Consider the following 72089-nt stretch of genomic DNA (forward strand, 5'->3'; position numbering starts at 1 on the left):
TTTAATTAGAAACATTCAGATAGACATTTAGATTATTTATATGTCTTCCTAGTGTAAATAAAGGTAAAAATATGTGAGTATAAAAATGCTTATTGAAGCCGGGCGGTGGTGGCGCACACCTTTAATCCCAGCACTCGGGAAGCAGAGGCAGGCGGATCTCTGAGTTCGAGGCCAGCCTGGTCTACAAGAGCTAGTTCCAGGACAGGCTCTAGAAACTACAGGGAAACCCTGTCTCGAAAAAACAAAAAAAAATGCTTATTGAAGATCATTGTTTATGATCATTTACAAATATATCCAAGGTAGGATTTCTGGATCATATGGTCGTTCTGTTTTTAATGTTTCCAGAACAGTGTTCTCTGTAATGACAGAATCATTTTATCCTCCTGTTAACCATGCATTTTCTGTTGTCGTTATTACTGTCACTGAGACGAAGTCAAGCTGTATCTTCAGACTGGCTTGGAACTTGGAACTTAGCATCAGTTTCCTCAAAACTGAGATGTCAGGAATGAGCATTGTACCCCCACCCCATGCTTTTGCTTCGCATCTTCCCAATGACAAGAGACTTTGAGAAATTGTCACCAAGCAAGATGACTCTGAGTGTATTCAGGTCCACTGTCTGCTTTATCAACTGAAATATTTTATCCTTTTAAATTGATAGGGTTTCTTGAATAGTTTACAAATTAACTGTCTACCTACCATGTTTATGAGTATTTTCTTCTGTCCCATGAGTTGACTTTGTCTCTATTGTTTCCTTTGCTACCCAGAATCTTTTCAGTATGCTATTTTCCCATTTGTCTATTTTTGCTCAGCATATATATGACAAACAAAACAATATTATACAATTCTTTCACTTGCTTAGTCATAGTTACGCCGAGATATTTTGGAGGCTATTGTGAATGGCAATATTTTCCTGACTTCTTTCTCAGTATATTTGCCATTTGTTTATAGAAAAGCTACGGATTGTGTGTGTTAATTTTGTATTCTTCTACATTGTTGAAAGTGTTTATCAGCTCTAGAAGTTTCCTGATAGAACTTTTAGGTAATTTTTATTATTAAAATATGATAATCTCTGAATAAAGATACTTTAAATTCTTCTTTTCCTATTTGTATCCCCTTGATATCCTTCAGTTATCTTATTGTTCTAGCTAAGACTTCAGGTGTTGTCTTGAGTAGGTAAGGAAAAAAAACATCCTTTTCTTGTTCATGATTTAGTGAAATTGATGTAAGTTTCACTCTGTTTGAGTTGATGTTTTCCATGTGCTTACTGTAAATTCCCTTTATTATATTGAGATATGTGTCTTGCATCCCTAGGCTCTCTAGAACTTTTATTATAAAAGGACATTAGGTTTTTGTCAAGGGGGTTTTTCAAAACTAATGAGATGATAATGTGGTTTCATCTTTCAGTCTGTTTATGAGGTAGATTTCATTGAGTGTTTTACATATATTGAACCATCCCTGCATCTCTCGTATGAAGTTATCGTGGTAGATAATCTTTTTATACATTTTTCAATTCAGTTTGCAAGTAATTAAGAATTCATGAATCTATATTCATAAAGTTTTCTTAGTCTTTGTGTGTTTGGGGTATCAGTGAAACAGTAGTTTCATAAAATGATTTGAAAATGCTGCTTCAGTTTCTAGTTTGGGAAATAAACTGAGGAGTCTTAGCATTAGTTTTTTGATGGTATGTTAGAATTATGTGCTGAATCCATCTGTCCCTGAACTTTTTGTGGGGAGGGGGGATTTTCACTAGTGACTATGAGCCTGTTTAAATTGCTTATATGATCTTGATTTCACTTTAGAAAGTCATATATACCAAAAAATGCATCCATTTCTTTTATGTTTTCCAGTTTGGTGAAGTATAGACTTTTTAAGTATGTCCTTATGATTCTTTAGATTTCTTTGGTGTCTGTTATATTGTCCCCTTTTATCTCTAATTTTATTAATTTGGATATTTTTTTCTCTATTTTTTTGACTAATTCAGCTTAGGTTTTTGTCAATATTGCTGTTTTTGCACAAAGAACTAACTAGTCATTTCATTGTTTTGTTTGTTTGATTGATCGATTATTTCTTCCCATCTACTCTTTTGAGTGTTATTTCTTCTTGTTGTTTTGGAGATTTCAAATCTGTTATTAAGACACTAACATGAGATCTCTCCAATGTTTTAGAGGCACTTAGTTCTATGAACTTGCCTCTTAGACCTCCTTTACTGTGTCCCATAGGGTTGGGTATATCATGGTTTTATTTATTTATTTTCATTCAATTACAAAATATTTTAGCGTCCTCTTGATTTCAGTCTTGACCAAATTTTCATGCAGTATTGAGTTGGTTCAGTTTCTGTGAGTTTGTACACCTTTGCTGTTTCTGTTGTTATTGGACCAACAGTAACAATAGCTTTAATCCATGGTGGTCAGATAGGTCGTAGGGTCTTATTTCAATTTTCTTGTATTGTTGAGACTTTCTTTGTGTCCATGTATGTGGTCATTTTGGAAAAAGTTCCATGAACTGTTGATAAGAGAGTGCATTCTTTATCATTTGTTTTGGTGGAATTTTTGTAGATGTCTAATAGGTCATTTTGATTTGTGGCATCTTTTAACTTCAAATTTTCTCCATTTAGTTTTTGTCTAGACAGCCTATCTATTGGCAAGACTATAGTACTGAAGTCATCCACTATCACCATGTGAAGATCAGTATGTGATTTTAGCTGTAATGGTGTTTATGAACTTAGGTGCCCTTGTGTTTGGTGCATAGATGATTAGAGTTGTAATATCTTCTTGGTAAATTATTTCCTTGATGAGTATTTAGCATCTTTACCTAGCTTTCTTGATTAGATTTTGTCTGAAGTCTATTTTGTCAGATATATTATAGCTACACCTACTTGATTTTGGATATATTTACTCAGAATACCTTTCTTCGTCCTTTATTCTGAGATGATTTCTATCTGCAATGATGAGGTGTGTTTCTTGGAGTAAACAAAAATACAGATTCTGTTTTCTAATCCAATCTATACAAAAATACAGATTCTGTTTTCTAATCCAATCTATACAAAAATACAGATTCTGTTTTCTAATCCAATCTATTACTTTGTGGTTTTTATTGGGAAATTTATATTATTAAAATTGAGAATTATGAATAGGCAGTGTTTATTGATTGCTGTTATTTGTTGTAGGGATATAGGAATTTACCCCCTCTTTTGGTTTACTGTTCTTGGATTACCTTTTCCTTGTGTCCTTTTGGATATAGTTGACCTACTCAGACTTAAAGTTTCCTTTTAGTACCTTCTATAGAACTGATTGGATAGACATAAAATGCATAAATTTGGTTTTATTGAGGAATGTTTTGACTGGTAATTGTGACTGATTGTTCTTCTGAGTATTGTAGCCTCGGCTGGCGTCTGTGGTCTCTTAGATTCTTTAGAATATCAGTCCAGGTCCCTATGGGTTTCAGGATCTTCATTGAGATGTTAGGTATTATTGTACCTCTATTTGTTACTTGGTCTTTTCCCTTTTTCATCTTTTAATGTCCTTTCTTCGTTCTGAACATTTAGGGTTTTGATTATTTTGTGTGCTATGGAATTTCTTTTTGTCCTGCATATCACAGCTTCTTGTGCTGTGATAGGCATCTCTTTCTTCAGAGTGGCGAAGTTATCTTTTATAATTTTGTTGAAAATATTTTCTGGGCCTTTAATTCTGGGTTTTTTCTCTTTCTTCTATACATATTAGTCAAAGGTTTGATCTTTCCATAGTGTCCCAGATTCCTGAATGTTTTGTGACTTGACTTTTTTTTTAGATTTAACGTTTTCTTTGACCAGGTTATCCATTTCTTCTACTACTTCTGATTGACAAGTTAATATAGAGTTACTCAAATGAAAATTAAGAAAATGTTTCCAAAATCAGACCCCCCCCAAAGCATACTTTGATCAACAGAGGATTTGGCATGTTGTTTATAAACAGATATTGTATCAACACAATGTCTTACATTTTCAAATGTTTTCTTTTACTATATTAAAACTGTCACTTTTAAAAATGTTCCAACTGGGAAAAGAGTGATGACTCAGCAGTTGAGAGCACTTACCGCTCTTGTAGAAGGCCTGGGTTCAATCCCCAGAAACTACAGGGAAGCTCAGAACCTCTAACTCTGAAGTCCTCTTTTGGCCTCTGTAGGCACTGCACAACCATGATACATAGACATGCAGGCAGGCAAAACACTCACATATAGAAAATAAAATGAATAATTTTTAAAGAAGAAAATCATGTTTAAAATAAATAGAAATTCAACTAATGCAAGATTCAGAAATGATACAACCTATAAGCATTAAGCTACTGTCAATAGTTTAATTGATACAAAATTAATTTTGGTAGAAAGCACATTGGTTGAAATGATCCGCACTTTATTTTCTGGTTTTTTTTTTTTTCTCTCTCATGGTTTATTTTTTTTATATTTAAAAATTTCCATCTCCTTCCCTCCTCCTCCCCCCTCCCTCCCCTACTTCTCCCCCTTCTCTCCCCTCCTTCTCCCCCTTCCCTCCCCTCCCCTCCACCCATACCTCCCTTCCCTCCCTCTCAAGGCCAAGGAGCCATTCTGTTTTATTTTGTAGGTTTGAATAACAAGGTCTCACCATATACTCCAAGCTAGCCTCAAAATTGTGATCCTCCTGCCTTAGCCTCCCAAACACTAACTATTCACCACTATTCCTAATTAAAATTTTGATAATTTTTATATTCTTCCTCCAGTGTTACAAATTTTTTATTTCTTAAACATTAAGTGAAAATTCCTTTTTACTCAGCTTAGAAAAGCATTGGGAATTGTGGCTATTTTAAAGGCTAGTTTGCTAGTTTCTAGCTTTCTGTGGAAAAATCTGGTTTTCATGATTTATTTCTCTATAAGTATTTAAAAGTTAGTTTTGCACTAAATTTTGCTATGTAGTCCAGACTGGTCTTACCCCTTATCCTTCCTGAGTGCTGGGTTTATGCCCATGCACCTCTATGCCTAGTCCTTATCATGTTCTTTTTTATGTGTGTGAGTATTCTACTTGCATGTATGTCTGTGCACCATGTACATTCCGTTCCCGCAGATGCCAGAAAAAGATATAAGATCCTTAGGAGTGGAGTTTCAAACAGTTGTGATCTATAATGTATAACCAAATGCAGGTCCTCGGCAAAAAGAGCCAGTGCTATTAACCACTAAGCCATCTCTTTAGCCTGCACACTCCCACTATACTCTTAATTTACTGCAGCCCCTTTCCTTTAAGCAAAACTTGGGGATTGTTGTTTTGCAGGGGATAGATGGTGTGTTTCCAGCATTAGATATCTCCTCAATGAGAGCTTGCCTCTAGAGTACTATGTAAAATGTCCCTCACAATAATGTTCTTTTTCTCACACTACAATGTTTTTAGGTGACACCATTACCCAATGATGCTGTATTAATCACCAATTTGTCTTTACTTTCTAACTTCCTAAAATTATATATAAGCCCTAGCCATGACTCTTGTCTACTTTTTGACTGCTATGAGACTACTACCCTGAATAGTTCCAGAAGTGTAGAATGAGTTCTTAGTAAATGTTTGCTGAATAAACGAGGGCTTGGGTCTTAGAGAATGGGAGAAAGTGATGGTAGCTAGATGGGTTATACAAAAGAAGGCAGAACTTCATCCATTAGAATATAGCGTGTACATATTTATCTGGGATTGTGCCCATATAGCTAAGCATCCCTGCTCCTGCTTGGTTCACCCTCACCCTCTCAGCAGTCCAATGATGATTGTTGTGAAGGAGGTTTGTTCACTCCTGAGTATCAGAGATCTCTCCTTGTTATTGACAGACCTTCCCAAGACCTAACCAAGATGTCATTTACAATAAGGAAGCGGAACCGTGTGTTCTTAACTCTACCGTCATCTATCTTTATGCATTTTCAAATAAGTCTTTCTAGTACAAAGGAAAATCCTGTCTTTTCTCGAGGCGACACATTAAGATTCTCCCCAAGGTAATCAGACCCACTCCAGTTTTTCCCCACATTGAGGCCTCACAGATTTTTTAATCATATCTGATAAAAAAAACTACAACAAAAATATGAAATGTTTCTACCTGAATCTAAGAATACCTGTATAAATGGTGTGGTATACCATCACATGTGCCAAACAAAACCTTGAGATGATGTTTTATTGCAAATAAGAAATACTAACAAATATCTAAACTGACAGTGGACATTACAATTGTGATAATAAAATATAAATTTCAACACAAAATGATACACAACAAAATTTTCAGGTTTCCTTACCTGATTGTTGAGTTTACCTCTGTTTTATTTTGAATTTTTATTTTCCTTTTATTAAATAACTTTCATAATGTCCATGAGTTACTTTGTAAAGATAAAGTACTCTTATGCCAGTTTTATTACCATGGACAATACAGGAAAAACTTTAAGTAGTATTGTTTGAATCCTGCTGTCCAGCACCAACAGTGTGTCTAACGTAGTTACATTTTCTCATCCCCTGGGCTTCTCCCAGTTATTGCCTGTGAGGGGGTGATTACCAAAAAAAATGATTATCTTGATTCCTAAGTGACTTTTAAATATGAGGCTCCAAGGATTCTTTTGTTTCTTGCCTCCACTGTCTTCTATTATAGTTGGAATATATAAGATAATAGTAACAGTCTTTAGTGCTAAATGTATCCAGAAACTCAACTATCCTTAATTAATCAATTGCCCATCACAAAACCAGCAATTTATGCTGTGCATTACTGTATTGTAGCTAACAAGGAAGCAAGAACACATCTGTGTTTTAAGTGACAAATGCTCTCTCATGGAGGAAAATCTGTGCCAGGGGCTTAGGTACTGCAGGGCCATTTCAGGATGAGTGTGTAGACCTGAGAAAACTTAGTGTTTACATCTCTGATGTGGTATCACTGTTCAACCTGGGCCTTGGTGTTAACACCTACAGATAAACTGACAGCAGATGTCAGGCAATGACCTCAAGCTGAAGGGTAAGGACGAACATGACTTTTATTCTCTAATGTTTATGTGTATTACTGTATGTCTTGTATACACAGTTTCAGGAAAAGATGAGTGAGAAATATATTTTCCCTTTAATAAAAGTTTTAGACTTAGACAATCAATTTTGAATACTTGAATTAGTATTTCATGGAACCAACCTAGAATCATTTGTGAAATTTTTACTGGAAGGATAACCCTAGAAATTATTGCCATGCCTGATTTAGGAAGAAGCAAAAATTCCTCATAGACATAGATCTATATTAGAAAAGATTTAAAAATTAAACATATGCACACAAGTCAAATGTTATTTTACTGAGGTTTTATTATTCATTCTTCGTCTCTGGAAAATAAGTACTCAAAATATCACTTAGATGAATACTATAGGATTATTAAATTTTAAACATTTGTTCAAGTCTGAATTCAGGAAAAGCCATAAATATACGATTAAAGCTTAAAGGTGGTCTCTAGATCTAAGCAAAACAGAACAACAAAAGAGCGGGGTGGCGAGTTGAGATTGTGAAAAGAGGAAGATGTGTCCTGATGTAGGGACTTAATTCCCGTCACTTAGGCTGCAGTGACAAGAGGATTACCAGCATGGGCTAGACAATGAGTGGCTAGAATATATAAACATTATATATTTATAAGATATATTATATAATTATATTAATAGTATATAATTATATATTATGAAGTTTATATATATTATTATATATATATATATATATATATATATATCCCAGTGAGAGGTTCTCAGAGTGTGAGCTTCAGTCACCTTCTAATGACAATGGACTCACCAATTTGATATAAGCTCTATCGCATTTTATTTCCCATTTTGTTTTTTATATTTATTTTATTTGGCCAGAGACACATCCAAATGGTGATGCTCAGTATACGTGGAGCCAGTAGTATCTGAATGCAGTGCTCACTCAGGCCAAAAAAAGGTAACAAGAAAGACATTGTGCGAAGGTCTACAAGGACTTGAATCAAGACGTTAAGTTAATAGATTAAGCAGTACAAATAAAGGAAATGGCCTCCTACGTTCTACAGACTGCAGTGTGCATTTAGAGTCCACGAAAACTCATATAAACTTTTAAAGGTTCCTAAGAGAAAGAAATGATCCTTGACATGATAGACATGTCACATATTACATACTGGGCTGAAATATTTTACTGAAGTCCGTAAACATGCTAGTTACTATGATTCAGTTGAATATGTCACTATATTTTTAGAATAGCTCTCTGATGGAAATGTTTCAAAACAATAGTAAAACAGCTTAATCTCAAAATACTTTATTTCTAATCATGTAAAAAATACTTTGAGCTCTAAAACATAATTTTTATGTTAGAAAATGTAATTTATAGAAAAATCATCTCTAACAATATGATTGGGGAAAATTTACCTTAGTCTAACTTACGGTATTTAAAAAAACAAAACAAAGTCTCTAGCTTCTGGTCCTAACTTTTCATGGAATAAAACATTGCTCAAACATAAAATAATCAAATTACTAAACAGTCTAAGGAATAAAACAGAAAAATAGCTATATTTGACATTTTTTATCTCTCTCAGCCCTGATATTAAACATGAAATGAACAAATAATTGTATAAAAGTATGCATTTAGGTTTTGTCCATAACTATTCTATTACACTAGTTATACAAATATTGTTTCTAACTGTGCCTTCCTTTATTTCTCAATTATTTTGGTTTAGACAAAAAAAAATGTGACTAATTTTTCCTTTGTATGACCAATACAAAATACTTAATTTTTAAAAATTAAGCATTCAGTCAAGTATGTTCCAAAATAAAGAGAGTACAGTAACTAAAACATACTAAGACTCTGAAAACTAGCTTGCCACTGATCCAGGAAAGAGTGGGCACATACTTTGCCTATTGGTGCCTCAGATTTCCCACTTTCAAGTGAATTTACGGTCAATAAGATGTCTGTATAGGTTTTTTGTACTCTTTCATTGTCTCTTTTTCCTGATTGTTTTCTTGTTTGTTTTGTTCTATTATGTTTGTTTTTATTTTCTTATTGTATTATTATTATTGTTATTTACTATTATTATTAATTGTCTTAGTTGTTTGTATTCTAACAAGGGAGAGAGAAAGAAAGGGTGTAGATTTAAGTATGTGAGAAAGTTGGAAGGATCTGGGAGGAGCTGAGGATGAGAAACTGTAATCAGAATATATTGTATGAAAAAACTATGTTCAATTTAAAAAAAAAATAAACATGGCTCGGTGGGTTAAAGGTTCTTGTATCCAAGCCTGAAATGCTGAGTTTAATACCTGAGGCTCACATGGTAGAAGTAGATAATCAAGTACCACAAGTTGTCCTCTCACTTCAATGTACATACAGTATAGCATGTACATACATACATACACACACACACACACACACAAATAAGTACATACACATATACATTTAAAAAAATAACCTGGAGATAATAGGCATCCATACTTTGCAGGTTATTGTAAGATAATGCATATGTGGTACAGTTAAAATATTGCTTGATGTATATCAAAACATTTATATTTGTTTAATTGTTTTTAATGAGCTAAATCACAGGAAGATATGCAATGCACATTTTAAGTAAATAAGATTAGAAGCTAGATAACAACAGTTTGAGAATTAACTGATGCAGAATGTAGCTCTGAAGAAAAGGGGAAAGGAGGAGTGCAGTTTGCGGTGAGAATATTTTGCAGTTTTGTTTTAATTTTCTCCCTAATATGTTTTATAAACTGCACTCACCTGCACACCTAACTAAAACTATGAATATATGTGGACAAGCATGTATCTCTTCACTAAAATTCTTCACATTAATAAAAACAACACATAGACATTGGGTGAATTGAATGAATAGCTATGAAGATGCTCATCATTGATGATTTTTGTCTTTGAATTCTACAGGTCAAGTCTCCCTGACATTAACATTTAGGTTTGGAAAATTCCTGAAGTTGATCATGAGAAACCACACATCAATTACAACATTCATCCTCCTGGGACTCACAGATGATCCTCAATTGCAGGTCTTGCTTTTTATTTTTCTATTTGTCACCTACCTATTGAGTGTAACTGGTAATTTAACCATCATTACCCTCACCACAGTGGATCCCAACCTTAAAACTCCCATGTATTTCTTCCTCAAAAATTTCTCTTTCCTAGAAATCTCATTTACAAGTGCCTGTGTCCCACGATTCTTATACAGTATTTCAGCAGGAGACAGAACAATTACATACAATGCATGTGCAACTCAAATATTTTTTACAGATCTCTTTGGAGTGGCTGAATTTTTTCTTCTGGCCACCATGTCGTATGATCGCTATGTGGCCATATGTAAACCTTTGCACTATATGACCATCATGAACAACAAGGTGTGCAGAACAATGGTTATTTCTTCTTGGATAGCAGCATTCATGATCATCCTACCACCACTTAGTTTAGGTTTGCGTCTGGAATTCTGTGACTCTAATATCATTGATCACTTTGGATGTGATGCAAATCCTATTCTGAGAATATCATGCTCAGACACATGGTTAATTGAGCAGATGGTAATAGTCTCCGCAGTATTGACCTTCATCATTACTCTTATATGCGTAGTCTTTTCCTACATATACATCATAAGGACAATTCTAAAATTCCCTTCTCTTCAACAAAAGAGAAAAGCCTTTTCGACCTGTTCTTCACACATGGTTGTGGTTTCCATCACCTATGGCAGCTGCATCTTCATCTACATCAAACCATCTGCAAAAGAAGAGGTAACCATTAATAAAGGTGTGTCGGTGCTCATTTCCTCCATATCACCCATGCTGAATCCTTTCATATATACTCTGAGGAACAAGCAAGTTAAACAAGCTTCTCATGACTTACTCAAGAAAATTGCATTTCTTTTAAAGAAGTGAAGTGTGCCCACGTTGACAAATCAAGGTGTCATCTCTCCTTGTTTTTTTTTTCATGATAAATAACAAGCTTTGTACTTTCTTAGATAACAGGCAATCATGTGACCTCTTATGGTTTTTGTTGGTTGTGGTACTTGTGTTGGTAGTGATGGTAGAACTACCCATAGAAATCATGAAACTGATAAGGGGCCATGGGAGCCATCAGCTTTTAAGAAAGGACAGAGAGATACAATTCACAAGGTATGAAGGGGGGAATTGGATATAAAACAGTAAAGGTCAAATGTGGTGGGAGATGGAGCAAAAGAGAGAAGTGGGATTTGAGAAGGCATGATTAACACTGAAAGTCTTCTGGAAAGAAAAAAATAGAAACTTTAGAAGCTTCTTAACATATATACATATATATATATATATATATATATATATATATATATATATATATATATATATATATTAAATAGGATCATTCTATAATGGGGCAAAACTGCTCCTACCACACATCACAGGCAAATAAATAAAAAGCCTAACAGCAAGTATGAAATACCTCTTTTGACCTTGTTGATTAGTGAGGTCACATAGAGCCCCCCAAACATTACATACTACTGCTAATGCTTTTGGTTGCCCTCCAGAAGTAACACCCTGTTGCTGAACACACCAGATGCTTGAGTAACAGAACATAGAGAAATCAAACTTCCAGGAGCTCACCTGGAAGCTTCATGCTTTTGACTAGTTGTCATAGTTCCTGAAGGCATAGTGATGACATTTGGGGAGCAAAGTAATCATCAGTCATATCCAGCTATGAACCTTGAAAGCTACAACAGTTTGGAAAGTTATAATCACTACTGTACTAGTGGCATGAATGTTATGTGAGTAGCCAACCATTTTCTAGCTGGACTTAAGACACTCCACAAATTAAAATTCATTCCCAGTACTGTTAATGAGTCTGGGTAGGTAATAGGCCCTAAGAGAGGACCTATTACTATTCTGCTAAATAGACCTAGTATTAAACCAACTACTAAAGAGAAAGTATTAAACTGATTCCTAAAGACTTATAGTTATACCCATAGATAAGTTTGTCTCTCAATCCTCATCTCAGAGTCTTCTTTTGTGGTAGATGATGAATAACATGAAAACCCACAATTGGCCAAGAGGTAAGAATACACAGTGTTCAGTCCTTAATTGGACATCTAAATCATGCTTCCTCATCCCAAAGTTCAAAGATAGGATCATTATTGAAGAGTATATAAAAAGATTATGAGTTGATTCTCCTCTCTATGCTGTGAATATGTTTTAATACCATTGGTTAATAAAAAGGGGCTGCTATGGCCTATAGCAGGACAGAATATAGCTAGGCAGAAAAATTAAATCGAATGCAGGGGAAAAGAAGGCAACGTCAGACAGATGCCATGCAGCTGTCCAAGAAACAAGATGTGAGGCAACATCTTGTGGTAAAATATAAAATAATAGAAAAGGGTTAATTTAAGATGAAAGAGCAAGCTAGGAATACACCTAACCTATTGGCCAGTGTGGTAATTAAAATAGTTTTGTGTGATTATTTGGGTCTGGGTAGCTGGGAAATGAAAGCACAGTATTCATTTATATGATTGCACCCAATATGGGGCAACACACATACACATATAGCCTAAGAAAGCTTTTTTTAAAGGAGGGAAGCTTCTAGGCCCACAAAAACAGGAATCAATTGGAGCTTCTTGGTAGCTGCATTTTTTTCAGTTAGCCTCTCTTTGTTGGCTGTAAACAGAAGCATAGCTTCTTTAAGAGACAGTTTCCTGGTTTGTGCTGGTGGCATGAATGGCTCTGGTTCTTTTGGAAAGTCCTGCTACAAAGCACTTAAGTGGGTTTTGTGAGCAGAGTGCTATAAGTTGCTGAATGGTGACATAGACGTGCTGTGTCTCTAGAGCTAGGGCAGTTAACATGGCTCACAGAGGCTGTGAACATACCTCTGCCATAGTGACAGGGCAGAGCCAACAGGCAAAGCTGCAGCATTAGCTCTAGCCATACATACTTAACATTAAAAAAATCTCCTGGTCAGAAAGGATTACAGATACACAATAAGACTGAATCAGACAAAAAAGGATCTCTGAATAGGTCACAGTGTTGGATAAATGTACATGGGCTTAGGAGAGAGAGAAGAAAGAATACAGGCAGTCATAGACAAAAGGAGTAAAAGTAAAATAAATATTAAAAAGTAGTAGAGTAAAAATAGTCATGTAAAGATGGAATATACATAGATAATGGATTATGTGTATCATTGTGTTTTCTTTGGACTTTTTGACTGTTAATGAGTTAACTGCTGGGGAAAAAATTGGACTTGCCAGTTCTTGGACTGCCCAACTAAACCAACATATATATTTTAAAGGTATCTTGACTTCAAAATTTGAGTCTAAGGATTATGTTACTTTGGAAAAGAGGTTCTGCTTTTGTTTCCACAGAGGAAGAGAACATGTGGATCCCTTCCAGGCTAATGTAGTTTGATGGAACAAGGCCCACTTAAAGGTCTCCATTAACCCTAAAAGTGATTCGCCCAACAAACAGCATAAAGGAGTTTGGAGAAAACAATGACCAATCATTCTATAAATGATTGTTTATAAATGTTTGTTTTCATTTAGGGGGTTGGTTATGAGTAGCTAATGGTCACAATCAATCTCTTTATAAAATAAAATAAAATAATAAAATAGTGGGACTTTGATATATACATTGGTATGGACTTTGGTTTATTGATTCAAATTTAAGGTCAAGTTTATTATATCTGTGTTTCTACTCTTGCTTAAGGTATTATGTTTATATAGCTCATTTTAAAATGTAATGTATAATTTAAAATTACAGATTAATAGACAGTCATTTATAATAGTCAAACATAGTTACACTAGTTGGGTCTTCTAGATAGACAGAGATATATTTCAGTTAGATAATCTTCAACAATTTAAAGACTTACAGAATATGGCATTTAAAAGGTTTTAAGAACTCAGATTTTTCCTAACAGTGAGACATGACTATTTCTAGCAGCACCAATTACTTCAGAGAGGTTGGTGGGCATTGAAGAAACTTATTATGGAATTTGCCTTCAATGTGACAAGGCTAGCCATTTAAGCAAGAAATTGCTCTTGAGGGACTGCTTGATGGTATGCTATATAAACTGGGCATGCAGGCCCAACATAAAAATGACTACTGAACTTGCCAAAAGAAGGTGAGACAGCCCTTCAAAGTTCCTCCTTCATGAAAAGTTTTCCAGACATTCTGCAGCACACACAAGAAAGTGAACGACAAACTGCCAATGTAGACAAAACAGTCTTCCAAATTTCCTGCTTCATGGAAGAGTCTGCCATATAGCATGGGCCTGTAGGCTGACGGTGGATATACCAATGGTACAGAAGAACTTTGGGTGACTGTCCAGGCAGCAAGATGTCTCTGTCAATTCTAGAGTTTTGGAAGTTGCTCACAATGCACTTCCTGTTTACTTAGGTAATATTGTATCCTTCTGGAGTCTTCAATGGAATTGAAGACATATAGTTATAGTTACAGTTTTCTTTAGTTATGATAAAAGATAAATTAGAAATGAAACTTTATACTCACAAAGATAAAATAGATGATAGAATATTTTCCAGATACAAATAGACTAAAGATTGTAACTGTAATTCTTGCTGGATACCTGTTTTTTTATATGTAGAAGTTAAACCCTTTCTTTTTATTTTGACAGAAAAGAGGAGACTATATGGGATTTCCCTTTGTATGCCATGAATTTTTTATTACTATTGATTAATAAAGAAGCTGCTTTGACCTATGGCAGGTCAGATTATAGCTAGATGGGAAAACTAAACTGAATGAAGGGAGAAAGAAACCAGAGTCAGGCAGATGCCATGTAGCTGCCCAAGAGGCAAGATGTGAGGCAACAAACCACGAGCCTCATGGTAAAATATAAAATAATAGAAATGGATTAATTTAAGATGTAAGAGCTAGCTAGGAATATGCCTGAGCCACTGGCCAAACAGTGTGGCAATTAAAATCATTTTTGTGTGATTATTCGGGTCTGGGTACCTAGGAAACAAAAGTACAGTCTCCATTTACAATGAGTCAGTGGATGGTTATAATAAAACAATGTTTCTTGACACATCAGGGAAGTTACACATATTAACTGACAATGGCTGTGACTGATTGCACAAGGCCCACACAAGATCAAGCCAAAATTAAATCACAGCATGGAAGGGGGAGGTGGTCAGGAGGTCTCAGTCCTAGTTGGGAAGTTATTGGCAACTGGTGGGTTCTAGGAAAGAGATAAGTTTTTTCAGGGATGTGGCCTCTAAAAGGCTACTTATGCTCCAATAGATGACCCTACACCCATGCATATTCTGTCAGTAATAAGTCATATAAATGGAATCAAAGACAAATCACATGATCATCTCAATATATGCATGATGTGAGATTTCCCTCTGTAACATTGATAAATAAAGGAACTGCTTTGGGCCTACAGCAGAGCTATAGGGAAGCAGAACTAGGCAGGGAAAACTAAAGGGAATGCTGAGAAAAAGAAGGCAGAGTCAGAGAGAGGCCATGGAGCCACCAGAGACAGGTGCTGGAAACTTTACTGGGTAAGCCACAGCCACGTGGTAATATACAGATTAATAGGAATTAATTAAATTAATATAAGAGTTAGCCAATAAGAAGCTAAAACTAATGGGCCAAGCAGCAATTTAATTAATACAGTTTCTGTGTAATTATTTGGGGGCTGAGTGTCTGGGAATGAGACAAGCGGCCTCCTTACAACATATGCAGAAAAGGCTGCTGACAAAAATCAGCATACCTTTCTGAAAAAGCCTTCAGGAGACTGGGGAGGAGGGAGCACCGCTAACATGACAAAGGGTACATATGACAACCCTTTATCGTGCTAAATTAGGGAAAAGGGAGCACATCTAACATGATAAAGGGCATATATGACAACCCTTTATCGTGCTAAATTAGGGGAAAGGGACCACATCTAACATGATAAAGGGCATATATGACAACCCTTTAACATGCTAAATTAGGGGAAAGAGAGCACATCTAACATGATAAAGGGCACATATGACAACCCTTTATCGTGCTAAATTAGGGGAAAGAGAGCACATCTAACATGATAAAGGGCATATATGACAACCCTTTATCGTGCTAAATTAGGGGAAAGGGACCACATCTAACATGATAAAGGGCATATATGACAACCCTTTAACATGCTAAAGTAGGGGGAAAGGGATCAAGGAACAGTGTGGGGAAAGTGTTGAGAAAGTGTAAAAGTCAAAGTGTCATGAAGTTTTCTAGGAGATTATACCTCCTGGTAACATCAGAAGCTATATCCATAAAGCCACAACAACAGGACTGACTAAAAAAAATGAGCTGAACAGGGTGACACCAATGAACATATCAGACTGCAAAGAGAAAAATCCACTAGGCCTCAATCCTGCACAAAGAACTATGGGCAACTCAACAAAACTGGGAGAGGTGCCCCTCCCCAGAAAAGAATGCACCAACTGGTTACCAAAAGGTCTGTCCTGAAAACATGCATACAAGCAACATTACGTGGACTCAACAAGTTATATTTGGAAACTTTATGTATAGGTAAATGTATATGAAATACATATACACATGGAATAACAATTAATGAAAAAGAATTTAAAGGACAGTGGAGAAAGGAGGGTATGAAAAGAGGAAAGGGAATGGGAGAATGTTATATTTAAATTAAAATCACAAAAATTTAAGTTAAGAATGAATAAAATTAAGTTTATGAAGGATGAAGCTGCATTTTTATTTCATTTAGAAGGAAGGACACAGCAATTTATTTTAAAATTTATTGCTATGACATTTCTTTTTTTCTATTTTGAAGTATATTTTCTTTATGTAGAAGGTATTTAGGCACATTTAAGATTCTCAAACTTGTTCTTTTTAATGCAATCATGTCGTCATTTATGCATTAGTTACACTGCACACACACTTTCTAGAAGTTATAGCAATATCCTCTATTGTTTACCTAACACTTGTTTGAAGGGAATATTAAATTAATCTTCTAAAAGGAACCTCAAGTACCTGTGTTTCTTGTCTGCTTTTATACTCATAGCAGAATCCCATAGTCCTAGAAAGAAAAAAAGTCCAAACTTAGAAGAGAGCACACAGTTGGCCAGGAATAATAGCTGAAGGCAGTAGAAGCATGTGGAGATGGGCTGTGTTTTTCCCAAAGCTTTGTTGGAGGTACAGAAGAAATTGTCTAGACATGATGTTGGATTAAAAACTAACAACAAGAAATTAGTGGATTACAATGGCGGGAAGGCGTAATCCCCGGTGTACTTTGTTGGGTTTCCCGGGCACGTCAAAATGTCAGGTCTTTCTTCTGCGCATTTTCGAAAGACAATCACACTGTTGATAGCTCAGCCCTTGCCTTTATGAGGCTGCTTTGTCGGAACCAGTCCGCTTTTGGCACATGGAGGCAGGACCCGGGCTGCAAAACAGAAAGGAAATTCCCCCGAAACTGTAATATCTGTTTACATTTTTCTGTGGCTCAGAGAAAAACAGCTCCTGCTGAGTTCAGAGACACGGGCTATGACTTATTTCTTAAAAAAAAAAAAAAAAAAAAAAAAAAAAAAAAAAAAAAAACTTTATAAATTATAAAGGAAGAAGACATCTATACTGTTTAATTTGAGTTTTCTCTACATTGTTGAATTCCATTACTGTGAATGTTGTTTGCTATCTATCTGTTATGCCACACCCAGGTAAATCCGCACTGAAAACCTATTAGATCTACAGGGAATGGTTTAGAAACGGTCAGATGCCATGCTACTCATAGACTTTAACCAGTTTGTTTAAGAAAAAGATTCTGGCAATTATTACTAAGAAATAATATATATTTTCTACTTTTGCTATTTCTTTCTATATGGATATGAATTCTATTAGTGTATAATTTTCAAAAATTTTAAATGTAGTTCATACAAATAGAACATATGGTTGACACAAATAGAATATTTTGTTCAATTACTTCATCAGTGACACCTAGCAAAGATGTTTCAGAGAAGAATTCACGGAACACATACTATGATTGTATGTCTGTCCACATCATTTTCTAACATTTGTTAAACTGGTTAAGGACCTACACAGTTTTGGTGATAATCTTTTTAATTATAAACTATGTGTAAGTTCATCCATTCTTTTTTATTTATTTATTTATTTATTTTGGATTTTTCGAGACAAGGTTTCTCTGTAGCTTTGGAGTCTGTCCTGGAACTAGCTCTTGTAGAGCAGGCTGGCCTCTAATTCACAGAGATCCACCTGTCTCTGCCTCCCGAGGACTGGGATTAAAGGCATGTGCCACCACCGCCCGGCTAAATTCATTCATTCTATACCGTAGGCAAAAAGCGTCTTCTAAGCTTGAACACATTTTCCTGTTCTTTCAATATCTTCCAAATGAACCTGTGAAACCATGGCTTTTTAAGTCATAAAGCTGGATGTCTTCTTTATTTCTAAGATTTCAAAATAACTTTTCATCAATTGATTTGAGCAGTTATCCTGAACTCTTCCTCCCTTGGGTTGAAAAAGGGACATATTTGACAGCTGAATTTTTATGAAGAATATATAAAAACTTAGGTATCTCCTTTTAATCAATTAAATCTATTCTTTGACAATTATGTATGTATATGTAACACATTCTGGTTGCTCTCATCCTGCACCTCTCATATCTCCTTCTGCCCATCCCAGTCAACTCCAGCCCTCTACCAATACTTTCCCAATGTCCATGTCTTTTGGATCTGTCCAGAGATGGAGAGAATAGAGTGAGAGAGGCAGGAGCCAATGAGGAGGGTACTTTAGTATAGAATACGATGAAATTATTTATTTTTAATGTGGAAAGTATTTACACTTAGATATTAACTTCCTTTGAGTATATTTATACTTTTTCAATCAAAACAAATATCAAGCAATGTTTTATCTTTTCTTACCTATGAGTTAAGGTAAACACAGAATTTTCAGAAAATTTTGAATTGCCCATTTGCCAGACAGTTGTTGATTTATACTTAGAATGTATCTAATAAAGTTGTTGTGTATTACTGTCTCTGAGGACACAAGTCCCATTGTTGCTACTGTTTGATATTCTGCCAATTAGTGATTATCACATTCATTAACTGTGTTTGTGTTTGGCCACAAAGGATTCTTTCTTTATCCTCTCCATAGCCATAAAAGACTGCATAATAAAACAGTCACCTTTCTTTACAATTGGAAATTCTTTTTGTCCAGAAAAATTAGAAATTATATACCAAACTACTCTAACAATAATTTTATATGCCTTCATTTCAGTTTTGAAATATAATAAATCAGTTACTATGTTTGTACTAAGATGAAAGCTTTAATGTGAAGCTAACCAAAAGCAGCACTATCTTCTGTAAAGAATTCTCTCTTCATGTACATCTTCAAGGGTTAGATCACTCTTACGTAAGGTTAGATCAGCTTCACCTTTAGGAAAGCAAATATAATAGATGACCTGAAGTCATGACTGCCTTCCAGAGGAGTAAGTATGCTTTACTCTTTGGTTTGTTCTGAAGTTTGTTCACTTCCGTTTTTTTCTTTGCCACCATTCCATTTTCTTAGCCTCTGTAGTAGTCACACTTGTCCATTTAAATATCAGAGGTGGCGAAAAACAATATTGGTGTTGCTGGACAAGAAAATATATATTTATGATGTCATTTTCTGTCCTACAAAAACTAAATATACAAAATAATAGGATTCACTGAAAATAGTTTATATATGCATCCTCAGAATGAATATGGTCGTATCTTATTCGCCCCTTCTCTCCCAATTATTTAATGTGTATAAATCATATCATATCTAAGAAATATGCTCTAATAAGCTCATGAGTAATCTCGGGGACAAGGTAATTTTAAAAGCAAACAGAAGTGACCCACAATGACACTTTCGTCAATCTGTACACAAATGGAAACTGTAATATCCTTCATGAAATCTCCCAAATATTTGCAGTGTTGTAACTTGTGATTACTGAGTTCACAACAAGTAAACTTGAAATATTTGACATTGAAAGTATACCTAAACTGAATTGGTTGATCAGAACATTCATTTCATATTCCGGTTCAAAGTGGAAAAGACATTACTAGTCAGACAAGAGAGAGGGTTTTTAAATCTGCAATTCTGCTAGGAGTTAGGATACAACATAAAAACTTAAGAGCGGAATTTTCATATTTGGACTCAGTTTCTGAATGATCTTCTTTGGAAGGAAGATATCCTAATAATAATGAAGCCTACCTGATTATCAACAAATTGTTTTTTCCAGCACTTGAGTTTCTCTTATTCTGTAGAGATGATTACAAACCAGATGTATTTGTCTGATTATGAACATCTAATGCCTTAATTTGTAACTGCCTTAGAAGACACAACATGCCTCAATCCACCAATTTTAAGAAAATGCATCTCTGGATTTCTTCCAGAGTAGAATTCATAAAACATGAGTGACCATTGAGCTATAAATTTCATAAGAAACCTTTTCTAGCTTGAAAAAGAAAGTAGAATTCTTTATTAACATAGTACACTTAACAGACCAAAATTTTTCATAACACATTTGGAAAGATTAATCTTATCTGGAATTGGGAAAATTTCCAATTGCATTGATAAAGGAGTGAATGAAATTGAAGACAATAACATCTTCAGAAATAAATCTAGAATCTTCTTGACGCATTCTCCAAATTGCAGAAGCCTCACTTCTCCTCTTGTTAATTCACTAGATGAGCATAGAAGGTTATTAGAGGCACTAAAAATTCTCATTTTAATCAAGACTACAAGAACAAAAATATAGTATGCATAATGGCCATTGATTAATGACAAAATAAATTAGCAAAAATGTTAAAGCAAGTTAAGGAGCAAAGAAAAAAAGTAAAATGAAGACATAAATGGACAAAAGAATTTGATATACTGACTCTAACTTATGGTTCACCAAGAATTCTTGGGAAATTATTCAACAAATGATCACAATAATTCCATAAACTAGATATTGTTAAGGATGTTGATGCAAAGAAATTAATGAGAATAGAAAGCTCATAGATAGTTTCTAAAACTTATAAAAGTGCAAGAAATATTCTCTCTATACATTAGTAGATAGAAAAGAATTATAGAGAGTCAGACCAATTACTATAATATTAAAGATAGTCTCAAAATATCAATGAATTTTTGCTATGAGGATCATCTGAAAAGAAAAGTCTTAGAAGTCATTCTATGACTTTATTTGTATAGGTAAAACAAATATGTTCATTTCAACATTACTTCTGCAAACTTTCTAGATCCATTGAAATACATTTCAAAGAATTGTATTGATATTGAAGCTAGTTCTGTACTCCCATGTTCATTTTGTCATCATTAATGGTTCCAATATATAAAACTAAGCTAAAGAAAGAAAGAAAATAAGATACATATGCCAAACAAAATACTGTACAACTTAAATAAGAAAGAAATTCTGCCATTTGTAATAACATATGTGGAACAAAAGGACACTATTCTAACTGAATAAACCAAGTCTACAATGTGGTAATTTAATTTTCAATTTTAATATGATGGAGAAAAATATATATATCAAGATATGGGACTTTAGGACCACATTGTAATTTTATTTTTACTTTTTAAAACCTTTATGTCATTTTCTAATATATCTGTACTATTGTGCATTCCTGATAGCTAAATGGTGGGCTGCCTTCTCTCCACATACTTGCAGCACTTGTTCTCATTCACTTTTGATATAGTAATAAAAGTCTTCAATGTAAGACCTAAAACAACAAAATAACCCAGAAGAAAACATAAGAAAAGGAGCCAGACAAGATGGCACCAAGCTAAAAAGTTTCTGCAAACTAATGGAAAATACTTAGAGAGGTAGAAGACAAATTACAGATAGGGAGAGAATGCTTACCAACTAAAAATCACACAATGGAACAAATGCTTAAAAATTTAAGGATCTCAATAACAATTTAAAAATCCAATTTTAAAATGCACAGAATATGTAAAAAGCGGTAGGGATGGCCAGTGCAGTCATTTCTAATTATAAAAACATCTCCAATTATAACAAAAGTACAAACTAAAACCACATTATCTAGAGTTGAGGCCTCATGAACTTTCCCCTCTTATGTCAACATATTTATTGGTGTGGTCATTGTTTGCATCTTGCTTGGGCTCCTGTGTTTATAAGATTTCAAGGATGTTGATTCTCTGACATTTCTAGAAGAAATGATTCCACATCAAACTCCTTGTTCCTCTGGCTCTTACAATCTTTCCAATCTTTCTGCTCCTTCTTCCACAATAATTTCTGAACTTTAATTATAGGAGTTGTGTTATAGATGTTTCCAATAGGACTGGGTTCCACAACTCTGCATTTTGATTGGTTGTAGTTTCCTATAATAGTTTTTTTTTTTCTGTTGCAAGGATGAGGGGTAGGAACTACCCTTATGTGTGGGTATAAGGATAAATATTTAGAATGTAGTTAGTGATTTCCTGGTTTAGTAAACTGGAGGTTGCATGTTCTTCTCAAGAGCCATGACATCTCTAGCCCTAGAAAGTTGGTTAAGGTTTCAAGTGGTGGGCAGGAGTGCAATTAGAGAGTTGTTGGTTGCCACCAAGGTATGCATCCCATGATTGTACCCTTAGATTTATCATGTCATGTGGTCATTATCATAATTCAAAGTGTTGGAGTTGGGCAGGCCAATTGCTTGTTTTTCTTCCTTGGACAAGCAGCTAAGGAATGACAATGTTTAAGAAATCATTTTCCCCTGAGAATATATTCCTCAATTGGTTATTCAATTACAAGTGAACAGACCTGAAATTATATACATACAAAGAACATTATACAGACTGAGCAGTTTGTATTTAATATTTAGAAATATATTCACACATATGTAACAATAATTAAAGATGGAGCCATGAATTTGAGAGAGAGTGAAAGGATTCATAAGAGGAGTTGGAAGGAGAAAAGGGAAGATAGAAAAAAAGATAAAAACATAATTATTCTAACTTCAAAAATTAAAATATATTTTAAATAAATTTTAAAAGTACAATATCCTTTCATGGAGACTCTTATGAAAAGATGAAAAATAAGTATACAAAACATTTTCCTTGAATTTTTCTCTTATACATAACCTAAGATAAATGAATTAAGTGAATTGTTTGAGGGCATTCAGATACAAAAAATAAATCGTGAATTTAGACCCTCTAAGTCGATTTAGAGGTCCTTAAATTGGAAAACGGTACCATACATTTTCCCCACAGATATGAAACTAAGGATCATTTTCTTACTTCAAGTTACTTCATTTAAAAAAAAACCCTCCTAAGTAAGAATCAGAAGCAATTTCCTGAAAAGTGAATTATGCTACACAATCATAGCACTTGGATGAAAAAAAAGAGCCATGACGGAAATGGGAATGCGATAAGGAATTCAGGAAAGTGTAAGATGATGGATCTAAGCTATAAAGCCTTTCAGGAGAAAACAGGTCACGGCCTTATATTCAGCAGAAAATGCAAATTAAATAAAGACTGAGTTGTGCTTAATTAATGAAGCAAAAAGTGATAACTTTGCCAAAATAGTTTAAAGCACACTTAGAACAAATAAGTTCATGTATTAAGTGGAAAGTGGAAAAGCGAATAAAATGTACAAATAGGATATAAAGGAAAGGGAAAGGGAAAGGGAAAATAAACGTAAGAAATGACCTACTCTCTTGATGTGATATTACTAGCTCACACTCTCATATATAATGAAGTATTAAGACTATCTCAAACTAAACCGAGGTGAATCAAAAACAGAATAACAAGAATATAGCTCTTCGATTGTGACAGCATATTCTCATTCCCTGACTTCCCTGCAGGGAACTGAATAAAAATGATGACCCAAGCATGCACATGGAGAGTAAATATGCTGCTATTGAATATGTTTTAAAAAATAAACACAGAGAACTTCATTTTAGAATTTTATATAAAAATATACCTTTATTGAAACATCTTCTTATAAACATATCAAAGGAAAAAATCTTCACCATCTAGAAAACATGAAACTTGCAGCCAGTTAGGGACACCAGGGCTTTCATCAATAAAATCTAGTAACAAGGTGAGTCAGTTCCACACTTCCATTTGAAAAAAAAAACAGATAATTCTTTGTATAAGCCTGTATTTTTGTTTGTTTTAATTTGTTTGTTTTTAATTTATTTTTATTGAGCTCTACATTTTTCTCTGCACCACTCCCTCCCTCTCCCCTCCCCTCAACCCTCTCCCAAGGTCCCCATGCTCCCATATTACTCAGGAGATCTTGTCTTTTTCTACTTCTCATGTAGATTAGATCTATGGATGTCTCTCTTAGGGTCCTCTTTCTTTTCTAGGTTCTCTGGGATTGTGAGCTGTAGGCTGGTTTTCTTTGCTTTATGTTTAAAAAAACCACTAATGAGTGAGTACATGTGATAATTGTCTTTCTGTGTCTGGGTTACCACACTCAAAATGATGTTTTCTAGCTCCATCCATTTGCCTGCAAAATTCAAGATGTCATTATTTTTTCTGCTGTGTAACACTCCATTGAGTAAATGTACCACATTTTCCTTATTCATTCATTGGTCTAGGGGGATTTAGGTTGTTTCCACATTCTTGCTATGACAAACAATGCTGCTATGGACATAGTTGAGCATATGTCCTCGTGTCGTGATTGAGCATCCTTTGGATATATACCCAAAAGTGGTATTACTGGGTGTTGAGAAAGCTTGTTTCCTAATTTTCTGAGAAATCACCACACTGACATCCAAAGGGGGTGTACCAGGAGTGTTCCCTTAACCCCACAACCTCTCCAACATAAGTTTTCATTAGTGTTTTTGACCTTGGTCATTCATAGAAGTGTAAGCTAGAATCTCAGAGTTGTTTTGATTTGCATTTCTCTGATGAATAAGGATGTTGAACATTTATTTAAGTGTCTTTCAGCCATTTTAGATTCCTCTGTTAAGATTTCTATGATTCTGTTTGTACTTTATTTTTATAATGAATTATTTGTTCTTTTGATGACCAATTTCTTGAGTTCCTTATGTACTTTGGAGAGCAGCCCTCTGTCTGATATGGGATTGGGAAGATCTTTTCACACTCTGTAGACTGTCGTTTTGTCCTTTGCTTTACAGAAGCTTTTCAGTTGCAGGAGGTCCCATTTATTCATTGTTTCTATTAGTGTCTGTGCTACTGGGGTTATATTTAGGAAGTGGTCTCCTGTGCCAATACATTCAAGTGGACCTCCCACTTTCTCTTCTATGACGTTCAGTGTGGCTGGCTTTATGTTGAGGTCTTTGATCCATTTGGACTTGAGTTTTGTGCTTGGTGATAGATATGGATCTATTTTCATTCTTCTACACGTTGATATCCAGCACCATTTGTTAAATGTGCTTTCTTTTTTCATTTGATATTTTTTGCTTCTTTGTCAAAAATCAGGTGTGCAAAGATGTGTGGATTAGTATCCAGGTCTTTGATTGTGTCCCTTGGTCCTCTTGTCTTTTTTGATTGATTTTTAGTTTGAAGTCTATTTTGTTAGATATTAGGATAGCTATACCAGCTTGTTTCTTAGGTCTATTTGATTGGGATTATTTTTCCCAACCCTTTACTCTGAAGTGATGTCTGTCTTTGAGGTTGGGGTGTGTTTCTTGCATGCAGCAGAAGGATGGATTCTGTTTTGCATCCAATCTGTTAACCTATGTCTTTTATAGGTGAGTTGAGTCCATTTATATTAAGGGATATTAATGACCAGAGATTGATATCCCCTGTTAATTTAGTTTTCATTGTTGGTGATGTTAATTTGTGTGTTTTTCCCTTCTTTGGGATTTGCTGCTATGAGACCATTAATTGTCTGTGTTTTTGTTAATGTAGACAACTTCCTTGGGTTGGAGTTTTTCTTCTAGTCTTTTGTGTAGGGCTGGGTTTGTGGCTAGGTATTGGTTAAATCTGGTTTTGTCATGGAATATCTTGAAATTCTTTCTTCCATTGCTTGAATTCTGCTGTTTATGCTTCCATTTGTGGTTCCTGATCATTTTCTCATGATTTCTGTTTCTATAATTCCCTTGGCTTGTGTTTTCTTTATTGTCTATATTTCAATTTTCAAGTCTTGGATAATTTCTTTCATATGTTTGATTGCTTTTTCTTGGTTCCCTTTAAGGGATTTGCTGATGTTTTCCAATTTTTTGTTTGCCTTTTCCTCCATTTCTTTGAGGAAATTTCTCATTTCCTCTTTAAGAGTCCCAAACATTCTCCTGAAGTTATTTTTTAGGTCATTTTCTAGCTTCATCTATATTTGGTTAAGTCTTGCTATTGTAGGGTCTTTAGGTTTTACTGATGTTGTGTTGCTCTTTGTGGTGTTGTGTGTATTCTTATCTTTTCTACTCATCTTTTCCTCTAATTGGTGTGGCTGGGGCTCTCTGTGATTCTGCTCATTAATTTTCCAGGTTTCAGTGAATCCAAGGCTTTTTGGTTGTTCCTCATGGTATAGTCAGTGCCACAGTTCTATTTACTCCATTGGTCACTCCGTGTTCCTGGAGGTTGCTCAGTGCTCCTGGGCTTTGCTCCACTCCCTCGAAGTTTGCTGTCTCAGGCCTGCTCTAGCCTAGGTTGTTGGCTCAGACCTGTTTCTGTAAATGTCCCTAGTCTGGATCCATTCCTGCAGAGGTCCTGGCTTGGGTTGGTCCTGTAAAGGACTCTGGCTCTGATCTACTTCCTTGAAGTTCCCAGGCTTAGGTGTGCCCAGACCCCCAGAGGACCTGGCTCAGGCCTACTCCTTAAGAGTCCCAGACTCACCCTGCACCTGTAGAGATCTTGGTTCCTGCCTACAACCTCAGAGGTTCCAGATTCACCCGCAGAAGTCCAGACTCAGGCCTAGTTCCTCGGAGGTCCTAGACTCATGACCAGACCCACAGGGGTCCTAGCTTAGGTCTACGCCCTTGAAGGTCCCATATTCATACCAGGACCAGCAGTGGTCTCTGCTCTGGCCCACTCACTCAGTGGTTGCTTCCCTGTACTTGCTCCTGTTGAGTTTGCTGACTCAGGTCTGTGCTGGCCCAGGTTGCTGGCTCAGTCCTGCCCCTGCAAATATCACTGGTCTGGATCCACCCCTGCTCTCATGGAGTTCACTGTCCAAGGCCTGCTCTGGCCCAGGTCTCTGGCTCAGTACTATTCTTTTGGAGATCTCTGCCTCAGACCTGAGCCTGTATTTTGAATCACAAAATTATACTTTGTAGATATCTTAATGTGGCATCTGGAGGAAAATACAATCAACACTAATTGTCACATACAGAAAACATATATTAATATGTGTGAAAATCATACAAATCAATATTGCAAAAAAATCTAAAAACATTTTAACTGAAACAGATCTAAATTAATCTTTTTTGTGAGGAAGTTTTGAGACAGGGTCTGTCTACATAGTCCTGGTTGTTCTGGAACTCCTTATGCATACTAGGCTGACCTCTAATTCACAGAGATCTACATGCATCTGACTCCCAAGTGCCAGGATGGTATGTGCCACCACACCTAGTAACCTAAATGAATCTTTAAACAAAAACATTAAAAAGCATTAAACATAGGACTATACTGCAACTGTGTGCTAATTATGTACCAGTTAATAACTATTATTAAATGTGAGCATAATACTAATATTATCTTAACAGAGAATACTCTTTGTTTATTTTAGCAGTTCTCTTCTAAAATCTTATCTAGGAAAAGCAGTTGCAAGAAGGCAGAAGTGTTGGAACAAAAGCAATTGATTTAAAGGGAATTCTTGTGGAATAATGTTTATAAGATTATGCATTAAACTGGCATCAATTCCAGCTAGACTGCAGACATAGGATATCATTATGAAATCTATGATTCAACTATGAGCTGCTGTGTGACACAAAAGGAAGATCAAAGGCCGGCATGCACTGTATGCTTGCTTCTTCACTACCCAATGGCAGTAGAGGAATGGCAAGCTAACTTGTTGTGAGGTTAGCATCTGACTAAATTCTGAAGTTTTGTAAATAATGTCTTTCTTATTTTTCAACCAGGCTGGTCAAGAGACAATAATCAAGGATGAGAAACCGAACAGTGACAACCTTCATCTTGCTGGGTCTGACAGATGACATTAGACTGAAAATTCTTCTTTTTATCTTTCTGCTCCTTTCTTACATGTTGAGTTTTTCTGGGAACATAACCATCATCACCCTCACTCTGACTGACCCCAGCCTTAAAACACCTATGTATATTTTTCTCAAAAATTTTTCCTTCTTGGAAATTTCACTAACAACTGCTTGTATTCCCCGATTTTTATATAGCATATCGTCTGGGGACAAGTCCATTACCTATATGGGTTGTGTCGCTCAGCTACTGTTTATAGACCTCTTTGCAGCAACAGAATTTTTTCTTCTGGCTGTTATGTCCTATGATCGTTATGTGGCCATCTGTAAACCTCTGCATTACATGACTATCATGAACAGCAGAGTCTGCAAGAATTTCATCTTCTTCTGTTGGGTGGCAGCGCTGATCATCATTGTCCCACCTATTAGTCTAGGCTTGGGCCTGGAGTTCTGTGACTCAAACATCATTGACCATTTTTGTTGTGATGCAGCTCCTCTCCTGAAAATCTCTTGTTCAGATACGTGGTTGTTAGAGCAGATGGTGATAATTGGTGCAGTGCTGACCTTCATCATCACCTTTGTGTGTGTTCTCCTTTCCTATGTTTACATCATCAAAACCATTCTGAGATTCCCCTCTGCCCAGCAAAGGAAAAAGGCCTTTTCCACCTGTTCTTCCCACATGATTGTTGTTTCCATTACGTATGGCAGCTGCTTCTTCATCTACATCAAACCTTCATCCAAGAGTGATGTAGCTATCAATAAAGGGATTTCACTTCTCATCATATCGATTTCACCAATGTTAAATCCTTTTATTTATGCACTGAGAAACAAGCAAGTGAAACAAGCCTTCAATTACTCGGTTAAAAAACTTGTGCTCCTCTCAAAGGTGTAAAATAATTTGGGGTGTGCTAGACTAAAGGACAGGTGAAAGAGCACAGGAGCTGAAGCTGTACTATATTTTTGCACATACTTGTTTTTTAATCTTTTTATACTCACACTTTCTCTTTCAGCTTAAATACTATGAACCATGATATTCTTTACCTTCATTAAAAATAAACTATTTGAATATGCTTAGTCTTGCAGGGAACCTAAAATTGTTGTCTGACTGTTATCCCTGGAAACAAAATAGTTGGTGGTTTTCTACCATTTTTTCCATACTTTCGAGTGTGCCTTTCTATTTTATGCTGAAGCTAATCAAGTGAGTGTGGAAATGATATGTACCATTGACAGATGTGGCCTATAAAAGTATTCATTACCCATTGCCACTTAGAAAAAAGATTACACTTCTTAAAATGACTTTCTATGCTTCATGTTTGTTATGAATGATCTTATTAATATTTCCTCTCAAAAACACTCTAGGAAGACCTCCCCAATGACCAACAAATTTGAAACCTCCATAAACCATTTAGGTGAATAAGCAACTGATTTAAGTTCTTGTTAAACAACTTTGCCTAGGATTTCTCTGGGGATAATTAGCTATGATAACAAAAACCAAAGACATGTGGTGTTCATATAAAATGAGAAAATGAATGGAAGAATAAAAACATGAAAATTTATGCAAAGCAGTGGGAAAAATTGATAAGGCAGTTACTTTATTCCCTTTACAGGGAGCCATGATGGCCGAAGAATCAAGTAGACAATTTTCACTCTCTTTCTCTCCTCCAAATACAGTCTCCCAAGGTCATTCCCAGCTGATAGTAAATCACCTTCTGTGGTCACCTGTGCTTCTCTTCCATGATTCCCAGTGGTCTATGCAGATTCTGGTGGTACACACTGCTTTACTCCTTCCAGTGAATACACTGAGAATCCACCTTTTGTGGCAACTGCATAGAGCAAACCAAGGGTTAGTGACCAGCTTCCCAGATGGACAGAGCAGTCTCTAGGCTCTCTCCCACCCACCACAACTTGACTAGCTGGCCAGCAGGCAAGCCTCCTGAAGGCAGGAATTCTGCTCCAACACTCCCCCATCAATCAGACCCTGTACCCACCCAAACCCACCCAGCACCAGAGACATCAATGGATCCCTGAGACACAGACAAAGGCTGAAGAGAACAAACCAAGAACAGTTCCCTAAGAAACAAACAGCAACTGCAAGGATCAGTCCAAGAGAGGATACCTGAAACACAGAAATTGACTTCAAAGCTTGCAACAAGAAGCAAAGACACTGCCTGCACAAATTGCAAGAAGAGATGGGTAGGTGCCAAAGAAGATTACATTCCACAACCTAAAAAGCAACAAGCAACACCAGAACCCAGGGGTCATACAACAGGAGAACCTGAACATCCTTACCCAAAATAAGCAGAAGAAAATGACCTTAAATATAACTTTATGAAGATGATATAGGTCCTTAAAGAGGAAATGAATAATTCCCTTAATGAAATGGAGGAAAAGACCAAAAATGGAAGAAATCAATAAATATCTTTTAAAAAAATCCAAGAAAACCAAAAAAGCAATCAAACAAGTAAAGCATACAGTTCAAACAGCAAAAGGCATGAAAGCCGAAACAGAAGAAATAAAGAAAACACAAACCAATGGAATTCTAGGAATGAAATATCTGAGAAAACAAACAGAAATTACTGCAAACATAACCAACAGAACACAAGAGTTAGAAAAAAGAATCTCAGGTATTGAAAATACAAAAAAGGAAATAGAAGTATCAGTCAAAGTAAACATTAAATCCAACAAATTTTTAACATAAAACATCCAGGGAATCTGGGACACCATGAAAAGACCAAACCTAAGAATAATCAAAGAAAGAGAAGAACTCCAGCTCAAATACACAGAAAATATATTCAACAAAATCATAAAAGAAAACTTTTCCAACCTAAAGAACAATATGCTAATGAAGGTAAAAGAAGTTTACAGAACACCAAATAGCCTGGACCAAAAATAAAATTCTCCTTTCCATATAATAATCAAAGCACTAAACATACAGAATAAAGAAAGAATATTAGAAGCTGCCAAGGAAATAAACCAAGTAACATTTAAAGGCAGACATTACACCCAATTTCTCAGTGGAAACCCTGAAAGCAAAAAGGTCCTGGACAGATGTGCTGCATACACTAAAAAGGCCATAAGGCTACAGTTACCCTGATACCCAAACCACACAAAGACTCAGCTAAGAAATAGAATTACAGACCAATCTCCCTTATGAAAACTGATGCAAATCTACACAATAAAATACTGGCAAACTGAATCCAAGAACACATTTTTAAAAAATCATCCTCTATGATCAAGTTGACTTTACCCCAGAGATACAAGTATGGTTCAACCTATAAAAATCTATCAATGTAATCCACTATATAAATCACTGAAAGAAAAAAATATGATCATTTCATTAGATGTTGAAAAAGCATTTGACAAAATCCAGCACCCCTTCATAATAAAGATCAGGGATATGAAGAACATATATAAGCATAATAAAAGCAATATACATCAAGCCAACAACCAACATCAAATTAAATGGAGAGAAACTCAAAGTGATTAGTTTGAATCAGGAACAAAATAAGGTTGTTCACTTTCTGCATGTCAATTCAACATAGTACTTAAAGTTCTAGAGCAATAAGACAACAAAAAAGGATTAAGGGGATACAAATTAGAAAGGAAGAAGTCAAACGTTTGCTATTTGCAGATGATATGATAGAATACATAAGTGATCCAAAAAATCTACAATGAAACTCCTACAGCTAATAAACACCTTCAGTAATGTGGCAGGATACAAGATCAGCTCAAAAAAAATCAGTAGCCTTCCTATATACAAATAGTAAAGGGCCTGAGAAAGAAATCAGAGAAATATCACCATTTACAGTTGCCACAAATGACATAAACTATCTTGGGGTAACTATATCTTGGGGTAACAAGCAAGTGAAAGACCTATACAAAAATAACTTTAAGTCTTTGAAGAAAGAAATTGAAGAAGATATAATAAAGATCTCCCAGGCTCTAAGATAGGCAGGATTGACATAATAAAAATGGCAGTCCTACCAAAAGCAATCTACAGATTCAATGCAATCCCCATCAAAATCCCCACACAATTTTTCACAGACTTCAAAAGAACAATACTCAACTTGGTATGGAAAAACAAAACAAAAAAAGCAGACTAGCCAAGACAACTCTGTATAATAAAGGAACTTCCAGAGGCATCACCATCCCTGACATCAAGGTCTAGAGCTACTATAATGAAAACAGCTTGGTACTGGCATAAAAACAGACAGGTGGACCAATGGAATCAAAATGAATGAATATTAACCCACGTACCTATAAATACCTCTTTTTTGACAAAGAAGCTAAAATTATACCATGAAAAAAAGAAAGTATCTTCAACAAATGGTGCAGGCATAATTTGATATTGACATGTAGAAAAATGCAAATAGATCCATATCTATCCCCATGCACAAAACTCAAGACCAAATGGATCAAAGACCTCAACATAAATTCAACCACACTGAAGCTAGAGTAAGGAGAGTAAGGAAAGAAATATCCTGATAGAGGAAGCTATTATAGGGATAGCAGAAAACCTGGCACTAGGAAATTCCCAGGAATCCACAACGATGACCCCAGCTGAGACCCTAAGCAATAGTGGAGAGGGTGCCTGAACTGGACTTCCCCTGTAAGCAGATTGATGACTACCTAAATTATCATCATAGAACCTTCATCTAACAACCAATAAAAGCAGATGCAGAGATCCACAACAAAACACTAGGTTTAGCTCCAAAAGTCCAGTCAAAGAGAGGGAGGAGTGATAATACAAGCAAAGGAGTCAAGACCCTGATGAGGAAACACGCTGAAACAGTTTACCTGAGATAATATGAGCTCAATGACTCCATATTGACAGCATGGAAATCAGCATAGGACCAAGCTAGGTTGTCTGACAGTTGTGTGGCTGGGGCAGTCTGTGTGGTCACTAGCAGTGAGGCCATGATTTATCCCTACTGCTTGAACTGGCCTTTTTTTGGAGGTAATTCTCTATGGAGGAATACCTTGCTCAGCCTAGATATAATGGAGATGGCCTTGTTCCTGCCTCAAGGTCAAAGCAATGTGCTAGACTTTGTTAACTGCCCATGGAAAGCCTTGCCCTCTCTAAGGAGAGGATGAGGGTGGGATGGGAAGTAAGATGAGAGAGCAGGAGGAGGGGAAAAAGTAAAAACTAGGATTTGGTATGTAAAATGAGAAAAGATTGTTTTTCTAAAATATAAATTAATTTTTTTAAAAAAAATCCCCCTTTTGTCTGCTCCCATTCCTAAGTGTCAGCTGCAAATACCTAGGAACACATTCTACCAAGGAACTCCAGCAGTCACACCTAGTAGGATCTCAATAGCTTTCCCTACCAAGCAACCCACAGCTACCACATTCTCCTAAGAACCAGGGAGGGCAACAGAAATTGAACCAACAAACACAACCAGATGTCTGCACCTAGAATTACAATCAGCCTAAGTCCAGATACCAAAATGGCAGCATAAAACACTATCAATAATAACTAGGATAATACGGCTCCAGTTAAACTCAGCAACCTTACTACAGGTAGGCCCTGAGAAATGCCATAGCCAAGGACCGAAACAAGGACTTAAAAATAGGCTTTAAAAATGTTTGAGCTCAATAAAGAATATATGAATAAATCCTCTAATGAAATCTATGAAAATGCAAAGAGTAGAATGAAATGAAGAAAACAGTTCAAGACATGAAAGTGTGAATAGAACAAATAAAGAAAACTCAAACTGAGTTAAAGCTGGAAGTGAATAAAAACAGAAACTCAAGCAAGAAACTCAGAGGCAAGCCTCACCACAGAATGCAAAAGATGGAAGAGAGATTCCCAAACATTGAAGACAAGATAGAATGATTGAATACCTTGGTCAAAAAAAGAAGTTAAATCTGAAAAAAAAATCCAGGCACAAAAGATCCAGGAAATCTGGGACTCTCTGAAAAGACCAAATCTAAGAATAATAGAGAACACAAAGCAAATCCTGGGTTCAATCCTAAGCATCACATAAAATACTTAATAAGTAAATATACTTTCAACAAAAAAAGTCCTGGACCAGACAGGTTCAATACCAAATTCTACCAGGCCTTAAGTTAAAATTAACACAAATGCCCCTCAAACTGTACCATTAAACATCAAGGGAAGAGATACTACCAAACTTATTTAACAAAAATTTAACCTGATATTAAAACCAAGTAAAGGCATGTAAAAAAAAACATAAATAAATGTCCCTGATAAACATGAACGTCAAGAGTCTCGATAAAAATGCTCACAAACTGAATTCAACAACATATTAAAATGATTGCAAACAATCTGGCTTCATTCCAAGGATAGTTAAATATAGAAAAATCAATCAATGTAACATAGAACAAAAATGGACTCTGGAACGAAGTTGTGATCATATCTATAGATACATAATTGACTATAAACAGATTAACATCTTATACACAATAAAAGCTCAAGAAAACTAGTATAAAAATACCTCATCAAAATAAAAGCTATATATGTCAAAATCATAGCCAATAGCATACTAGATGAAAAAACTTTAAGCATTCTCACATGAAGAATGACAAGTATATCCACATCCTCTACTCTTGCTTGAACATATTCAAAGGAATAAGGTGAGAGAAGTAAGTATAAAGGGTATAAATAAGAGATAAGTTAAATTATTCCTAGTTTTATGTGATATGATTCAATAGATAAAGACTCTGAATACTGAATATCTAAATCATCAGATAACCCTGATATCTGGTAAACACTTTTAATAAAGATGCAGGATCTTAAGTCAATGTAAAAAATATAAGAAGTTTTCTATATACCAGTAACAAACTGGCACAGCCACATTTGATGGGAAAGGCAGAAATCATAAAACCAGTAAAGCTGAGCCACATGATGGCTACCACCTTCGGCTTTCATCTCCACCTGTTGCATACTTGGGAGACTTTTAATATTTGTACAATTCTGGCAAAACTGAATTGATGAAAAAAATGTTATGAATGATCCCAGGAATGTTATTTCTAAGCTTCCCCAGGAATGTCCTGAATATACTATAGCCCCCACTTTAGGGAGATATCCTTATCTACTTGAAAGTCTCCCTTATACATTAGAAGTTGTAACACACATAAAGAAACCAGAGGTCTCTTTCTAAGGCTATGAGACATTTTTGAAACTTCTGTCCCTGTACTTACACAAGAACAAGATAACCAAAACAAAGTAAACTTTAAAATGTCAACAAGATTCGGTGGGGTAGAGGAGTTGACCACAGTTTACAAGCCTCTTCCCGCTATACACTCAGGTGATTACATGGCATACAAAGTGAGAAATTACCTCTGACATACAGAGTCTTATACTGGTTGGCATAGAATGATGTAGAAAGATGATTGATGTGGGAGTTCCCTCTGTGTGCCGTGATTACCATTAATGAATAAAGAAACTGCTTTAAAACTATAGCAAAACAGAACTTAGGTAGGCAGGGAAAGCTAGGCTGAATGCTGGTAGGAACTAGGGTGGAGTCAGAGAGATGCCATGGAGCCACTGCCCAAGATAGACATGCTGAAACTTTGCTGTTAGGCCACGACCTCATAGTGATGCACAAATTAATGGAAATAGGTTAAATTAAGAGGTCAGAGCTAGACAATAAGAAGCTAGAGCTAATGGGTCAAGTAGTTATTTAATTAATACAGTTTCTGTGTGATTATTATGGGGCTAAGCTAACCAGGCAGCCAGGAACCAACAAGTGGACCTCTCTCCAACAAATGATAAAAGTATTCTACAAAAATATAATATATAAACATTGTATTATGCCAGAATTTAAATAATAACTGCAAAAGCTTTGGCCTGAGGGAGTAAACCTTCTATAAGTCTAGCTAAGAAAGTAGGTTTTTCTCTACAAAGAAAACTACAAGAAAGTGAAAAATAGAACTTGAGGTAAACACTACACAATGGGAAGACCTTCCATCTTCATGGATAGGGAGAAATAATGTGGAAATGGGTATGTGACTGAGAACAATATACAAATTTAATGCATTCCTATTAAAAATTCAATGCCATTCTTCATATAAATTTTTAAACCACTAAAGTTCGTATGGAAGTACAAAAGATTCCAAGCAACCAAAGTAATCTAAAACAAAAGAACATTAATTGAGTATCATAATACCTGATTTCTAATTTCTAATTGTACTGAGGGCCAACAAAACCAAAGAGCATGTCATTGGCACACACAAAAAGAGTAAGAACAGACATATAAATCAATGAAATGGAATATAGGACACAGATATAAATACATTCAACGGAAGCTACCTGATTTCCAACAAAGGTACCAGAAGTATACACTGTAAAAAAGGTTATCTCTTCAACAAACCATGCTATAAAAATAGAACATAGAAAAATAAAACTAATGCTATATCTTTCACCCTGTACAGAAACTAATTCAAATATGTTGACCTGAAGGTTTGAAATAGCTACAGGAAATTTTATTGGAAACACAAGTAAAGACTTTGCAAAATAATTCCAGTACTTCTGGAGAAATGGGATTATATGAAATTTCAAAGTTTCTTCATAAAAAGGAAACAACTATGAAATTGAAAATATCACCATTGGACAGTGAGGAAATCTTAGACAGCTATAGGTCTGACTAATGTCTCAAATGTCTACAGAACACAAAAGCAACAAATATATCAATCAATCAATAAAACGATTACACTGTATATTCTCAACAAAAGAAATATAAATTATCAATACACATATGTCTTAAATGTTGAATATCATGATCAGCAATTGAAGAAATGCAAATTCTAGCCATTGTATCACTATGGGTATCTCGTGAACTACATAAGATTACACCTCATCCTAGTCATAATTGTTAATCCAAAACACAACTAATCCAAACATGGACATAGGAATAGGACAGAGAATCTCTTCTTCACTGCTTGGTAGTTCAAAACTGTTGTTTGAGGAACCTTTGTATTACTTTCATCTCCAACATAGACACAGGAATAGGACAGGGGAATCTCTTAGTCACTACCACTGGAAATGAAAGTAATACGAAGGTTCCTCAAGCAACAGAACTACCATGCAATCTGTCTACTATAAGAATCCACCAACAGACTTGAAGGACCTAAGCAAACCACAAATACAACTTGGTACATCAATCCTCATTGTATAAAAGAACAAGTGTTTTAGCTGGGGATCATCCTTGAGGATTTATGGGGATTTCCCTAGTGCCTGTTTCTCAATAATCCAATAATAGCCCCCCTTTTTCAAGGTATCACTTTTCTTTCTCTTCCTCTCTTAGAGGGATAACTTGCCCAGCCTAGATACAGAAGGAAGGGCCTCGGTGCTGCCTCAAGTGAGGTGACAGACTCTGTTGACTCCCTATGGGAGATCTCACCCTCTAAGGAGTGAATTGCGGTGGGTGAGGAGTAGAAGGGTGGAGCAGGAGGATGGGAGGAAGATGGAGCTGGAATTGGTATGTAAAATAAGAGAGTTTTAAAATAAAAAAAGAACAAGTTTCAAATTTTGTGGACACTCAATGGATTTGGAACCATAGAGATTCTTAGATAATAAAATAAATGTTGTATGACGTTAAGTATTATGTATATTACTCCATAAAATGAAATTTATACTTATGAGTTCTTTTAAAATACTTGCAGTTGTTAAAACTGCAAATGTTTAATATTCATTTTGACTGTGCAGCTCATACAGCACATGTCATGACACACTTGTAGAGATAAATGACAATCTCTAGTGTTGCTCTTAGCATTCTTATAAATGGAAGTTTCTGTCCCACCTGGTCCTGCAGCCTTTTAATACTAAAGAAATAAACAGAGGCTTATAATAATTATATATTGTTTGGCCTATTAGCTTAGGCTTATTATTAACTGGTTCTTACAACTTAAATTAACCCAGAATTCTTGTCTATGTTTAGCCATGTGGCTTGGTACCTTTTCTCAGTGAAGCATTCTTATCTTGCTTCCTCTGCATCTGGCTGGTGACTGTGTCTCTGTATTTCCTCTTCCCAGAATTCTCCTAGTCTGGTTGCTCTGCCTAAACTTCTTGCCTGGCTACTGACCTATCAACATTTTATTTTTTTCATTCATAACCATATTTATTACTATTCAACACAATGCAAGATGCTTTGATTTATGTATTAAGAGAATGCTTCGTTCATCTATACTTCTCCTCTTATAACCACTCACATTAACATCAGAGGACAGGAAATAAACATGAGCAGTGTAGTAATTGTTACTTCTTGAAATAGTACAGCATTTCGACAACATTGAGCAACAAACCTTTGTCATGTACAAGAGCATTGTCCCACAGCACATTCAACATTATTTGTAATAATGTCATCCTTTTGTTTATCACCAGGATGTGAGGCCTATAAGCTTCTGTGGATTCTCCTGCCTTCATTTCCGAGCTTCCATAGGAGAAGTGTGATTAGAGGGTCACACTACTGTAACCAGCATCAAATGGGTTCTGGGAATTAGAATTCAGGTCCTCATATTTTCACGGCAAGCACGTTACTCTTGGCGCTGAGCCATCTCTTCAGCCCCATACTTTGACTTGCAAAAATAATACACAGGAACCATCAAGTTCTTCATGGAGTAGATACTTATATAGGCCTGGAAACCTGAATTTAATCCCCTAAATACACGTAATAGTGGAAGGAGAGAAACAGATCCACAAACTTGTCCTCAGAATCCACACATCACAGTGGCATACACATCATGTACACATATACAGATTGATATTTATTAATTAATTAACTTTTAAAAATAAAATTAAAACATTTTTCATAGAATAAGACAGTGATATTTTAAACCTATGTAACTTATTGACTGTATAACAAATTGATAATACAGAAAAGGAAACCAAATATTTTGCACCCAGAATAACCAGAATTAATTATAAGAAACTGGGCTATGTTTCCTTTTAATTAGGTCCTACATTTTCCTTGCAGTTTATTTTAAATGATTTTGATGCTTCCTTGAATCTCCAAAGGCCCTGCTCCCACAGATAATTCATTAGTTATTTCTGAGTCTGAGCCACTGAGGACTCTTGCTTTTTTATTTGCTGTAGACATGGTACATTAATAAATATCAAGCTTGATATTAGAAAACTCTTTCTCTGAGCAAAAGGGTTCAGAACATCAGCTCTTCTCAAACTTCCAGACATTCCTTTGAAACTATTTTTCAGGGATAGAAGAAGTAAGAAAATTATTTTCTTATGATGGCAGTGCATTCGTAATTGTAAAGTTAATGCAATTGATTAAAAACAGAAAATTTAATCCCTTATGTATTCCCAGACTACTATTTTTGTAGATATGAATAGATTTAGTCAGTGATCACCATAAATAATCATTTTCAAATTACATTTAGAAGAAACCTTGTCGTTAAATAACTAAGAGAGAACGAGGCTATGAACAATTGCCAGAAGTCTGAATAGGATGAATTCTGTCCTTTCCACTAACGTTTCTTTTTGAGATTCAGATCCCATGTTTCTCTAGGTAAAGTCTTCACAGATTGTATTAAAATTAAGAATGGGAATCTAATGTAGTACCAATTTAAATGCCATTTCAGAGTGTTTGATATTGGATAGGTATAGCCATTAATAAGGTTATTTTAAGCAACAATGAGAACTGAGGCCACTGCCCAACCCTTATTGGAGGATATGCCTTTCTTGCTAGGATTGGTTGATGACCAACAGTGATGATTGATTCCTTATTCCCATTTCTGCCCTCAAACTCCTGGTTTAAAAATTATTGATAAGTAGGTGTGCGCCCTAAAGACTTAAGGTAGAGCTGAGTGGTTGTTTTCCCCGTATAAACGTGTATCTTTGGGATTCTTTTAAGATTCTTTATAAGATTGCCTTTCAAGATAATCAATAAAGTGGTTGGTCCTTTGTAACTGTGAAATGCAAAATGCCATTAAAAGACCTGACTGAGAAAAATAGCTTGCTTGCTTTTACTCTGTTACTCTATGACAAGTTGATTGTGTAAGAATGCATGTGGTTTCTTGGGGAGAATTTTTCCCCTGTAACACGTAAAATGTTTAATCATGGAAGGGATAAGGATGACGTTCTGTTTTTCACTTGTTTTCACTGTAATCAGTCACTTGAAAAGCAGAATGTAACCACATTGTAGTTCTGATATTGTGTAAAAGATTTTGCTGGGATATTTACACCTTAAGGACAAAAACAAAGAGTTAGAAGGAAAATATCAGAAAAGAGAGAATAAGAAAGTGTAAAGATAAAGTTAGATGAAAAACATCAAGAATAAAGATTGAGTTAGAAGTAAAACATCCAGAATGAAAAAAGGAAACCACCAGGAAAACAAGAATAGAGAATAAAGAAGAATATAGAAGGAAACCAGAGGGGGGGGGGAGTCAGAGAGAGTCTTTTGCCTTACCCCCTCACGAAGGATGGGTTCCCTTTGAGCCCTGTACTGCTGGAGGCTGGATCACAGACAATAAAATATAGCTAAGTGTGTGCCCATTTGTAAAGGTTTAGTGAGTATGTAACCTATTATAAAGGTTCAGTATGTATGTAAGTATGTAACTTATTGAAAAGGTTTAGTGAGTATGTGACCTAATGTAAATGTTTACTGAGTATGTAACTTATTGCAAAAGTTCAGTAGGTAACATATTGCAAAAACTTACTGATCATAACATATTAGTTTGACTTAAAGATACAAAGTAAAATACAATACAGGTATGGACATCAAACACTACATTTTGGACTTGTATTCCAGGTATATTCTGTTGTATGACTGGTATGAGGAGTAATAAATATTGGAAATTAAAAGTTCAAGAAAACAGAGTTATGTTAACAAATAATAAATCACAATGAGCTACATAAAGACATCACCAAGAAAAACAAATGTCTCAAAATCACAAAGAAGGAAGGTGACAGGTAAAACATACATGAGGACACAAAGGTAAGCTATAAAAGAATGCTCTGAATGTTGTGTGGTTAACATACTCACTCTACTCAAAGTCCATAAATCCAAACAAAAAATTATAGTGTTTTATTAACTTTGTAAAAATTGTTGGACATAAGTAACGGACAAAATGTGACTTTGGTATATTGAAAGCTGAACAAGTTAACAAAAAAAGCATCATGGATCAGGATGCTGAAGTAGTGCAAATGTGTCTGCTTCTCACAAGCACCTCATATTTAGTGTTTCAGCCTAAAATATGGATGAATAATATTCTTATTTCCATAATAAACTAAATGACAGTGACGCTGAGATATCTTTGAAGACAGGCTTAACAGTTAAATGTGGCACTTTTACTTAATAGTATAGATAGTGATGTTTTCAGTGCATGCCAAAATTTAATAGTAATAGTGGTGATGTATGCAAATATATTTTATATATAACTTATCATATAATACAATAAGCCTGCCCTCAAAATATTTCCTTTCTTTTATTCCATGATAGGATAATAATGTAATATTAAACTGAAAAATTAAGAGGAAGAGATGGGGTAATAACTAAAGAAGGGATTGTTTAAAGAAAACATGAAAGACCATGATTTTCATGGTCTCCAGCATGTTAGACAGCAAATAAAAGGCTATAAGAACATACTTGAAGCTATGTGTGATTTTTATAAATAACAAAACCTCAAGAAATACATGAACAGGCCAAAGAGAGGATGAGATTTGACTTCAGGATTCAGCCTCTAAGGAGGAACTAAGTCCCCTGAAGCATTAGAATCCAACACAAACTGCTTGGAAACTCATAAACTCAATGAACAACTTAAAAAGTGATAAATTAAGAATGAGATGCATAAAGAAGAAAGCACACATAACATTTTGAAATGTGGTGTAGATAAGGCAATTTGATTTTCTATCTCTACCCTGAAGAGACCAAAGTATCTATTTGAAGCACCTAAGCAACCGGCATGTTTATGTCTGAAAACAGAATGAGTGAATGCATGAGTGGGGTTTCATAATATTTTTCCTTTAATTGCTACTCCTGAACAGATAACTCTGAATTTTCAATGCAGACTGGATCGAATAAAAATTCAATTATGAGAAACTGCACAGTAATAACATTCATCCTCCTGGGACTGACTGATGACCCAAAGCTGAAAACTCTGATCTTCATCTGTCTGTTTCTCACCTACCTGCTGAGTATAACTGGAAATCTCATAATCATCTTTCTCATCTTTATAGATTCACACCTAAAAACTGCCATGTACTTTTTCCTGCAAAATTTCGCCTTCTTAGAAATCTCATTTACAACTGCTTGCATTCCCAGGTACTTATACAATATCTCAACAGGTGACAGGACAATTACGTATAACAACTGTGCCTCTCAATTATTTTTTACTGATCTTTTTGGTGTGACAGAATTTTTTCTGCTGGCCGTTATGTCCTATGACAGATATGTAGCCATCTGCAAACCCTTGCATTATATCACCATCATGAACAGCAAGATCTGTAAAAGACTTATCTTCTGTTGCTGGGCAGCTGGCTTCTTGGTGATCCTGCCACCACTTAGCCTGGGTCTCAATCTGGAATTCTGTGACTCTAATGTTATTGACCACTTTGTCTGCGATGCATACCCTCTCCTGAAGATCTCATGCACAGACACATGGCTCATAGAGCAGATAGTGATAGTTTGTGCGGTGCTGACATTTATCATGACCCTTGTGTGTGTGGTTCTTTCCTATGCATACATAATCAGGACCATTATCAGATTCCCTTCTGCCCAGCAGAGGAAAAAGGCCTTTTCTACCTGCTCTTCCCACATGATTGTGGTGTCCATCACTTATGGCAGCTGCATCTTCATCTACGTCAAACCTTCAGCAAAGGACTCAGTGGCTATCAACAAGGGTGTGATAGTGCTGACCACGTCCATTGCTCCCATGCTGAACCCCTTCATTTACACCTTGAGGAACAAGCAAGTCAAACAGGCCTTCCATGACTCAGTTAAAAGGGTCACACTGTTCTTCAAGAAGTAGAGAAATCTGCTACTGTAAAGAGTCAACTTTTCATTAAAAATATATGCCATCTATAAAATATATCTTTAAAATTTTTATCTTAACTTTCTCACTGAGAAAATTTACTGCATTTATTTTTTCTTTTATTCAAAATAAATGTTTTTATTTTATATAACAACCGCAGTTCTCCCTCCCTCCCCTTCTCCTGCCCCCTTACTTCCCCTGTCTCACCCCCTTTCCACTACCTCAGAGGGGTAAGGCCTCCCTTGAGGAGTCAACAAAGTCTGACATGCCAAGTTGAAGCAGTACCAAGCCCCTCCCCACTGTATCAAGGCAAGCAAGGTATCCGACCATAGGGAACAGGTTCCAAAAAGCTAGTTTACGCACCCAGAATAAGTCCTGGTCCCAGTGCCAGCCCCCCACATACAACCAGCCAACAGATAAAGCCACATATCTGTCCTCCATATTCAGAAGACCGAGTTTGGTCCAATGGTACAAGGTCCCCAGTTGTCATTCCAGAGTCTGTTAGTTCCCACTAGCTCAGGTCATCTGTCTCTGTAGTTTTTCCCATGATGATCTTGACCTCTACCCCTTGCTCATATGATCCCTCGTCCCTCTCTTCAACGAAACTCCAGAAGCTCAGTCCAGCATTGTCTGTGGGTCACTTCATCTGTTCCATCAATTACTTTATATAGGCTCTATGATGACAGTTAGGGCATTTACTAATCTAATTATAAAGAAGGCCAGTTCAGGCACCCTCTCCACTATTGCTAGGAGTATTAGCTGGGATCATTCTTGTAGATTTCAGGGAATTTGCCTAGTACCAGGTTTCTCACTAACCCCATAATTGCTTTAAATTTCTTAATTATGTATGAAACACTTCCAGGAAATAAAATATGCCTTCACACAAAAAAAATGTTAAAACAAACAAATGTCAAAGCAATCTCAATGAATAATTTTGAATATTGTCTAAGTCCAGAATCCATGAGGACCTTGGCTCCAGGCACCATGTTCTATCTACTCCAAATATCCTCAGGGAATTGGTTCAGGAACCCCCATGAGGCTGCTGAAATGTATGCACTAGAGCCTTACATTAACCGCCTCAGTATTTCCATATAAAATGTACATCCTCCTGTATACTTTAAATCATCTCAATTACTGAAAGTCTTGAACGTGAGCTAAATTCTATGTAAATAGTTATAGTGTTTAGGGAATTAACACCACAGGTGGAGCATGTTTGCTATATATACAAATTTTTGTTCAAATTTTTTCACCATTTGATTGACTCCGGCATAACCTGTGTGTATGGAGGGTCCTCTGGTATTTTATTGTTTACTCTAAATAATAGACTAAGAAAAAAGAATGGATTTATTTGTTGTTTTTTTTTTTGGTTTTTCGAGACAGGGTTTCTCTGTGGCTTTGGAGCCTGTCCTGGAACTAGCTCTTGTAGACCAGGCTGGTCTCGAACTCACAGAGATCCGCCTGCCTCTGCCTCCCGAGTGCTGGGATTAAAGGCGTGCGCCACCACCGCCCGGCAAGAATGGATTTAGAACAACAGATTTTATATTACAGATAATATTTAAATCTTGGTTAAAATGTTTTTAATAGTTTCATCTTTCCACTACAATAGCAATGGTTGTTATATAATTCTATTACTTTTATGATTTGTAATAATAAGTATAAATGATGTTTCATCTAGTGTTTAATACACTGTTGACACCTTACTAAAATACTTCTAGCATAAAGATATCCTAAAGTATAGTTTCAGAAAACTATAGACACCCAATAGAAATATTGATTCATTAGTGAAAATTTATTAAAAATGGGTTTTTAAAAATGTGGGGACTAGAGAGATGGCTCAGCAGTTAAAAGCTATGGCTGCACTTCCAGAAGAACCAGGTTTGATTTTCAGTACCAGCCTGACAGCTCACAGCCATCTGTAACTCCAGGCCCATGATCTCTGACCTCTTCTGGCTTCAGGAACAAGTCACAAACTTGATGCAGACATACACTCAGACAAAATACCCATACATATAAAATAATAAAAATTCTTTCATTTGTATTTATAATACAGTTACGTCATGCCCCCGTTTCCCTTTCCTCCTGCTAACCCATCCCATGATTCCTTCCTTTAATTCTTCCATGTCCAGGTCTTGTTTAGGCAACCAAACTCTTGAGGTATCATAACTGCAGATCTCCTGTCATTATAAGAGACAACTTCTCACAGTAGACTTCCTGCACTGACAATCCTTTTGTCCCCTATTCCTTAGTGTTTTGAACCTTGGGAGCAGGAGTTGCATTATAAATGAATCCATGCTTGCCGGGGACCTCACAGTAGCTTGATCTCTGCATCTTGACCAGCTGTGGATTTCTACAATGGTCTCCACATGTTGCAAAAAGAAGTTTCCTTAAAAAGTGGTGAAAGCTACACTTACCAGTGAGTTTAGGGAAGGTATATAAAATGCAGTTAGGAATTGTGCTGGTCTAGTAAACTTCTGATAGCATGTATCACCTAGAGTCCCCCCTAGGATCTATGGCCTTACTAACACTGGGTAGTGCATTAGATTTCCAGTAACAGACATGATTTTACTCAAAGTGATTACATAGTTCTTGGTTGGAGGCATTATGTAAGTTCTATTACTTCCACTAATGCTGGCTTCTTTAGAAATATCTTACTATGTTGGTAATTTCTATGGTTTCTAGGGATTACAACTGTGAAGGACTATTTAGTGCTGATAAATTTATTTATTATTTATTTATTGTCTATGAAATTGCCATACTAATTTCCAAAGTGGCTGTACAAGTTTCTACTCCCACTAGCAATGGAGAAGGGTTCCCCTTACCCCACATCCTCTCCAGCATAAGCTATCATCAATGTCATAGATATTGTTCATTCTGACAGGTGAAGATTAAATCTCAGAGATGTTTTGATTTGTATTTCTCTGATGACTAAGGATGTTGAACCTTTCCTTAAGTGTCTTTCAGCCATTTGAGATTCATCTATTGAGAGTTCTCTATTTAGGTCTATCTTTTCCCAATCTGTAGGCAGCTGTTTTGTCTGTTGACTGTGTCCTTTGCTTTACAGAAGCTTCTCGGTTTCAGGAGGTACCATTTCTCTTGGAAATGATACAGCTATAGCACTCATGATGTCACAGCAGCTGTGCTTACCTGCACAAAACCTGTACAAGAGCAATCCAACCAAAATCCCAACACAGAGATGGCAGATGATCTTCAGACCCCACCCCTTACCGGGGAGCTATTGGCAGTGTACAGTTTGTGGAAAAGAGAGATTCATTACTTTTGAAGCTGGGGCCACTGGTAGGTTCCCCCATGTTCCAGAAGGTGGCCTCACATCCATGAACATTTTGGCAGCACTAATTGACTTTTTATCTCATTTTTTATTAAAAATTTCCATCTCCTCCCCTCCTCCTGCCCCTTCCCTCCCCTCGCTTCCACCCATACCCCCACTCCCTCCCTCTCCAAGACAAAGAGCCATCAGGATTCCCTTCACTATGTTAAGTCCAAGGTCCTCCCAACTCCCCCTAAGTCCAGGAAGGTGAGCAACCAAACTGACAAGGCTCACAGTGAGCCCGTCCATGTTGTAGAGTTCATGTTCATTGCCGTTGTCCTTGGTTTCTCAGTCCTCCTCCACTGTCAGCCACATTCAGAGAGTCCAATTTGGTCCCCTGTTCCATCAGTCCCATTCCAACTGGACTTGGTGGTCTCCCGTTAGATCTGTCCCACCGTCTCAATGGATTAACGCATCCCTCACGGTCCTGACTTCCTTGCTCATGATCTCCCTCCTTTTGCTCCTCATCAGGACCTTGGGAGCTCAGTCCGGTGCTCCTATGTGGGGCTCTGTCATTTTCTCCATCCAATGCCAGGTGAAGGTTCTATGGTGATATGCAAGATATACATGAGTATGGCAATAGGATCTGGACATTTCTGGTACCCTCTCCTCAGCTGCCCAAGGAACTAGCTGGGGGTGTCTTCCTGGACACCTGGGAACCCCTCTAGAGTCAAGTCTCTGCCAACCCTAAAAATGGCAATACTACCAAAGGCAATCTATAGATTTAATGCAATCTCCTTAAAGATCCCATCAAAATTCTTCACAGATCTTGAGATGACAATAATCAACTTTATATGGAAGAACAAGAAACCCAGGATAGCCAAAACAATCTTATACAATAAAGGAACTTCTGGAGGCATTACCATCCCTGACTTCAAACTCTATTACAGAACTACAGTATTGAAAACAGCTTGGTACTGGCATAAAAATAGAGAAGTCGACCAATGGAATCAAATAGAAGACTCAGATCTTAACCCACAAACCTATGAACCCCTGATTTTTGATAAAGGAGCTAAAAGTACACAATGGAAGAAAGAAAGCATCTTCAACTAACTGACTTTTGAATGAACAAAGAGGAAAACGTCATGAGGTTAGAAGAGAGTGAACTACAAGGAAAAACTATGGATAGATATATTTCAACATAAACGTGAAATTCTAAACATAAAAAATTATTATTAGCTACCAGCTAATGAATCAATACTGAAATCAGAAATTTCCACCATCTTCTATATTGATACAAAGATATATATTTACCACCAATTCTCATACAATTTTATAACAACCAGAATGGATGGGATAGTGTCAATTTCAACTTAAGACAATGATCTGATGCAGAGAGATTAGCATTTATAAAAATATTCCCACTCTTCTTTACCACCAGCTGAAGGAACTATTTTATTGCAATGAAGTTGCAGTAGACTGCAAGGAGAGATGGCTCGGAGGTCAAGAGTGCTTGCTATACAATCGGGAGGAGCAAAGTTTTGGCATCAATAGCTACAGAAAATCTGAGCACAGTCCCATGCATGCCTGTGACCCAGGAACTAAGGGAACAGAAGCAAGTGAGTCACTGTGGCTTGTCTGTTGGGAGCCTAGCTGAACTCCAGGTTCAGCGAGAGATCCTGCCTCAAAGGAAAAGGCAAGAGTGACAGACACTCTTCCTGTCTATCACTCAATACTGTCCTCTGGCATCCATAGACACAGGCATGCACATTCGCACATATGTACACATACTCTTACACATGCACAACACCCCAAATGCATACACAAAAAGAAATAGCCATAATAGAATATACATACAATCAAAAGGTATATAAACATAATATAAATTTGTATCAAGAATAAAAAGGAAGATTGACAGACAGTGCCCAATAAAATGAAGAAGAAAATGATAATAAGCAAATGCACTTTACCATTAGAATCATACTTTTAGAGACAAAGATTGTAACTAAACACAGGATAATATTCCACAGTATTAAAGTCTATCAACTGTTCAAAAAATTTCACACTGATCCTCAATGCCTACAGGATGGAAAGTTTCAATAAACTCATAAAACATGAGTAACCATTGTGCTAGAAATTTTCTAGCTTAATATATTTTATATCTATAGTGATATAAAATATAAACATTGTATTATGCCAGAATTTAAATAATAACTGCAGCAGCTTTGGCCTGAGCATATTTCTTGGGCACTCTGACTATTAAGAGTTAATAATACATTGCTCGAGACAAGGCAACAAGGCCATGATGGCTTCAAGATTGTTTTGGTCAAATGTCCTTGTAGCCAATGAAGCAACTAGCCTGAGAACAACTTGCCATATTTTTGTAGAGTCCTAAAATATGTGTTGTGGGGTTAGTGAGTAAAAATGAAAATTCTCTTTGTCAATGACATCAAAACTTGAGGAAAAATGATTGGAAATGATAACTCTGTTTGGTCAGTTTATGAACAATGACTAAAAGATGAGCAAAAGGAAGTGAAACATGTCCAAAAACAGAAATTATATGATCTATGTTTTGGAGCAACATGAATGTATACATACTTACTAAATTCTGTATAAATAAAAAAGCGCTCTGGCTGCTAGTCAGTCAGGCTGCAAGATTCTCCCAACCGTCATGGCCTGGCTCATCCTTCCCTCACCAACTCCTTACATCCTCTGCTGGGACCTGTTCACCATCGGGGATGGCTCCCAACAACAAACATCTGAAAATGATCCTATTTGTAACAGTGTCAAAATAATAGAGGACCTAGAAGTAAACCTTCTACAAGTCTAGCTAAGAAAATGGGTTTTTCTCACAAAGAAAACTACAAGAAAGTGAAAAAATAGAACTTGAGGTAAACACTACACAATGGGAAGACCTTCCATCTTCATGGGTAGGGAGAAATAATGTGGAAATGGGTATGTGATTGAAAACAATATACAGATTTAATGTATTCCTATTAAAAATTCAATGCCATTCTTCATATAAATTTTTAAAACACTAAAGTTCATATGGAAGAACAAAAGATTCCAAACAACAAAAGTATTCTAAAACAAAAGGACATTTATCCAGTATCAGAATACCTGATTTCTAATTGTACTGAGAGCCAACAGAACCAAAGAGCATGTCACTGGCACAAAAAAAGACTAAGGAAAGACATATAAATCAATGGAATGGAATATAGAACACAGATATAAATACATTCAACAGAAGCTACCTGATTTCCAACAAAGGTACCAGAAGTATACACTGAAAAAGAAAGTTATCTCTCCAACAAACTATGCTATAGAAATGGAGCATAGACAAATGAAACTGGTACTATATCCCTCACCCTGTACAGAAACTAATTCAAATATGTTGACTTTAATGTAAGACCTGAAGTTTTGAAATAGTTACAGAAAATTTTATTGAAAACATAGGTAAAGATTTTTTAAAGACTTTGAAAAATTATTCCAGTACTTCTGGAAAAACTTCTAAGAGTAGAAAATGGGATTACATGAAATTTCAAAGTTTCTTCATAAAAAGGAAAAACTATGAAATTAAAAATATCACCATCAGAATGTGAGGAAATCTTAGACAGCTACAGATCTAACTAATGTCTCAAATATCTACAGAACTCAAGATGCACCAGATATATCACCCAATCAATAAAAAGACAAATTAATTACACTGCAATTTCTCATCAGAAAAAAATATAAGTGATCAATACACATATGTTTTAAATGTTCAATATCACCAGCAGCAATTGAAGAAATGCAAATTCTAGCCATTATACCACTATGGGTATCTGGGGAAAACTAATATGAACCACACTGAGATTCTACCTCATCCTAGTCATAATTGTTAATCCAAAATACAACTAATCCAAACATAGACACAGGAATAGGACAGGGGAATCTCTTAGTCACTACCACTGGAAATGAAAGTAATACGAAGGTTCCTCAAGCAACAGAACTACCATGCAATCTGTCTACTATAGGAACCTACCAACAGACTTGAAGGATCTAAGCAAACCACAAAGACAACTTGGTACATTAATGCTTATTGGAGCAAAAGCAACTTTCTTAGCTGGGGGTCATCCTTGAGGATTAATGGGGATTTCCCTAGTGCCTGTTTCTCAATAACCCAATAATGCCCCCCCCTTGTCAAGGTATCACTTTCTTTTCCTCTCTTGGAGGGATAACTTGCCCAGCCTAGATAGAGGGGGAAGGGCCATGGTCCTTCCTCAAGTGCTGTGACAGACTTTATCAACTCCCCATGGGAGATCTCACCTTCTCTAAGAAGTGAATGGGGATGGGTGGGGAGTAGAAGGCTGGAGCACGAGGATGGGAGGAAGATGGAACTGGGATTGGTATGTAAAATAAGCCTGGTCTACAAGAGCTAGCTCCAGGACAGGCTCTAAAGCTGCAGAGAAACCCTGTCTCGAAAAACCAAAAAAATAAAAAATAAAAAAAATAAATAAAAAAGAACAAGTTTTAAATTTTGTAGACACTCAATGGATTTGGAACCATAGAGATTCTTAGATAATAAAATGCTGTATGACTTTAAGTATTAGATATGTTACTCCATAAAAAGAAATTTATATTTCTGAGTTCTTTTAAAATACTTACAGTATTTAAAACTGCAAATGTTTAATATTCATTTTGACTGTGCAGCTCATACAGCACATGTCGTGACACACTTGTGGAGATCAGACGACAATCTCTAGTGTTGCTCTTAGCATTCTTGTAGATGTCCCACCTGGTCCTGCAGCCTTTTAATACCAAAGAAATAAAAAGAGGCTAATATTAATTATAAACTGTTTGTCCTATTAGCTCAGGCTTATTTATTAACTAGCTCTTAGAACTTAAATTAACCCAGAATTCTTGTCTATGTTTAGCCATGTGGCTTGGTACCTTTGTTCAGTGAAGCATTCTTATCTTGCTTCCCCTGTGTCTGGCTGGCGATTGTTTCTGTGTCTTTCCTCTTCCCCAAATTCTCCTAGTCTGGTTGCTCTGCCTAAACTTCTTGCCTGGCTACTGGCCTATCAGTATTTTATTAAACCAATACAAGCAACAAACCTTTGCCATCTACAAGAGCATTGTCCCACAGCACATTCAACATTATTTGTAATAATGTCACCCCTTTATTCATCACCAGGAACTCAGGCCTAAAAGCATCTGTTGTTTCTCCTGCCTTCACTTCCCAGCTTCCATAGGAGAAGTGTGATTAGAGGGTCACACTACTGTAACCAGCATCAAATGGGTTCTGAGAATTAGAATTCAGGTCCTCATATTTTCACGGCAAGCATGTTACTCTTGGCGCTGAGCCATCTCTTCAGCCCCATACTTTGACTTGCAAAAATAATACGCAAGACCATGAAGATTCTTCATGGAACAAATACTTATATGGGCCTGGAAACCTGAATTTGATCCCCTGAATCCAAGTAATAGTGGAAGGAGAGAAGCAGCTCCACAAACGTCCTCAGAATCCACACATTACTGTGGCACATGCATCATGTACACATATACAGACTGATATTTATTAATTAATTAATTAACTTTCAAAAATAAAATTAAAATATTTTTTCATTGAGTAAAAATAGTGATATTTTAAATCAATTTATTCACTGCATAACAAATTGATAATACAGAAAATGAGACCAAATTATTTTTCACCTGGTGTAACAAAAATTAATTAATTATAAGAAACTGGGCTTGGTTTTCTTTTAATTAGATTCTATATTTTCCTTGCAGTTTCTTTTAAGTGATTTTGATGTTTCATCGAATCTCCATAGGCCCTGCTCCCATAGATAATTCATTATTTCTGAATCTGAGCCACTGAGGACTCTTTTTTTATTTACTGTAGATATAGTACATTAATAAGTATCAAGCTTGATATTAGAAAATCCTCTCTCTGAGCAAAAGGGTTCAGAACATCAGCTCTTTCTCAAACTTCCAGACATTCCTTTGAAACTACTTTTCAGGAATAGAAGTAAGAAAATTACTTTCTTATGATGGCAGTGCATTCTTAATTAGAAACTTGAAGCAATTGATTAAAAACAGAAAATTTAAACCCCTATGTATTCCCAGACTACTATTTTTGTAGATATGAATAGATTTAGTCAGTGATCACCACAAATAATCATTTTCAAATTACATTTAGAAGAAACCTTGTCGTTAAATAACTAAGAGAGAATGAGACTATGAACAATTGCCAGAAGTTTGAATAGGATGAATTCTGTCCTTTCAACTACTGGTTCTGTTTTGAGATTCGGATCCCATGTCTCTCTAGTTAAAGTCTTAACAGACTATATTAAAATTAAGAATGGGAACTCTAATGTAGTCCCAATTTAAATGCCATTTCAGAGTGTTTGATATTGGATAGGTATAGCCATTAATAAGGTTATTTTAAGCAACAATGAGAACTGAGGCCACAGCCCAACCCTTATTAGAGGATATGCCTTTCTTGCTAGGATTGGTTGATGACCAACAGTGATGATTAATTCCTTATTCCCATTTCTGCCCTCAAACTCCTGGTTTAAAAAATTATTGATAAGTTGGTATGCGCCCTAAAGACTTAAGGTAGAGCTGAGTGGTTGTTTTCCATGTGTAAACGTGTATCTTTGTGATTCTTTTAAGATTCTTTATAAGATTGCCTTTCAAGATAATCAATAAAGCGGTTGGTTCTTTCTTTGAAACTGCGAATATAAACTGTGAGTAAAAGACCTGACAGAGAAAAATAGCTTGCCTGCTCTTGCTCTGTTACTCTATGACAAGTTGTTTGGGAATGAATACATGTGGTTTCTTGGGGAGAATTTTTCCTGTGTAATATGTAAAATGTTCAGTCATGGAAGGATGATGTGCTGTGTTTCACATGTTTTCGTTGTCATCAGTCACTTGAAAAACAGAATGTAACCATGTTGTAGTCTTTATATTATGGAAATTTTTGCGGGGGTATTTAAATTGTAAGGACAAAAACAAAGAGTTAGTAGGAAAACATCAGGAATGAGAGAATAAGAAAGCATAAAGATAAAATTAGATGGAAAACATCAAGAATAAAAATAGAGTTAGAAGTAAAACATCCAGAATGATAGAAGGAAACCACCAGGAAAACAAGAATAGAGAATACAGAAGAATATAGAAGGAAAATAGAGAGACAGAGAGAGAGAGACAGAGACAGAGACAGAGAGACAGACAGAGAGACAGAGAGACAGACAGAGACAGAGAGAGTCTTTCTCCTTACCCCCTCACATAGTATGGATTCTCTTTGAGCCCTGTGTTACTGGAGGCTGGATCACAGGAAATGAAAGTTAGCTAAGTATGTAACCTATTGTACAGGTTTAGTAAGTATGTAACCTATTATAAAGTTTCATTGAGTATGTAAGTATGTAACTTATTGTAAAGGTTTAGTAAGTTTGTAACCTAATGAAAAGGTTTACTGAGCATGTAACCTTTCGTAAAGGTTCAGTAAATATGTAACTTATTGAAAAGGTTTAGTGAGTATGTGACCTAATGTAAATGTTTACTGAGTATGTAACCTATTGTAAAAGTTCAGTATGTAACATATTGTAAAAGCTTAGTGACATAACATACTAATTTGACTTAAAGATACAAAGTAAAATACAATACAGGTATGGGTATGGACATCAAATATTACATTTTGGATTTGTGTTCCAGGTATACTCTGCTGTATGATTGATATGAGGAGTAATAATTATTGGAGATTTAAAGTTCAAGAAAATAGAGAGTTATGTTAACAAATGATAAAGCACAATGGGCTACACAAAGACATCAGCAAGAAAAACAAATGTCTCAAAATCACAAAGAAGGAAGGTGACAGATAAAACATACATGAAGCCACAAAGGTAAGCTACAAAAGAATACTATGAATGTTGTGTGGTTAAAATACTCACTCTACTCAAAGTCCATAAATCCAAACAAAAATTTATAGTGTTTGATTAATTTTACTAAAGATTTTACAATGTAAGTAACAGACAAAATGTGACTTTGGTATATTGAAAGCTGAACAAGTTAACAAAAAAAAGCATCATGGATCAGGATGCTGAAGTAGTGCAAATGTGTCTGCTTCTCACAAGCACCTCATATTTAGTGTTTCAGCCTAAAATATGGATGAATATTATTATTATTTCCATGATAACATGACAGTGAAGCTGAGATATCTTTGAAGACAGGCTTAACAGTTAAATGTGGCACTTTTACTTAATAGTTTAGATAGTGATATTTTCAGTGCATTTAAAAATTAAAAAATAATAGTGGTGATCTAATCAAATCACTATATAACTGATCATATAATACAATAAGCCTGCCCTCAAAATATTTTCTTTCTTTTATTCCAGGATAAGATAACAACATAATTTTGAACTGAAAAATTAAAAAAAAGAAATGGGGTAATAACTAAGGACGGGATCGTTTAAAGAAAACATGAAAGTTGGTGATTATAATACTAGCCTCCAGCATGTTAGACAGCAAATAAAAGGCTATAAGAACATACTTGAAGCTATGTGTGATTTTTATAAATAACAAAACCTCAAGAAATACATGAACAGGCCAAAGAGAGGATGAGATTTGACTTCAGGATTCAGCCTCTAAGGAGGAACTAAGTCCCCTAAAGCATTAGCATCCAACACAAACTGCTTGGAAACTCACAAACTCAAAGGACAACTTAAAAAGTGATAAATTAAGAATGAGATGCATAAAGAAGAAAGCACACATAACATTTTGAAATGTGGTGTAGATAAGGCAATTTGATTTTCTATCTCTACCCTGAAGAGACCAAAGTACCTATTTGTAGCACGTAAGCAACCGGCGTGTTTATGTCTGCAAACAGAATGAGTGAATGCATGAGTGGGGTTTCATAATATTTTTCCTTTAATTGCTACTCCTGAACAGATAACTCTGAATTTTCAATGCAGACTAGCTAAAGGTAACAATTCAATTATGACAAACTGCACAGTAACAACATTCATCCTCCTGGGACTGACTGATGACCCAAAGCTGAAAACTCTGATCTTCATCTGTCTGTTTCTCACCTACCTGCTGAGTATAACTGGAAATCTCACGATCATCTTTCTCATCTTTATAGATTCACACCTAAAAACTGCCATGTACTTTTTCCTACAAAATTTTGCCTTCTTAGAAATCTCATTTACAACTGCTTGCATTCCCAGGTACTTATACAATATCTCAACAGGTGACAGGACAATTACGTATAATAACTGTGTCTCTCAATTATTTTTTACTGATCTTTTTGGTGTGACAGAATTTTTTCTGCTGGCCGTTATGTCCTATGACAGATATGTAGCCATCTGCAAACCCTTGCATTATATCACCATCATGAACAGCAAGATCTGTAAAAGACTTATCTTCTGTTGCTGGGCAGCTGGCTTCTTGGTGATCCTGCCACCACTTAGCCTGGGTCTCAATCTGGAATTCTGTGACTCTAATGTTATTGACCACTTTGTCTGCGATGCATACCCTCTCCTGAAGATCTCATGCACAGACACATGGCTCATAGAGCAGATAGTGATAGTTTGTGCGGTGCTGACATTTATCATGACCCTTGTGTGTGTGGTTCTTTCCTATGCATACATAATCAGGACCATTATCAGATTCCCTTCTGCCCAGCAGAGGAAAAAGGCCTTTTCTACCTGCTCTTCCCACATGATTGTGGTGTCCATCACTTATGGCAGCTGCATCTTCATCTACGTCAAACCTTCAGCAAAGGACTCAGTGGCTATCAACAAGGGTGTGATAGTGCTGACCACGTCCATTGCTCCCATGCTGAACCCCTTCATTTACACCTTGAGGAACAAGCAAGTCAAACAGGCCTTCCATGACTCAGTTAAAAGGGTCACACTGTTCTTCAAGAAGTAGAGAAATCTGCTACTGTAAAGAGTCAACTTTTCATTAAAAAATATATGCCATCTATAAAATATCTTTAAAAATTTTATCTTAACTTTCTCACTGAGAAAATTTACTGCATTTATTTTTTTCTTTTATTCAAAATAAATGTTTTAATTTTACATAACAACCGTAGTTCTCCCTCCCTCCCCTTCTCCTGCCCCCTTACTTCCCCTGTCTCACCCCCTTTCCACTACCTCAGAGGGGTAAGGCCTCCCTTGAGGAGTCAACACAGTCTGACATTCCAAGTTGAAGTAGAACCAAGCCCCTCCCCACTGTATCAAGGCTGAGCAAGGTATCTGACCATAGGGAATGGGCTCCAAAAAGCCAGTTTACGCGCCCAGAGTAAGTCCTGGTCCCAGTGCCAGCCCCCCACATACTTATTTATAAAGTACTTATTTATAAAGTACTTCCAGGAAATAAAAATATGCCTTTACACCAAAAAAAAATTAAAAAAAATAAATGTTGAAGCAATCTCAATGAATAATTTTGTATATTGTCTAAGTCCAGCTTTCATGAGGACCTTGGCTCCAGGCACCATGTTCTATCTACTCCGAGTATCCTCAGGGAATTGGTTCAGGAACCCCCATGAGGCTGCTAAAATGTATGCATTAAATGGCTCAGTATTTCAATATAAAATGTACATTCTCTCTCCTTCTGCTCCTCATCAGGACCTTGGGAGCTCAGTCCGGTGCTCCAAGGTGGGGCTCTGTCATTTTCTTCATCTATCGTCAGGTGGAGGTTCTATGGTGATATGCAAGAAATTCATCAGTATGGCTATAGGAACTGGCCTTTTCAGGCTCCCTCTCCTCAGCTGCCCAAGGAACTAACTGGGGGCGTCTCCCTGGAAACCTGGGAACCCCTCTAGGGTCAAGTCTCTTGACAACCCTCAGGTAGCTCCTTAAATTCAGATATATGCTTCACTGCTCTCATATCCACATGAGAAAGAAAGTCAGGACCGTGAGGGAACCTCCAGCTGGCGACAGATGGGGAAGGTGACTGAGCCCCACATTGGAGCACTGGACTGAGCTCCCAAGGTCCCGATGAGGAGCAGAAGGAGCGAGAACATGAGGGAGAAAGTCAGGAACGAGAGGGGTGCGTTCACTCATGGAGACGGTGGGACAGAACTAATGGGAGATCACCAACTCCAGTTGGAATGGGACTGATGGATCATGCGACCAAACCCGTCTCTCTGAGTGTGGCCAACAGCGGGGGCTGACTGAGAAGCAAAGGAAAATGGCTCTGGGCTCTGATTCTTCTTCATGGACGAGCTCTGTGGGAGCCTTCTCAGCTTGGTCGATCACCTTCCTGGACCTGGGGGGAGTTGGGAGGACCTTGGTCTTAGCATAGAGTGGGGAACCCTGATGGCTCCTTGGCCTTGAGAGGGAGGGAGGGGAGGTATGGGTGGAGGGGAGGGGAGGGAAGGGGGAGAAGGAGGGGAGAGAAAGGGGAGAAGGAGGGGAGGGAGGGGGGAGGAGGAGGGAAGGAGATGGAAATTTTTAAATATAAAAAAAAAATAAACCATGAGAAAAAAAAAAAAAAAATGTACATTCTCCTATATACTTTAAATCATCTCAATTACTGAAAGTGTTGTATATAGGATAAATTCTATGTAAATACTTACAGTGTTTAGGGAATTACCACGGGTGGAGCATGTTTGCTATATACACAAATTTTTGTTCAAATTTTTCCACCTTTTGATTGACCCCTGCATAACCTGTGTGTATGGAGGGGCCCCTGGCACTTTATTGTTTACTCTAAATAATAGACTAAGAAAAAAGAATGGGTTTAAAACAACAGATTTTATATTACAGATAGTAATTAAACCTTGGTTTAAATGTTCATCTTTGTACTACAGTAGCAATGATTGTTATTTAATTCTATTACTTTCTTTTATGATTTGCAATAATAAGTATAAATGATGTTTCATCTGTGTTTAATACTGTATTCGACACCTTACTAAAATACTTCTAGCATAAAGATATCCTAAAGTATAGTTTCAGAAAACTATGGATACACAATAGAAATATTGACTCATTAGTGAAAACTTTTTTTAAAATGGGTTTAAAAGTAAATTGTGGGGGCTGGAGAGATGGCTCAGCACTTAATAGCAGCTACTCTTCCAGAAGACCCAGGTTTGATTCTCAGCACCAGCCTGACAGCTCACAGCCATCTGTAACTCCAGGCCCGTGATCTCTGAACCTGTTCTGGCTTCAGGAACAAGTCACAAACATGGTGCACAGACATAACACTCAGGCAAAATACCCATACATATAAAATAATAAAGAGGTCTTCTCATTTTAATAATAATACAGTTACATCATTCCTGCAGTTTCCCTTTCCTCCTGCTAACCCATCCCATGATCCCTTCCTCTAATTCTTCCATGTCCAGGCCTTGTTTAGAAAACCAAACTGTTGAGTTATCATGACTGCAGATCTCCTGTCATTATAAGAGACACCTTCTCACAGTTGGCTTCCTGCCCTTACAATCCTTCTTCCCCTATTTCTCATTGCTTCCTGAGCCTTGGGAGCAGGAGTTGCATTATAAATGTATCCACCATTGCCGGGCACCTCACAGTAGCTTGATCTCTTCATTTTGATCAGGTGTGGGATTCTATAATGGTCTCCACATGTTTCAAAGAGAAGTTTCTTGAAAAGTGGTAAAAGCTACAAGAAAAATTTATAAAATACACTATTGTATTTGTCCTCATTTTACTAGTTCTTTCAGGATTTTTGTATCATATTTTATTACAATAATCCTTACCCAACTCCTCCATAATTTATGCTCTCTACCCAATACACCCAATTTTGTGTGTTCTTTTTTAAAACCATCAACTACAGTTTGTGCTACCCATACACTCATGGATATGTGTCTTTCCCCTGGAGTATTGGTCAACTCCCAGGGGCCATACTCTTTAAAGAAAATGAACTCTCCCTCTCCTAGCATTCATGAATTGTAAAAGCCACTCAGACAGGAGTTAAAATCTTGTCTGCCTCCCATCTCCACGTTGGAATTTCTCTGACTCCTTGAACAAATCTTGTGCATGCTGTTACCAGAGCCCACTGGAAGTTTTCTGTAGGTGATGCACAAATTAATAGAGATGGGTTAATTTAAGATATAAGAGCTAGCTACAAATATGCATAATCTAAAAGGCCAAGCAAGGTTTTAATAATACAGTTCCTGTATGAGTATTTCAGGCTTGGGCAGCTGAGAAATGAAAGAGCAGCCTTGTCCTACACTGTCCCATCCAGAGTTGACACTGAGTCCACAGCTTCTTTACACAGGCTCACACAGGCTGTGACACAGATACCAATTTATAGCTTAACATTCTGAAGTCTCTTGTCCCTTGCTTGTTGACCAACTGTGTGTCCGTTTACTGTCACCAACTAATGAGGCTGTTCTGATGATAGTTGATTTTTTATTCATTTTTGAGTAAAGTAATAATTCACTGGGAGTCATTGTCATACTAGGCCAACTTAAAACAGTAATAGCAATAGATTATTCATCAGGGCCTATACCTGTCTAGCTACCAGTGTTTGGGCCCCTATAACAGGGCCAACTATCTAATCTGGTTTAAGATGCACTTCACAAAATGGAACCCATGCTTGATCCTGTCAAAGTGGCCATAAACCTGAGAATAGATGGGCCATAATCATAGGAAAAGCCAAATATTATTATTCTGCTTAATTGTTGTACCAGTATAATGACTCATAACATTTTACTACACCATAGAAAAGTGTCTTGCTCATCTGTCATCAAAGAAGCTTCCTTCTGCAGTAGAAGGAAACAACTACAGAAATCCATGATATGGGATGTCCTTCTATATATCTGTTGCTTTATTGGTTAATGAATAAAGCTGCTTCAGCCTATAACATGGCAGAATATAACAAGGCTAGAAGGTATATATACATATATATATATAGAGAGAGAGAGAGAGAGGGAGAGAGAGAGAGAGAGAGAGAGAGGGCAGAGTCAGTGAGAGCCATGTAGCTGCTGAAGGAGAAAGACACCCACCAGAACCTTACTGGTAGAACACATGGTGATACACAGATTAATAGAAAAGGCTTAATTTAAGATGAAAGAGTGAGCTGGGCGGTGGTGGTGCATGCTTTTAATCCCAGCACTCAGGAGGTAGAGGCAGGCGGATCTCTGAGTTCAAGGCCAGCCTGGTCTGCAAAAGCTAGTTCCAGGACAGGCTCTAGAAACTACAGGGAAACCCTGTCTTGAAAAGCAAAAAAAAAAAAAAAGATGAAAGAGTGAACTAATAAGAAGCATGAGCTAATAGGCCAAGCAGTGTTGTAATTAATATAATTTCTCTGTGATTATTTGGGTCTGTGTGGCCAGGAACAAATGAGCAGTCTCTGCTTACAGACCCAAAACTGAACAATGTGCAGGGAGTAAGATACTTTGGATCACTCAGTCCTAAACAAGATGTCTCCATCAAACCACTTCCTTGAGGGTTTAGGGAACCCTGAAAAAGAGGGGACAGAAAGATTACAAGAACAATGAGGATGGAAGACACAAGGGAAATGATGACTTCCAGACACAACAGGCTGACATACATATCAACTCACACACACTGTAGAACCATGCACAGAGCCTGCACACAGCTATGCCAGATTCAGGGGCAAGGAGTGGGTGTCAGCATTGAGATGGGCAAGTGACATAAATTTCCCATCCTTAACAAAGAAGCTATCACCCATTGGCAACTGTTCACAAAGGAAAAATTAGTTTTCTCAAATGGACTCTCATCAGGGATACAAACCACATTTAGGGACAGGGCCCATACCCTGCAATAGATGACAAAAACAAAATGAACTCAGTGGTATTTTGGAACTGTTTGGTCTATTAGCTCAGGCTGATTAGTAACTAGCTCTTACAACTTAAGTTAACCCAGAATGTTTGTTTATGACAAATCTTTACAGTGTGTAAAATCATTATCTCACAGCATATTTTCTTTCAGATGAAATTAATTCTTTTCTTGGAAAAGGATATTTACAGTAGATGTCATTTTAAAAGGTAACATTTATTTGAATCACTGTGAACTTTTACCTTTAACCTCAAATGGCCTTTTATTATTATTTACAAAAGAAGGATTATGGTTCAGAGAGTGTATAATATATTAATTCATGTAGCTAGCAAATGTCAAATGAAATTTAGATTACCTATGAAGAAGTATATTTCCTTAAACACAGTCCAATATAGCCTATATTTGAAATAAACACAGATATAGAAAGAATAATTTCTACCTTTTAATTTGTACAAAATCAGTTTATTACTAAAACAAAATACATCATCTAATATAATTTTAATGTAACATTTCAAAATACAGCCTCCTGTGATCTGCTTAGTTTGACTAAAGTTGAACTGCAAATTTTGAAATACATCTATAAATATGAGAAAAATGGAATTATGCTCCATGGGTGGACAATGTCACTCCCAGAAGATATTGGTTGTTAAATGAAGATTGAATTAGAAGGCATCGGGTATCTACTCATGATCTGTGGGCAGGGTGAGCCTCAAGATCTGCAAAACTACACAGGCTATTGCTGTTGGGAGCTGTGAGGCTTAGTTTCAGATCAGTATGTGAGTTCTTGTCCAACAGGTCTCTGCAAGGCAAAACCTGTGGAGACAGTCTCTTACTTGGCAAGATCCACTGGACTTTGGGGCAGTGCAGAATACAGCTGGGACCACATGGCCTCTACACTCTCTTCTCGCTCATGATATTGATGATCCTCTTGGTAGTTTATGGTTCCACGTTGTAAGTCACGCATAGGACAGACGAGATTGTTCCCAGAAACCCCATTTTTTTCTCCAATATTTTCCTCTAAAATTCTTTGGGAACTGATGCTTCTCTGGTTTCTTATCTGGAAACACCAGCTGTCACTCCAGATCCTGGGAATTGTTCTGACTCACGGCTAAAGGGATCAGAGTCAATGAGTCAATTAAAGTTAATGAGCAGCTAAAGAATTAAAGCTAACTGTATGCAATAAGCTTATGACAAATCACTCCTATTTCTGTAAATATGATTTGTTAAGTTTTGAATGATGCTGTATAGTTCTTGAAAATGTGTACCTATGTTTATTGCCTGTTAGCTTTGTAAGAACAAGATGTGCAGGGCTTGATTATTAGCCAAGCTAGCAAAAGGCTGAGTATTGTTTTCAGTTTAAAGGTTGTTGGAAGGGAACATATTCAACATATTTGTTTTTGTTGGAGGTCAATACTGGAGGATGGGAGAAGCGTGTGTGTTTTTGAAGTATAAATAAAGATGCCCAGCAGTTAAGGACCAGCCACTTGTGTGAAACTCATCTGGTGGTCAGATAATTCCTCTTCCACTGATACCCCTTCCCTGAATCTGGGCTGCAGTGGAACTACAGCGTATTACCATAGCCCTTGGTCATCCAGCATAACACACAGTAAGAACACCAGTCCCAAAGACAACACACATGTGAATGCAGGAAGTATAGAAATCAATCTCAAGTCACTCAAGGAACTTTCTCCTTACTACGCATTTACATCATTCTGAAAAGTCCCATACAGGCTTCAAAGACATCAATGATCTTACCCAGCACTGTACACTGCATGCTGTGACGCTGCCCTGCTGAACAAGATGTGTGCAGACACTTGTGCAATGGGGCAAGACTGTTCTGGATAACTCACTACTTTATGACCGAATATGAGGTCTTATCCACAGCACAGAATTCTATATTTTGTGCTGTAATCCTGGTCAAAAATCCATGGAAGGGGAAGGCATAAGTCTAAGTTTTTGGAAATGGTGATCTTACCCAATACCTTTCAAGTGATTATGTTTATATCCACAGACCTAGGCAGCCCTCAGTCTTTGCCAGAAGAGCTTCATTTAGAAGTGAGCAGCAGTCATGAAGGCATGTATAACCAGCCTTTATAAGAACATTTATAAGAACATTTCCCTCTCACTGAAAAGACTTTGAGTCTTAGCTTTACCATTTTATAGACAGTCTATGTATTAATTTGACTGACGATATGGAAGAGCTCAGCTTACAAAAGGAAGAGAATCAGGCAGAGGCATATTTAAATTGTTTGACATATTTTTATTTTCACTTTCTGCAGCATAAGATGCTTAATGTGTAATCTCTTCTCTGCCACCAGCTGAAGGAACTATTTCATTGCAATGAAATTGCAGTAGACTGGGCAAGGAGAGATGGCTCAGAGGTCAAGAGTGCTTGCTTCACAATCAGGAGGAGCAAAGTTTTGGCATCAGTAGCCACAGAAAATCTGAGCACAGTCCCGTGCATGCCTGTGACAAGGAACTGAAAGGAACAGAAGCAAGTGGGTCACTGTGGCTTGTCGTGGTGAGCCTAGCTTAACCCCAGGCTCAGTGAGAGATCCTGCCTCAAAGGAAAAGGCAAGAGTGACAGACACTCTTCCTGTCTATCACTCAATACTGTCCTCCAGCATCCATAGACACAGGCATGCACATTCACACATATGTACACATACTCCTACACGTGCACAACACCCCAAATGCATACACAAAAAGGAATAGCCATGACAGAATACACAAACAATCTAAAGGAATATAAACACTAAACATATTTGTATCAAGGTTAGAAAAGGAAGATTGAGAAACTCTGCCCAATGAAATAAAGAAGAAAATAATAACAAGTTATGCATTTTACCATTAACATCATATTTTTAAAGGTAAAGATTGTAACTAAATACAGGATAATATTCCACAGTATTAATGTCTATCAACTGTTCCATAACATTTTACATTTATCCCCAATGCCTACAGGATGTAAAGTTTTAATGCAGAAAAAAATGTTAAATAATACATACAGAGGATTAATGGAAAACATAACATAGTAACTTTAAAATTTAAAAGAAAGTTGAGATACTGAACAGGTGAATCGGAATTAAAAGGGCTTGCTGTTCTTTCCTAGTACACTCATGCAATGCCCACTACCCACATGATGGCTCACCATCATCTATAACTCTACTTCCAGGGAACCCAGTGCCCTCCTCTGGTCTCTATGGATACCAGTCTTGCAATATAAACAGAAATGTACACAGGTGTACATGCAGGAAAAGCATCCATACACACAAAATACTATGCAAACAAGCTGAAACCATTAATCTCATATTATAAAGCTTCACTCTTTTTGAAGAGGTAAAATGACTTTTGGGTTAACCTGTACTTTCATTTGTTTCTATTAAGTATTACTTTATTAATCAAATCCTTGAAGGCTTGTTTGACTTGTTGATTTCTCAATGTGTAAATAAAAGGGTTCAACATGGGAGCAATTGAAGTGTTGAGAACAGCCACCCCTTTGGTCAGCGATGCCCTTTCATTGGCAGAAGGTTTGACGTACATGAAGATGCAGCTTCCATACGAGATGGAGATGACAATCATGTGAGAAGAGCAGGTGGAGAAAGCCTTTTTCCTCTGGCTGGCAGATGGGAACCTCAGGATGGTGCTGATGATGCAGATGTAAGACAGAATCACCAGGGCCAGTGTGAAGAACAAAGTGAAGGAGGCAACATAGAGGCCAAGTGCCTCTGAAAGCCTTGTGTCTGAGCAGGAGAGTTGTAAAATGGGGAAGTAGTCACAGGAGAAGTGATCGATGATGTTTGAGGCACAGAAATCTAACTTGAGGATAAGTATGACTAATGGGAAAATTATTAGAAACCCTCCAAGCCACGAGGTGAGGACAAGAAGGGCACAGACTTTCTGACTCATGACGGCGGTGTAATGCAGTGGCTTGCAGATGGCGACATAGCGATCATAAGACATAGCGGTGAGAAGAAAGAACTCAGACACTCCCATGGAGATGAAGAAAAATAACTGAGCCAAACAGTTGTTGTAGGATATGGTCTTAACTTTTGTAATTATTGACCCCAGAAATCTAGGGACAGAAACACTGGTGAACATAATTTCTAAGAATGAGAAGTTACGGAGGAAGAAATACATAGGAGTCTTTAGGCGAGAATCAAGCAAGGTGAGGATGATGATGGTTAGGTTTCCACACACACTTAATATGTAAGCAATGAATAAAAAGAAAAAAATTACAATCTGAAGCTCCGGGTCATCTGTTATGCCCAAGAGCACAAACTCTGTAATCACAGAGTGGTTTTTCATGCTGATTTGTAGTAAAAAGAATCTACAGCTAAAAAGGAAATAAAGGTGTAAATTCAGTAAAAGAAACAACTGTTTAAATACTGATATTACTATATTTAAATACTGATATTACTATATCTGATGAAATGAAGCAGTTTCACTAAGATTTTCTAATCTCTGCTCATTCCTCTTAAACCAAAAAGACCTTTTTGAAAAAAAATATCTTAGTAGATGGGAGTTTAAATCTGCTTCAGCAATTGTGTACAGAAATTCTACATACAATCATAATTTCTATGAGTATGATACCTTTATAGTGTAACCATATTTTAATAGTATCATCAGTTCTAATATGCAAAATTATTTTCTGGTTTCACATAGTGTATGCTTTCAAGACTGAATATATTTTTGCCTGGCAATCTTTTCTACTTCCAATATCCAGGAGGATAACTACATGTTTTTCTTTGCATTCACCATCCTATCTAGCTTCTCTAGTATCATGAAATATATGCTCAATTCTATAGCTAGAATCCACTAATGAGTGAGTACATACTATATTCATCTTTTTGGGTCTGGGTTACCTCACTCAGGATGGTGTTTTCTATTTCCATCCATTTTCATGCAAAATTCAAGATGTCATTGTTTATAGCCACACTGATGATTATCTTGCATATCACCATAGAACCTTCATCTGATGTTGAATGGAGATAGAGACAGAGACCCACATTGGAGCACTGGACTGAGATCCCAAGGTCCAAATAAGGAGCAGAAGGAAGGAGAACATGAGCAAGGAAGTCAGGACCTTGAGGGGTGTGTCCATTCACTGAGGCAATGGAATTGATCTAATGGGATCTCACCAAGGCCAACTGGACCGGAACTGATGGAGCATGTGATCAAACCAGACTCTCTGAAGATGACTGACGAGGAGGGCTGACTGAGAAGCCAAGGACAATGGCACTGGGTTTTGATTCTACTGTATGTACTGGCTTTGTGGGAACCTGGTCTGTTTTGATGCTCACCTTTTTAGACCTGGATGGATTGGGGAGGAACTTGGACTTCCCACAGGGCAGGGAACCCTGACTGCTCCTTGGACTGGAGAGGGACGGGGAGGGGGGATAAGGGGAACGGAGGGGAAATAGGAGGAGGAGAGGAGGTGAAAATTTGTAAAATTATATAATTTAATAAAAAAGACTGAATATATACTATTTAACTTCAATTTTAATACTATTTTCAAACTTCTATAGTTTAAAAGTACAAAGTGAGCACCCAATCATATTTACTAAACCTAAAAGCTATTCTTCCTTTTCTTTCTTTTTTTTCTCACTTTTTTGGTTTTTTGAGACAGGATCTCTCTGTAGCTTTGGAGTCTATACAGGAACTAGCTCTTGTAAACCAAGCTGGCCTTGAATTCACAGTGATCCATGTGCCTCTGCCTCCCCAAGTGCTGGGATTAAAGAGGTGTGCCACCAGGATGTCATGGTTATTTTCAAACTTAATATATGTGTTGTTTAAAATGGTAGAGAAATAAATGTATTTGTCAAAAGATAAATAAGTCAAGGATTCCTTTAGTTATAAAAATAACCAAGTTCTTGATTTGTGGGAATTAAAACTGGAGACAGAGAAAATAATTTAAACAGAGCCAGGGGTCAATAACTACTTTCTATGAATTCTAAGCCACTTACAGCATTTCAACATCTTCTTTTAATTAAGTTTACTTTGTGATCTTATCTTTCTAGGCAAGCAGTCAGCAAGAGAGAAGCACTAAAGCTGATAATGGGCACTATCCAGCTTTTTCTCTCTTAGTCCTCTGAGTCTCTGGTTTTTCTCTTTAGGAATAGACATATATTTTTAATCATTATGTCATCAAAACTTAGAGGTAACTATTTTGTGGTTTGCATGATAGCTAAAATATAGTAAAATGCAAAATTAATAGTAATAATTATATTTAAGAGATAATCTGGGGATCCTTGCATTTTCCCACTATAGTAAATCTTCCAACGATAGATAAAAATTAATTTCTTCACAAATGTGTAACACAGTTTGGTGTATGTGATAATAGTAGTTAGATATAAAACCCTACAGTCTACAGCCATAACTTAATTACTGCCACTTATAACATAAAATAAACATATTAATAATATTCTCTAGTTTTTCTTATTCAGCTCGCTCTTGACTCTTCTCATTACACTGAAGACTGTCACATTAAAAACTTCACGCTGAATTGCTTGTGAGATTGCTAACAGCCTCACTTACAAATGAAAATAAATGCATCTTTAATCTCTTTTATTGTTTCACAGAGCCTGAGTGTTCTATCAGACACACTATTGTCATCCATGCAACTCTTTAAGAACATGGAGAAGCTGATACTGTTTTAAGACAGTAGAAGGTAGAGCGTGTTGATAAGATAAGATAAAGAGATAAGATAAAGATAAAGAGTGGAATCTGCACAAGCATAAATACAGCCTTACCTTCTCTGGCCAGAGTAGAAATTCCTGATACGCTCAGCTAAAGAACAGAAGGATGCACACAGAAGCTCAAGACGTGTGGTGATGTCATGATTCCTCTTTCTTGAAAAGCAAATAATACAGAGACCTAGAAAAAGTGTACCAATCAACTGATAACACTCAACCTGGCTTCCCTTTGGTCAAGCAATTTTCCTAATAAGTGCATGGACTCAGTCTATACTCAGGAGATAATTCTTTCTCAATTCACTTGGGATTAAACTCAACACTAACCTGTCCTACAGTGGGTTCCTCCTTGACATACTTAGTGATAGTTTACTAATTACTAAGTTCTGCCAGTGCAGGACAGAATAGGTAACCTAAAATTAATTTTTAAAATTTTCAAAAGTTTGGGTGGTACTTTGTCCTTGTTTATTTTTTTTTTGTTTTTGTTTTTGTTTTTTATTTTTTAATTTCAAAATTGATATGTGCTTCATGCTATTAGGTCCCAAACCACAACAGTGTTACAGAGAACTATCCTTACCCTACCAGCCATGCATTTATTTGAAATCTTTTCATTATTCAAAATAAAATATACTTATTATATCAGATTGTTTTAGGTGCTATACAATCACAAACTCAGATATTGTTCTATGTACTTTATTACATTTTACAAAACAGATGTTATGAAATTTTATTAAATAAAACGTTCAATGTTTCTATCTTCTTTTTTCAGTTAACACAGAGTCGTGGATGTCATTCCTGGCTGAGTTATCTAGAAAACAACTTTATTCTTTTGTAACATTTGCATGCAATATCCAAGGAGACTTGCACATAATTTATTAATTTCATTGTTAGTTAAGATTAGGGTTAGACCTACATTTCACTTGCTGCATTCTTTCTCTGCCAGCACACAACAGCATAACTTTAAATCACTTACATATCTTCATAGGTTAGTATTGCATGTTAGCTTTGCACAAATGCATCCATGAAATCACAGCAGCTGTGGATGACAACTCAAGACAAACACAGGATAAAGGCTCGAGAGGCCTAGCTCTTCCTGAGGAGCCACGGGCTGATCATTTTTCAGGCTGTAATACTCTCGCTACTCCATTTTATGGAAGAGGTGTTCACATCTTGTTTAATTTTTTATTTAAAATTTGGTATCATTAAACTGTGATACTCTCTGAACCTAAAGGTTTTTTTTTTTTATTTTTATGTGGTCTTCCTACACACTCAAATTCTTTAGCAAATATAGTGATATGTAGATAACTATTTCTGTCATGGAATATTGTTGGATGTATCATAAGAAATTTGTTCGTTTCACCAAAGTTTTGAATTTTAAAAATTCTTGACTATGAGATGTTACCTATGTCTGACATACAATAGCACAAAGTTCAAGTTCTCAGTCAAACATGGAAGATTTCACAACCATTTAAACCCATACACATTTGTATACAAATAAATAAATACATAATAAAATGGAAGAATGGGGATAGAAAGTAAGACTGAGCCCAAAAGAACAAACATTTAATCTTGTGATTAATATCTTGGTAAAATTGAGAGCAGGTGGTGGCATGATGTAAGACCTAAACATTTCAGAAACTCAGTCACTACTGCATCACCATCTGGATCCCATGTTGGGCTGACATCACCCATTGCCTGCAAATTTCTTGGCAGAAATCCTATGTCTCTATCCTGTCTAATTATGTTTAGGGACTCCAACACGACACCCAATACCTGGTTACTGATGGCCACTCATAAACAGGGCAACAGTGAAAAAGGTCAAATAATGGAGAAGTAAATACAAAATGTACAGTTTAAAGAGAAAAGGAGCACCAGGAAACAATATTGCAGACAAGGCTTATGATGAGAGAGATAAAGAGATAAAGGGGAGGCCTGATCTACACTGGAATAGAGACCCCATCCATCTAAGCTTCCAGCTTGTACGAGGAAAAAGCTTGAGAACTTACTGACCCTAGAAAGGAAGACAACCAAAACTGCTGCCAGTGTGATCCAAGGAGCCCGAGTTCCTTACCAAGCTTGGCCAGACAGAGAGCCAATGTGGCCAGGCAACGTGCAGCAATGGAAGGCCCTGAGGGTCTACTGTGAAACTGTGGAAGTAAAGCCTGGATTGCATTGGAGGAGACCCTAAGATATGTATATAAAATAAAGAACTCTGTATCTTTTGAAAAATCTAGAAGCATCCAGGTACCCCAGAGCTGGTTCATCAAGTTAGGGTTCTCTTAAGAATTTTTACTGACAGGATTGAAAGAAAGAACTCCTCAGAAGCTAATAAATGATTAAAAGATTTATTTTATTAGAATTTCTTTTCCCTATTATTCATGATTATTTGAACAAAATCTCCTAGGAAAAATATGAGTTTTGTACTAATTAACTTTAATAATGAGCTAATAGTGATGATTGTAATAACAATAACCTTTGTGTATAGAAACAAATCTTTAAAAAAGAGAGACCACTACATCCAGCTTCATAAGAAATTAATAAATAATAATATTCAAGAAGTATATGGGCTTTGCTATTGGTTGCTCTGCACAAACTGATTGTGAGACTCTATTGCTGAAGAACCTTTGAATGCAGAGAGGTCGGACTGGTGTTTAACTAGAGTTTTCATCCCTACTGACTACTGCTCATGGTACTAGAAAGTACTCTGCATGCCACCAGAAGAAAAAGTAAACATACATAAACCCTTTGGTCTACAGTGGTCACCTGCCTGGATGATTTACTGGTGCAATAGTGGTCCGATAATGTGGGAGCAACCAACCACTATCTGGTTGGATTCAAGCCCCACTCCACAGAATGGAACTCATGATTGACAATGTCCAGGTGGCCAAGAACCTGGAGTAGATAGGCCTTGGACTTTGCAGCAATGTAATGACTCCTAAAAACATTCTTCTGTACCCATAGATCAGTGTCTTGCTCAGCCATCATCAGAGAAGCTTCCACCTTCAGTATATGGGAACAAATACACAACGGACAGAGTGAGAGGCCTTGGAACATTCAATCCTAAATGAGATGTCTCGGATAAACTTCTTTCCTCTGGACTCAGAGAACCCTGCAGAAGAGGAGGCAGAAAGATGATAAGAGCCAGTGAGGATGGAAGACACCAATGAAATAATGCTTTCCAGACATAAAACGACTGACACACATATAAACTCACAGAGACAGTGGCCACATGCACAGGGCCTGCACGAGGCTAAGCCAGATAGAGACCAGCACTGAGGGCGGGAAGTGGACATGATCTCTCATCTCTAACCAAGAAGATGTCTCTACTTGACAACCACACACATAGGAAAAAATATTTTTTTTTCCAATGGAGTCTCTTTGAGTATACAAACCACAATTGAGAAGGAACAAACCACATGCAGTTAAGGGCCAACACAAAACAAACTCAGTAGTATTTTTGGAGATATTCTGACTCCTAATACTTTGTCTGTGTACTTTTTAACCTTACTGCTCTTTTGTTTCAATAGTATGGTTTCCAATTTTGTGTTTTCATGGGTGTGTATGTGTGCTATCTGTGTGTCCCAGTGAGTGTGTCTAATTGTGTGTGTGTGTGTGTGTGTGTGTGTGTATCATGTGCCATTTCTTTGGGTTTTTCCTATTTGTTTTATTCTATTCTGATTTCTTTATTTACTTCCCTGTTTGTTTTCTAAATAGAAAGAAAAGGAAAGCCTGAAGTTAGATGGATGGGGAGAGGAGAGGATCTGGGAGTAGATGAAAGAGAGAAAACCATTATCATAATATAATTAATTAATAAATCTATTTTCACTAAAAAATAAATAAAATATGAGTTTTGAATTGGGGAGACCAAGAATAAAAGTACAAATAAGCATTAAAGGGATTTCTAGTGTTGGGTGAGTTAATTAATATCCTTAATTTTCAATTTCTTTGTTGAAAATGGAATTATAATTATTAGAGAGTTTTTGAAAATTAAATGAAAGTATATTTTTAAAACCTTTTTCTTTATAAGTATGTTGCATTCAGGTTTTAAAATTAGCTGTAGTAATTCTGTTGTTTTACTTTCAAACAGAATTAATTAATTAGGACATTCATAGTGGTTGTAATTTATCAAAGGTACTATTTATTCTGATCATTGTATTTTTACTATTAAAAACAATTTTAGGTTTAAATATGTTTTGATTACATTCTTTCCTTCTCCCAAGTTCTTCCAGATCTCTACCAACCCAAATTTTAAGTTCTTTCTCAAAAACAAACAAAAACCTAATATATCAACAGAAAAAAGTCAATAAAACCACATACACCACCCTTCCCAAAAAAAAGAGCACCAAGCCATAACCAAATAAAACCACACACACAAACAAAAGTGGAGTCTGTTATAAGTTGGTCAACTACTCCTGAACATGAGGCCAGTAG

General features: G+C 36.5%; 5 protein-coding genes across 5 annotated transcripts; 4 read left to right on the plus strand and 1 right to left on the minus strand.

Annotated features, from left to right (window-relative positions):
* The first annotated feature begins 9943 nt into the window (after window positions 1-9943).
* Window positions 9944-10882, plus strand: LOC119803425 (olfactory receptor 6C68-like). Its single transcript, XM_038314729.1, has one exon. It carries the CDS (start codon window positions 9944-9946, stop codon window positions 10880-10882), a length of 939 nt encoding a protein of 312 aa, XP_038170657.1.
* Window positions 10883-27961: 17079 nt separating this feature from the next.
* On the plus strand, window positions 27962-28897 carry LOC119803528 (olfactory receptor 6C2-like). Its single transcript, XM_038314902.1, has one exon. The coding sequence runs from the start codon at window positions 27962-27964 to the stop codon at window positions 28895-28897; it is 936 nt and encodes a 311-aa protein (XP_038170830.1).
* A 13115-nt stretch (window positions 28898-42012) lies between these two features.
* Window positions 42013-42948, plus strand: LOC119803470 (olfactory receptor 6C2-like). The gene has a single exon (XM_038314817.1). It carries the CDS (start codon window positions 42013-42015, stop codon window positions 42946-42948), a length of 936 nt encoding a protein of 311 aa, XP_038170745.1.
* Window positions 42949-55192: 12244 nt separating this feature from the next.
* On the plus strand, window positions 55193-56128 carry LOC119803486 (olfactory receptor 6C2-like). The gene has a single exon (XM_038314838.1). It carries the CDS (start codon window positions 55193-55195, stop codon window positions 56126-56128), a length of 936 nt encoding a protein of 311 aa, XP_038170766.1.
* An 8207-nt stretch (window positions 56129-64335) lies between these two features.
* LOC119803420 (olfactory receptor 6C3-like) lies at window positions 64336-65292 on the minus strand. Its single transcript, XM_038314720.1, has one exon. The coding sequence runs from the start codon at window positions 65272-65274 to the stop codon at window positions 64336-64338; it is 939 nt and encodes a 312-aa protein (XP_038170648.1). The 5' UTR covers window positions 65275-65292.
* Window positions 65293-72089: the final 6797 nt, after the last annotated feature.

This window comes from Arvicola amphibius, chromosome 17, assembly GCF_903992535.2.
Source record: "Arvicola amphibius chromosome 17, mArvAmp1.2, whole genome shotgun sequence".
Lineage (NCBI taxonomy): Eukaryota > Metazoa > Chordata > Mammalia > Rodentia > Cricetidae > Arvicola > Arvicola amphibius.

Bases quoted from the DNA above. Each gene is read 5' to 3' on its own strand.
- LOC119803486 (XM_038314838.1), top strand. From the start codon at position 55,193: ATGACAAACTGCACAGTAACAACATTCATCCTCCTGGGACTGACTGAT.
- LOC119803470 (XM_038314817.1), top strand. From the start codon at position 42,013: ATGAGAAACTGCACAGTAATAACATTCATCCTCCTGGGACTGACTGAT.
- LOC119803425 (XM_038314729.1), top strand. From the start codon at position 9,944: ATGAGAAACCACACATCAATTACAACATTCATCCTCCTGGGACTCACA.
- LOC119803420 (XM_038314720.1), bottom strand. From the start codon at position 65,274: ATGAAAAACCACTCTGTGATTACAGAGTTTGTGCTCTTGGGCATAACA.
- LOC119803528 (XM_038314902.1), top strand. From the start codon at position 27,962: ATGAGAAACCGAACAGTGACAACCTTCATCTTGCTGGGTCTGACAGAT.